The following is a 72,089-nucleotide window of genomic DNA, read 5'->3' as shown; positions in this document are numbered from 1 at the left end:
AGCTGAGCATGCAGTAGGAAATGCCAGGAGAGGGACAGCTATGAAGCCAGGCGTTTGCTAAGGAGCTGGTGCCTTCCTCCAATGAGGAACAAGCTAAACCTGGTCAGTGATTTTGCACAGAAAGAGAAGGAGGAGGAGGGTGTGGTGACAGCAATGCCACCCAGCAGCCCAGGGGGAAGAGAACTCACCTGGGAGGTGGAAGATTCAGGTCTGGATGCCTTCCATCCACCTGCTTTGGAGCACAGATTTAAACATGGGTCTTCTGTCTCCTAAATGAGTGCTCTGAATGCAAGCCATCTGTCATCCAGGTTCCTCAGTATAAACTGCACTATATTGCATAGTATTTTTAAATATTCCTTTGGTCAGAGAGAGCAAAAATACTTTCACACCCTGGTGTTGGAGTATTCATCTGGGATGAGTGTTCCAGGCTCCTCCAATGAACATTTAAGTACATTATACAAACTAGAGCAGCAGAGAAACCCACCTCAGAATATCCTCTACTCTGTTGAGTGGCACAGTTTTTACAAGAGAACTGGAGTCAGACCCAGCAAAGGAAGGATCAGGACCTGGATTTCTCCCATGCCTGCACAATAATCGCTAGGCTTGGGGCAGGAAGAAGTGGACACTCTTGCTTCTCATGTTTTGGGACAGGCGCAATGAAGGTGTGTTCTATCAGATTGCATATTTCAGGCAAGGTAGAGGGACTCAGGGCCGTCAATACCTGCAGGATGAAGGTGTTAGCAGCTCAGAGCTGTTGGGGAGAGAGGGAAGGACTAGGTGCATGCCCACAGCAGAAATCTAGGGGCATTATGGCCCTAGCTTGTGTCATCATCAACACCAAGGGATGCTGGGTGCCTCCCAGGTTAAGCAGACCTTGCTGGGGGTTCTGAGGATTTCAGTGACATGCAAACACTGTGTTAGCCATACACCTGCCAAAATGTTAATCTAGTCCTTAATCTCCAGGCTGCATCTACACTGCGGTGTGGCAGCACCACAAAGACGAGGCTCCAGGCCAGACTCACCTCCTATCCATTTTACTCCCTTACAGAAGCACCTTCAGGGCTGCTTCTGGGGCAACCCAGCTGGTACTCGCAGAGATGAACTCTATGTACACCCCACATGCTAAAGGGCACTCAAGGGCACACTTACTTCTGCGCAGTGAAAACAGGCCCTGGGACTCTGTGACGCCTCTATGGCGTTTGCCCTTGCAGTCACATCTGGTGGCCGTTATCAGGCAGACAAGAATCCTTGAGTAGGACAAAAACGCCTCTCGCTACAGATGGGACTCGCAGGTTGCCCGGACTCAGGCCGCTACACGTGCAAGCGTGAGCATGACCATGCAGTGCTTTGCTGCAGGAGGCCTTGGTGCCGGGCGGCACGGGAGCCACAGCTCGGGGCAGAGCGCTTCCTGCCTCCCTGCCGCTTGCAAGAGCGGTGGTCCCCCCACCAGCCGCGCTGTGCGGGTGCACGCATGCACGTCTGCTATCTCACACAGCCGGGGCCACGGTAACCACCAAAGACAGAGGCATTTCGGCAGAGGCGGGAAAGCTGATCTGACAAACCAAAAGCGGCGAGGTAGAAGCTGTTTCCAAGACAGACTCCTAGGGAGCACAGTAGGGAATAAGAGGAGAAAAAGAGAATGATAACATCACTGCCAAATCCCAGCACACCAGAGACATGAGTCAGGCCTCAAAGAATGATACGATTTCAAAACAAAATGGTGTTTTTGTTCTTTCTATTTGCCTTCTGATTTTTGAGTCCCTAGGGTTCACATTCAAGCTTTTCTTCCATTAAAAAACATGAAGATGAGATTTTGCCCTAATCACATACCTCCAAAACATGTAGTTGTGACAAAATATACCAAACAGCACAACGCTCCCAATAAAACCACCAGAGTTGACAAGCCTCCTGCTGATCGGAGAGCTGGAGAGAAAAAGAAGTTTGGAAGAAATGAGCAGCCGAAAGCTGGATGTGTGAGAGGGAAAAGCTACACACACATCTTTAAGCCTTTGCTTAAAGCAGTAAGAGACTGGGAGGCAGGACATAAATTAAGGAGGATGATAATAGCAATATTTCTTGGGAGAAAATGAAATCCTCCTTAGCTGGCTTTCCACCCCAAAGAGACTGCAGCAAATGTTGAGTTTAGCTAAGAAACTTAAACATTGAACTTTAGCTGGGAAACTTAAAATTCAGACTTGTTAAAGATGTATAGTATGGATAATAAGTGACATGGCTAATTAGTGACTTCCCCAATCTGTTCTCCTACTGTGAAACATAAGATGTTTCATATTTGTTTAGATTGCAAGTCTGAAAAGGATAGAAAAGGAAACATTTCAATATTTGCAAACATTGCAACGCTTTTTTATCAATCAGGGTGCTATCAAGAGAAGAAATATATTTAAATATGTTTATTGAGGTTTTTTAAGCTTGTTGTTAATGCACGATGCACACAGATGGGGATGTTCTGGGAAAATGAAACTGGACATTCATCATGCCTTCCCAGCAATTTTTGCTACATCAGTGGGTTTTTTTCTGTCTCTGCATGTTAAAGCTCTCCACTTATCTGGAGAAAAGTCCTGCAGATTATGTAGCTGCAGTAGAGATCTGAGAATTTGTATGAATGCTGGCAATCAAAATGTAATTGATGGCTTACAGGAAGCAAAATAAAGAGGGTTCTGTGTCAGTGTTTACAGCGCTGTGAATAGGTGAGCTTAATATCATACGTTAAATATATCCAGGTAATAAATCACGCCACAATAAATCAAAGTCTTATTGTACTGTGGACAGCTTTTTTCTAATTCATTCTTCTTTGACATGGAGTCTTTTTCCCATTATGAAACTGCGTATTTCTCAGTAAGCTGCTTTATCAGTTTGCCAGTCAAGCTTCACAGCCATACAACCAGAATTTTAATCCAGTAAAAAAATTCTAAGGTTAAAACCACAGATATTTAATAATTAATTACTGAAATGTCAGTCCAAGTCCCCATCATCTCAATCAAGATTGTTCGTTCAGATCCAATCTTTTCAGGTAAATTTAATATAATACAATGACCTCAAGAAAACATAAAAGTCTCAGTTGTATCTTCAGATAAAATGTTTGTGACTTCTGAAATGAGAGCAGTGTGCAGGGAACATAAGCAGACCAGACCTTGGGCCCCGCACGGCCACAGCTCCCCGGCTCCTGGGATCCCCTGGGGCACCCGGGGCCCTTCCCCTCCGCAGGTGTTTCCCACAGCAGGGATTTGCACACCTCAGGGTGTTACAGGAGAGGAGCAGAGCTTCTCGGGGCATCGGCACTGCTGCCCTGGCAGAGGATGCGTGCCAACTGTGTTATCAGCCCAGCAAGCAAAGCCCAGTAGCTAAAAGCTTATCCAGATTCACACCAGCTCAGAAGCACTTTCCAGCACTCCTCTTTCCCACTCTGCCCTTGAGAAGTCATGTTCAGCAAAAGGGAACCTTCGCAGCTCGCATTCACCTCAGCTCTTTCCCAACTAGCGCTGCTCCTGAGCGAGTACAGAGATGACTCAGGTTTTCCTTTGAAACAGAAGAAATTTGGTTCTCCTCACAGTCCGACTTTGGTGTGCTGTGACAGAACACAGATCTGTCACTCGCTTTGCCTAGAAGATGTGACGCCAGTAGTCATTGTGGATTTAATTATATTTCAGCTGCAAGAGAATTTCAGTTATGTTTTTTATGTGTCTTCTGACCTCAAAAAGCCAACTTTAAACAGGCAAAGCATTCTTTAATATCACTGATTGTGGCTTGGACTGACTTACGTCCTCATTATAAGAAACGACTCTTCTTTGTCTGAAATGTTCATTTTGGCAATACCCAAAATGTCTCCCTCTCATATATATATATATATATTTATATGTATACACGTACATACATATGTATATGAACAAACGTCATTGTATAATAGTATAATGAATTGCATAATAAATATTTGAATTTCATAATGAAACTGCATAATGAATGTCTCATATATATTTGTGTATTGACACATAAGTATATGTCAATATCCAAACTCTCTCTCGTATATGCTCATCAGCAGTAAAACTTCTCAGTAATCCTTAGTCAGCATATCCTCAGCATCCTCAGGAGAAAACATATTTGTAAAAGCTGAACCCTCTTGTCAAAGCCCTCTCCTCAGAAAAACTTATGATATTCTTTGTTTTGTTACATATTTAATGATGTTCATTTTACGTCATACATATTTCCTATAAATTATTGCTTAAGGATTCATACCTGTGCAGTATCACTGTCACCTTGGCTTAGATATTTCTTCTACTGGAGCTCCCTAGTAATATATTAGAGATGTTTTATTCTCTTATTTCAAAAATATAGCACTGCTCCGTGCTTTGATAAAATTTCCTTTTTTGGTGGGATTGATTTTTTTATTGCTGTATGATGACAGACTTTAAAAAGCACCTTGAAGCACGAGTGGCAAGGAGCAGCTGTGTGGTGAATCGCCAGAGGAGAGGCGGCACGTTAAGGTGACGGAGAGGAATACGGAGACAGGAGAACCGGAGGGTGGCTCTGACTCAGCCCAGCCTCGCACGGCTCCCTGCTGAAGTGACACCCCGCACCACAGGGCTTTTCAGCTCCGGCTTGGCCCCGGGCGCTGCGCACACGCCTTGGCGCTCCTGCGCCTTGCTTATCCTTAAAAGTGGCTTTTCCCGGAATGGAGGGCAGCGCGCCATTAGATCATATGGCCAGATAGTCTTCAAAGTTTGCCCGCAAATGCTCGTTACAGGGTTACTTCAAAACCTGACCCTGCTCCAGATGCCCAGACCCCGCTGGTGCCAGCGGGCCTGGCCGGTCAGCTCAAAGAAGCAATCTGACATTATATATAATACTTCATGACAGAGAGGCTGAGGAGAAGGAGCTTTAAAAGCCCAGGGGCTACAATGGCTTCTGCTCAAAGTATGCTACAAAATCCAGCCCCAAACTTTCATCAGGGATGGGCTAGCTTTTATTCATAATGCCTCCCCTTTCTCCTTCCGTTTGTTTGCTGCTTGGCCCCTTCCCACCCCTGTGTCAGGGGGATGTCTTCTGCGTGTCGTTTGGCTGAACACCAGTGGAATATAATGTGCATGAAACAGGAGAAGGCATTGGGCCTCTCTTCTGCTTTTAGAGAATTGACAGCCTCGGGGGAGGGGGGGAAAGAGGGTTGTTTTGTTTTCTTTCTTTGTTGTGCTGGGAGTGGTACTGGGGAAAGAGCTGACAAAAGTGATATTTAGAAGATGGGACTCCATTTAAGAAAAATAAGCAAAGAAAAAACTTTCTTCTTTCTCCATTCTTTGTGATGCTGTGCTCATACCTCCCGGCAATCACCGTGCTCCTGGGGTATTTTCCACCCAGGGCTGGGCTGTTCTCATACACCATGGCCACGACAGGAGCAGGCAACGCTCTTCTCTGACCTCAAAGTCAGAGCTCTGAGAAATACAGCCTCACGACTCAAGGCTGCTATTGATGCTATGGTTCAATGACACCATAAATCTTGTTTTGAACCTTTCCGATTAGGATAAAGAAAACCAGAACCACACGTGCAAAGCAGCGATCTAGTACAAGCTCACTTTGCCAATTCAGATTGCACAAAAAAGCTCTGACAGGCTGACTTGGACTGACACTGGGGGGCTTTATGCCTGATCGATTGCCGTCCCTAGCTTTTCGCCAGTCAGGCCAGCACACAGAGCCAACAGAAATGTGCTTCGGATGATTACACAGAAATGTGACCATGTGCCACACCTGATCTGAATCAAACATGCACTGCTGGGCAATCCAGTCACACACAGGTACGGCAGCAATAACCATGCCATTGCACCAGAGATGTTTCCAGAGAGAAAACTGAGGGTCCAGGAAAGAGGCCGACATTCGTGGAATTTGAAGGCAGAAAGAAACCCTTGCCATTATTGTAAATTGTTCCTTTGCCTAACAAAGCCTATGAAAATCTTGTTCTTCCAGAGCTATCAATTAAGCATTTTTTAATTCATTAGTTGAGTGGGATTGTACTGCTTTTCTGTCAGGCACTTTTTCAATGAATGTCACAAGGACAAATGGCTTTCAGAAGTCCAGTGGGTAGCAGAAGGAGTATTGTTAGTCCAGTTTATAATTTGGAAAAGAGTAGGGGAGAAATTGCTATCAAATTTAAATCTAGCTACAACAAAACTACATTAATGGGCATTAATTACGTAGCTATCCTTTATGTTCTCTAATTGCATGCCACAACAGCTTTCCTAAGATTTTGCCTGAGATTGAAGCAGTTTCCCTGTTCAGTTTACTCACATTTTTAAGCAATATCACGCGCAGATTTCTGCAGGCCACCAGGACGTCTCTGCGCACCAGGCTTTTAACACCTAGCTCAGAGAGTCCCTTCGCCAGCTTTGCTAATGCTCTGGGGAGCGAGCTGCTCTGTCCTGCGCTTTTAGAAGTGTTTAACTCCAGCAGCTTCTGCTCGGTGCCCTTGCGGGTGAGGAGGAGGGCTGGCTCTGCGCAGCCGAGGCGCCGCCGGCGCAGCTGGGTGTGCGCTTCGCAGCCACCCAAGGGCGTTGCAGATCCCTCGCCTCCCTCCCCAACGCCGTGCTCCCGCGGCCAGCCGCGTAACGCCTCACTGACCCTCGCCGCCGGCGCGGGGCAAAATGCTCTGCCACTCTGCCACTCTGCCACCAGCGTGCAGCTGCAGGTCTGCGGGCACTGCGGCAAGGCAGGAGCCGCAGAGACTACGTGTTCCTGCACAGCCTGGTCTGCTAATCCTCTCTAGGCTGTTCAAAACGCTCTCGTCGAAGCGCAACACCCTGGCTGCAGGCTTTAGGGAGACTGCTTGCAGTAATTACAGTCTGTCATAACATGAGTTTATTACAATAGTCATATTCATGTGATAGGCAGAAATGTTTGTTCCCTTGCGAAATACCCAGATGCTAGAAGATTTATGTGGGTAATGCAAACAATAACGCTATCCTAGATTGTGAACCACAGCTGATTTTCATATACTGCATTGAAGAAACAATGACAGCAAGTTATCTGCCTAAAGTCAAGATTTCAGGATGATTATTTACCTTCAAGGAAGGTACCATCTCTCAGTGATGCTTCTGTTTATTGACGATCACAAGCTAGTCGCTGCCGCTTAAAAACAAAGCATGAGGGGATTGAGGGCATTTGCCTGTTTATGAGGAGGATTTCTGTTGACTTTTTAAGTATTAACATCAGTATATTCAGGTAACACTAGCATGAGCAGGTTTTAATTCCTGAATTCTATTATTTCGATTACCCTCATAGCCAAAATCAGCTATCATTCACCCTCCAAACACCTTGGTGGTGACTTTCTGCACTGCAGACCGGACACCTGGACACCTGCAGCACGGTTTGTTCACGGGGATTATGGGGGCTGAAGGCTTTCAGTGTGAATACTATATTTCCCTGCTCATCTTGATCGAAGAGCTACCTAATTGGGGGGGGTGGGGGGGGAAGGAATGCTTGAATCATCTTCAGTGCCGCCATGATGACTTCCATTTACAACCATCAAAAATCAGGCTAAGCTTTCACTGTTCATTGAGAGCATTTTCTTTTTACATAGCTCGTTTCCTCAGGTTCTCCTGCTTGAACCTGCAGGAGAAGGGTTTATACTTGTTTTACTGCACTGTGACCATTTCATGAAGCTTTTCTGATGGCTTGTAGCTCATCAGCCATTCCCTGACCCTGGGCCGAGAAGCAGAGTTTTAAAGGCACGGGCCTGACGAAGGATGCATGAGGCAAAGAGCTGTCATGGAGGATGGTTTATGCAATGTGTCAGGTTATGGCTCTACTTCTTAGTGTCAACAAGTTCCCAGAGATACTGCCATGTCTTCCATCCTAGCCACCACGGCATCGTAGCAGGACTAACCAGTGTACATCATGAAAAAGTTTCTGTGGCCTGGGTGGAGGTTTTGTGTAAAACCTGTACTTTTCTGTTGAAAATTACATTTCTGTGATCACATTTATAGCTCCACGCCCTCACTTTCATTAGCACAAGATATGCAAGGACACTTGTTTGCATTTGGCGTGATGGTTCATCTGTTTGATGAAGCCACAGTAACTGTCTTACTTTAAGTCAGCTCTCTGTATACTGAGGTGCCAGCACGACATGCAAAGATAACAAGAATAGCAGTAAAACAACAATTCCCTCTGCTCTGATTGCAATTTTACCTAAGGTATTTTCCTCACGGAAAACAGCTAAGCAGATAAGTATCCGACACTGGTGAGGCACAAGTGGGGAGACTAATCGGTATTACCTTTCATTTAGTAAGCACACAAAAATACTTGTCACTGTACAGAATATAAGTTCAGAAGTGTTGAACAAATATGCAGAACAGTCCCTGCTCTGAGGAATTCAATTTAAAAACACAAGCTGATACAATTAATGGAAAAAAAGGAAACAGAATAAATATGCTATTGAAAAAGATTTTATAACGTCCTCTACCAAGCAAATGTATTTGCTTAAGCACTGCTTTGACTTTATTGCATCCTTTCAGAGCTCTCAATGTGCTTGGAGTATTTTTCCTCCTTAAATTAATCTAATCACTTTTTGAAACTATATAAGATTTCAGTATCCACAATACTCACTGACAATGAATTCTGTTTTAACATCTCCTTTTATTTGTTTGAACTTCCCGCCTGATAATTCCATTCAGTGCCCCCTGATTCTTGCATTTCAAGAACAAGTACAATCTCTGTACACCTTCTCCCTTCCATCCAGTTCACAGATTTCTAGTACATCCTCTCTCAGGTCTCTCTCCCCAGGCTCAGGAACCTTAGTCTATGCACGCATCCTTGATGTGAAAGCTGTTCCTTATCTTTTATGATATCTATTGACCTTCTCTATACCTTGTATAATTCTACTATATCCTTTTTGATAAGAGCACACAGTATTCAAAATGAGGGTGTATCATGGATTTATACAGTGGTGTAATTTTACTGCTATGAGTAATTTAGTATCTTTGGTTGCTAATTCAATTAAAACTTGGAAAGATGCAAAATTATGACAAAGAGTAAATATAAATCTGTTTATAAGGTCAGTGACCTCAAACTGATTCTGGGACTTGATGTTCAAGCCTGAGTGTCTCAAGCCTAATTCCTGATTTGGAGAGTCTACTTGCCTTACTTGGGCACCTAATTGTAAATATTTTTAAGGCTATAAGCACAGGCTTAAGTGCTTAAATGCAGTTTGATAACTTGTTGAAATAATGCAATCTTTTTCTTTTTTTCTCCAGATTCCTGTGTGGGGATCGGGCAGGAAGTTAAAACCCCTCATCTCAGAAGTTAAAATTCCTCTTCTTAAAAGTTAAAACATTACAAACCACCCTGTGTCCCATTCTTTTCCCTGTCCTCCTCACCTCTTTTTTCCTACCGGCATTTCTCTGTTTGCTCCCAGAAGCTGAAGATACTACCTGTTGCTGGTTTTAGCCAGAAACAGAATCTTAAAGAACTCTATTAAGCAAAAATACTGTGATTTGAATGGCCACATAGTAAGAAAAGCTTTTAACTACATGTAATTTGGAAAAAGTTAAACCTGGTTATAACACATAGAGCATATATACAAGGCTATACTGCATGGCTGCAGCACTTATTCCCAAGAACCACAGAGCATTCAGGTTTATTGAAGCTAATGGAGATGTGCTGGTTTAGATTCATTTCAGGAGGATGAAGCCGCTGTCTGAGCATGGCAGAGTCATGGGAGCTGCTGTCCCTTTACAAATGACTTTCAAGGGCTTCAGCAACAGGATGTAGGTTGTGATAGTCGGTCTAGGTGATCTTTCATTGCATTTGCAAAGCTTTTGGTCCCAGCCATACTGCTGACAAAGCCATTATTTACACTGACTGGCCTGATAAGAGAATGTAAACACCTTAAAAGTGCCATTCCTCTTGCACAATTAGCTCTGGGGTGCTGCATCAGCATTCCCGGCCGGCACTTCCCGCCGGCAATGATGCACCTTATTCAGCCTTCAGCTGCCTCTGTTGCCATCACAGCAGTTCTCTTCCTCAGGGCCCTCCATGGCCTTGAGGAGCCTGGCAAGGCCTTTTGCCAGTGAGCACAAAATTGTCCTACTCCTATTTTAATCCCAGTATTTCATAAACTAACAAATCAGAAGATTAGCCAGTTATGATTGCACTTCTTTTTATTAGGGCAGCAATAACCCGTGCAGAATCCTTTCAGCACATGCAATTTTTTTCAGGTCAAGTACACTGTTCTTGAATTAGCAAACCCAAATGCCTAAATTAAAAGTATGAGGACATCCCAGTAATAACTACTGACTGTTTTAAAATATTTTTTGCTTATATTTTTAGCTTCTTGCAAAAGTCCTATGACTCCAAATAGTAAAACACTGAATTATTTGGATAGGGACAAGTATAATACTGTGTTTGCGAAACACACAGTACAACCTGAAATTCTTCATCTATTCTGGGTAAAAGTCAATGGATTTCAACTATAGATGAAGATTTATCTTTGATCATCTTGTAGGAGATAACAGCACACCTGATGATATGATCAGACAAGGATCATATTTTTTGCATTTCATAAGCTATCATTCCACACCTGTCTGCACATCCCTGAATCATAGCTACCATCTTCAGGCTACAATGCAGTAGTCTACAATATGGGTGCTGCTAGTCTGTTGAAATGCAAAGTAAAAATAAGTGCATCTAAAACATTTGCCGAGTGCTCGCTGCAACTATCTCATGAAAGACGACAGAGCCAGACTGTTGGAGGTCTGCACAAGGATAGGATGCGAGGCAACAGACACAAGGTAGAACATGAGAAATTCCAATTAGATATAAAGAAAATACTTTCAGGGTGGCAATGCACTGGAACGGGTTGCCTGGAGAGTTTGTGGAGTCTTCATCCTTGGAGGTATTCAAAACTCAGCTGGACATGGTCCTGGGCAACCTGCTCTAAGTGACCCTGCTTTGAGCAGGGAGACTGGACTACATGACTTCCAGAGGTCCAACTTAAGTTACCCTGTGATTCTGTGAGTTTATGGCCACTTACTGTATTTCAGTTGAGGGAGTGGTACTTAACAGGTTATGAACATTTTCATATCACTGTAACTATCAAGGGGAAGTAGCAATAAAGAATTAAGGAACATTCAGTTACAAGACAACAACTATTAGTTATTGTTCATTAATAAACAGAAAAACAAAACAGAAATCTAGAGAGTGGTGAGGTACCCAGCAACATCATCATCAGCTGGTAGGAAAACTCAGAAAATGGAATTCATTTAGGCCATGGGAAATTCCAACACTCTAGAGTCTGTTTTGAGATTAAAAATATGGATGACATTTTTTTCAGGAAGAACCCAATCTATTTCAATTAATGAAAAATGTTAATACTGTTAAAAAAGATTATCGCATAATACACATGCACACATGCATGCATGCAGATGCACACACAAACACACACACACACACACACGCATACGCACACGCACACACACACGAAAATGAAATGGAACAAGAATGCCAACACTGAAAATTCAGGAAAAGTGGTATGGGAGAATCAAAATAAAACAAGGAGAGAACATCCAAATGGAATCTCCTATTTTGATTTTGAATTTCTTTGAAATTTTCCCAAAAAGTCAGCTGATGTCAACATTCTACTTCATGAAAAACATTTTACACCACCATGGAGCAGCATCTTCCAAAGGGAAACATTTCCACTTCAAAACTTTAAATCAATTGCAGCATCAATAACTCAGTTGTTCTTCCAAGATGGGGAATCTCTGAGGAATGTAGGTTTTCTTCATCATTTCATCTTCATTTTTCCTAAGCCGATATTTTCCTCTCCCCACAACAAAGCAGAGAATTCTTCGTACTTGTTACACATTCCTTTGGTGTTTTGTAAAAATATATCCACAAATTTTACTGCCTCATTTCTTTCCGGACCACCCTAACAAACAACTTCTGCTTTATTTTTAGAATTAGGCCTTCTTGCTGGCTTTTATTTTCCTGTACAGCCCTACCACGGTCTACAGTAATTCAAATTTAACTATTAGTTTGCTGCACCATACGCCTGGCTATACGGCACAAATAATACCTACCTATTTCTCTCTCCATCTAGGTATTTCATGTCCCTCAGCACTTTAGAATATTTGAATACCTCAAATATTGACAAGCAGAAACAACATATAAATAGTATAACGCTCTTACTTTGAAGTGGAAGGTAGAAGTAATAAGATTACTTTCCAGCAATCCTAGCAATCAGTCCTCACTGACTGTGTGAAAGACTATGACACTATTGTTATTTTCTTGGGTATATGTGTAGAGTTCAGAGAGATAAGCTATGCCCAAGAAATGAGGTTTATACTTCTAGTGGTATGATACCACTAAATGTCGTGTTAGAAGAACCAGTGTTATAAAAACAGCAATGTTTCAAACTGATGGCTGTGAAAAATGACACCATTTTGTACTACAACACCATTATTGTATGAGGCAGCTGCTGCTCTACAGTAACAGAGCCAGTCATGAAAAGGTTAAGATTTTCTGGAAGTGGCGTCTCCACAGATGGCAAATTCCTCTTTCTGTTCAAATGAGACTGTCAAAATCAAAACAACCTCTTTCCCAGAGAAAGAAAACTAATTTTCCACGAATTCAACCCTTCCTTCTTCCACCGTTTCCTCAGCTGTTAGTTCACCGCCAGTTTACTGCATCCTCAGTCTTCAACTCCCTTTGCTTCTCAGAAAAGATCATGTTTGCTGTTTGCTGTTGTTTCCTAGCCCAGGTCACCCTGCTCTTAGTGTATGTTATATCCCCGTTTCTCATGCTCATGTTCCTACTTTTTCCTGTTGCCTTGATGATTCCTCGGCAGTCTGCTGTATCACATATTGTTCACATAAAAGACACTACCTCTCCCTATAAAATCTGACTCATTCACACCTCTGCACTCATGAGGTTAATTGCCTCAGGGTTTTTTTCACCTTGATGGCATCAAGCTAAACCCATTCTCCTGATGATTCAGTTTCAGGTCTATGTATTGCCGGCTGCTTTTTCAGATCTTCTCTTCGGTTCTTCTCTGATAATCTTCATTTGTTTCAGTGGGATTCTCTTTAAACTTCTTTAATCTCAACAGATTTCAGGAACTGCAGTTGGTAGGCTTCTTTTTCCTCCAGCCTTCTTCCAAGAGAGAATAATTCACCACATGTCACAACTAGTAGGCGCTCAACAACCAGGGTTAAATGTCTTGACTAATCCTTGTATCTTTTTCAGATTCTCTGAACACTCATCCATGAGAATGTGTATGTAAAAATTTGCCATTATATGTACCAGAAATATTTTTGGTAGGATGCTTATTTCTCCACTAGATAATCTAATTCAATTCATATTCTCTGGCTCTGCGACAGCAAGATGGTCAGTAACTGACACAGTACTGCACTTCCAGTCAAAGTTTCATACTTTCACACAGTTACAGGAATGTTTTCTTTTTATACGCTAATGAATTACATCAAAATCTGCCCAGGAATATGAGTTTTATTAGCTGTCAGGAAAATAAATTTCTACTCATCACAAATTGTCATGCAATAACACATTCAAATGAGAAGGCCAAATTTTCTAGGAATTTCCATGAAATTCCTGAATCTTAGTATTTATTGTAGGTCTTGGTTGCATTTGATGTGAGATATGAGCTAAATGCAGATGGGCATTTAGCTTGTATCTGCACACAAGAATCAGATGGCAAAACTGGGGCTGCACGCTGGCATGGTGAGGCTAGGTGGTAATGGAGTGGCTGGCTACAGCGTTTTCATCATTTTCATGCAATACAACCTCATATAATTGCTTTGTTTTAAACACATACAAAAATCATGACATAGTTTAGGAAGAAAATCCCCAGCCTCTGAACAGCCCAACTATTTGTGCAGTTGGATCGCTCCTGCTCCTGCAAAGGAGACAACAGCCACCTACACAGCATTTCAAGCCACCTAATTCCAGTGCTGTGCTAACCCATTGGATATGCCACTTCCAAGCATTATTCCACCTGTAATTCCCATGCACAACACACACAGGGATTCCTTTTCCAGTTTCTCTCTCTCTCTCTGCATCTCAGTATATCCAAGTAACAGAATCAAGGCAGCTGTACTGTAGAAACTACTCAATGGGTACATACAGGGTAACAGGACTTGCCCATAAATGAGTAAAAAGTAGTCTTAAACTAAAATTGGGCAATATGGGCCCCATATATATAGTACAGAGCAAAATCAGTAATGGCTTCAGCTCCTGCTAACATACAGGACAAAATGGCTAATATTCCCATTCCACAGCTTCCCATCGTACTGATTTCCCTTCAATGAGAGTGCCAGATTGGGCAGCCTGGCTAAGCTTGGATGATCCTTTGCATCTCTGCTTGGTCACTGCACCTCCACTTTGAATATGTGGATGATTCACCTTTTCCCCCAGGCTTCTGTTGCTTCCGTATCTGTCTAAAACTCGCAGAGAAATCTTAGCTCTTCAACACACACACAAAAGGAAAAGATCATTAAAGTCTGATGACCAGCCATTCAGCAAATAAAAGTGAGATAAAGTGAGAACTACCACAGAGATAAATGTTCTGGTTTGTAGTTGGGTCTACAAATATGAAAGGGGGCCTTTGTTGTCCAGTGATGTTAATGAAAAGCTCACCTGAAAGGGGAAATTGGGCTCCCTCCCCCCAAAATTCCAGCTTTACCAGATGCAGTAGAAAGAGAGGGGAGACAGTAACAGTAGAAACACAAAGATGACTGCAGGAATATGAATACGATTCAGAGAAGAAAACATAAACTATATGAGTGGAGTCCTAGGCAGCTGAAATAACCTTCCAGAGTGGCAAGAAGACTGATGCAGGACAATACACACAAGCACTTATCATTTGTTTTAGCTCTTCGTGCTACCTGCAGTAGTTCCACTGATTAAGAGGATTGAGGGAGGATGTTTAGAGAGGCTACATGTGCTTCAGGGGTGAAACGAACAGGACCTCTCTGAAAACTTATGCTTACGGTAGCAGGGGAACCAAGGCCAGCTTTAGTCTTACAGCAGGAATTTGTAACAGAAAGTCCCACTTCCATCAGAGAATCCTGCACAAGACACCTACACCCAGGAGAAGTGCATAGAAGGAGCCGAGGGCGCTTCAGCCTCCTCCTATCTGAGGAATTTTAAGAGCCGGTCTAGCGTGGAACATGCCAATGTAGCAGCCTCCTGAAGGACAGGAGGAAGTTCATAATCTCGCAAAACCTGGCTCTGCTCCCCATGTTTCAGTATGGAGCAGGAACAGACACAGGGAGTAAGTCTACAGTCGTGCTGTGTGACCACTGCTGCCTAACAGCACTGCAGAAAGCACCACACGCCTTCTCCTTTCAAATTTCCATTGCTACCCCGCCTCCAAGGGCTTTGGAAAGCTCTTGTCTATGCCAGTTTCATCCGAGGATTGCTAAAAATCACAAAATGAGGTTGAAAGTCATTTATGAAATTGAGCTATTAAAAACAGCAAATATTGAGAATTGTGATAAAATATGGGTAAAAGTCTGGTGTCCACAGCTTAGCATTTGAAAGCCTCATGTAGACTGTGATTTTGAAAGTAACCTAAGGATTAACATGCTTCAGCAAGAAACACGCTACTAAGTCAGCACCCAAATGTCCTGCTAAATAGATATTTTCCACAAGAAAATTATGAAATCCTTTCACGATGAAATATTATCACGCATTTTCTAAGTATATGGCAAATTAAAATGATTACTTCATCATCTTTCTCTACTGCCTCTCTATACTTTTAACTCCACTTTCACTCCCCTCTTACTTCCAACACTCCCTAATCAGTACCTCTCCCAAAAACAGTGATTTCTGTCAGCACCCAACCACCCAAAGTTATTTCTGAAACGTGTCTTAACTGACTGATTCACAGATGACTGTGATGATTACTGTCAATGAGAGAGGGCTCAGTGGGCAAGAGGAATGAAGAGTGATCTCTTCTTCTTTCCGTAATAATTCCAATTGTGCAAACAGACCTACCGTCATTTTTCTTATGCCTATTTTCATGGTAGTGGCTATGAATTTTTATGTAGTCTTGTAGAAACTGTGTTGGCTGAGTAAGTTCTTTCATTATAAATAACACTGTTTACATCTTGGCTTTCCTAACTCAATTGAGGGTGAAATCTAGTATGCTTGATTTCAGCTAAGGACCAATGTGTTTCCCTAACACTCAAATGAATTCAAGCTGGTCAATTTTTATATCAGGAGGTCCATATAAAATATGATTTTAGTAATTTCAAGGAGTTTCTTGACTGCTAAATTAAACTCTGCCATGATAAATTGGCACTTTTAAATAAAATGCAGCCTCATAATTCTCATGTTTCTGTAGATAAATGTCAAATGAGAACAGTGTGGCTAACTTCCAGGTAGCTTTTTGGAAAGCAGAAAGGTAAATTAATCCTCAGTGTAGCCTAGCTTTAATCTTGAAAAAATAAAAAAGTATTAAGAGCTCCATGATTTGGATTCCAAATGAGACTGTTATGCGTGCAGCAAAGCTATAGTGTTCTTCATCAGTACCTGGTGCTCCCCAAAGATTTTTCTGGAAAAGTCCCAAAATTTAGGATTTGAGTTTTATTTGCATAATAGGGCTCAGACTCAATGGCTAAGCAAAGCTTATCAGAACATTTAGACATCCTACTGCCTTCCTCTCCTAATTTTTTCCCTCTTTCCAGTCCCTCCAGGCTCTGACCTCTTTTATTGTCCCTTCAGAGATCACCCCTGCCAGTCTCACGCCGCAGCCAGGCCATGACCCCCATCCTGGCTTTCCTTCCCACCGCAGACCCAACAGGGTGCCCCATGGTAGAAATTTGTCTGTTAAACACTCTATCTTCAGATATCTGTGACACGAAAAGCCTACTTCACTACTCCATCATTTTTTTCCTATTCTAGTCACCATCTTTTCCCAGGTCTCACTTGTCCATTTATAGAAAAATTAATGGAGTGCTTTGCTCCTTATTATAATCATTTAGTGAGAAATCCTTTTAAGGAGACCACTATATTTATAGTTAGGGTCTGATTCTGATCCTACATAAATCAGAGGGGTTCTTTCCATTGACTTTGGTGGGAATTGAATCAGACCCCTTATCATTAACTCACACTTGAAAGGTCTGTACAGGTAAAATCTGAATTTACTGCTGGCTGTACAAGAGTGAGGTATATGAAATATCGGAGCTGCCGCTCAGGTACCAAGGATCTTGACACTAAGTATGTAATTCAATTATTCGTGCCATGAGCATGACAAGTACAATGACTTATATAACAAGCTGACACACCTAGTATCAATGTTTAAAGAGCAAGCCTACAGAAAGCTGAAACTTGATCTGATACCATTGCAGATTACTGGCAGAAGGACAGAGAGGTAAAGGACTATTAATATGTATTAGGAAAGGGATGTAAACTTGAGCTGTGAAACATTCCTTATAGGATAAAACTGTGAGATAGGCCACAGCCAAAACTATAGATCTGAGTTTCATATTTCTCTGCTGTGGGAGAATAGAACGTCCGATACAACTGCACCCAAATTCAGGGATTGGGACTTTGGATCTGGATTTAATGTTCCCATCTTTGTAGGTTTTTCCAAATGATGTTCAGATTTGATCTAACATAAAATCAGGCCCAGACCCAAAATCTCGATTCAGACATGATTCATCTCAATAAGAAGCATGTTCTCCAGTTTATACCATTCAGATCCAAATTTGTCCAAATGTCCAATGTCTAGGACATTCAACCTCAGCTAAACTGATTCAAAAGTTCTATAGTGAAGTTCAGACTCCTGAAAAGTCAGGAGTAATCAGGATGCCTAGAGGAAGTGAAAAACACAGGGATGGAAATTAGAAGCAAAATAGTAAGAGGACCAGCTGATTGCCAAAGTATCACAAGCAGAAAGAAGCATCGAGAAAGGAGAAAGAATGAAATGCTGTGGCATCACTCTGTTCACACTTCTATCAGGCAGGACATAAAAGCCAAATCTAGTCTGTACGCCACATAGATATGTTAGCGCACAAAGTAGCTATTCTAATAAATCTGGCTTTTCAGGTAGATTTACTGGAGAAGGAACGCTCCCATACTAATCAGCTAGGCAGCACTGGGACTGGAACTGACTTGCACTTCGCTTGGAAGAGCAAGCACATGACTGCTTCCACCTGTGAGCAAATATCTAGTATTTCAGATAGCTAGCACACAGATGAGACTGGGTAGATGTCACACGAGTCTGGGGAAACAGGCCAAACCAGAAGTAGCTTAAAATAGTACCAGTGACACCTCTTAATCTGTTGTGTCTTCATGTCAAAATGAAACTCTTGGTTTAAATGCTGCACTCCTCCTAAACTGAAATGGTAAAATTCTTACTCCAACCCTGAGAAGGCCTTTTCCATAAATGGAGCTGCATGTGGAGTATTACTACTTAAGCTCTGCTATTTTTGTTGAAGATGGAAACAACAAATTCTTGCTTGCTCTGTATTATAGAAAAACAGAAAGAAAACCAACTGGCAATGCTAAATGACCACTTGCTATACAAGCAGAACCTGAGAAGAATGTCAAACCTAGTAGGGAATAAACCTGAAACAACCCTATTTCATTCTTAGTGAGACCAAGCTCACAAACCTCCTCACACACAGTGTCTCTTTGACCAGCAAGATCCACACCAGCTCTTGAACTTAACAGAAGCAGCTCTCTGTTACTGCTCACTCTCTCGTTTCTCATGTGTATGTATCATTTAATGTAACTCCCCTAGGTGCTACACAGAACAGTAAAGGTCGTTATTCAAACAAGAGAGGTACACTCACAAGGTATGTACAAAAAGCATCTTGCCACTGCTCTTAAAAGGGCAGTGAGTGACACTGCAGAAATTCTGCAAAATTATCATGCCAAACCCAACTTGATTTTGCATTTTTGCTCTTTTCTATTATCCGCATTTTTACTTCCATACTTACCATATGTGCTTGTGAAAACTGCACATGCAGTCATAGATACAATTGCTGTTACACAGTTTTGCACACAACTCCAGGCAATAACAGAAACGAGAATGAACATTTTAGTTCTATGGATGAATAAAAAAGGTCATATCTTAGAAATGCTAAAGCAAAAGAATCAGCAGGGCTTAGACACACTTGGGCCAAGCAGAGACTGCAGTGAAACCCATGCAAAGAGCTGATGGTTATGCTGCAGAAGCACTCAGGGGTAAGAGCAGGACCAGGAGAGGAAAGGGAATCCAGATTATGTGTCTGAGATGCCTGGCAAGGTAAAGAGGCTGGAAATCTGATTCCGAAATTCAGCTGAAAGCCTTGCAAGGCACTGCAATGACCAGAAAGATGGACCAAATGAAGTCTTTTATGAAACAGAGAGGAAACCTTAGCAGTGCTTAAAAACTGCATATTTGTTGAGCTTAGAGATAAAAAGGAAAAGAAATGAGGAGTAGTAGCTAGGGAAGGAAGTGAGGTCAGGTTGGTTAATGTTTTTTAAGATGGGAGAGACTAAAGCTTGGTTATATTATGGGGTGAAAAAAAAACAGTGGAGAACAAGAAATTACAGAGGAGAGTTCAGGAGAATAGGGATGGGAGGGGTTCTGAAAGAGATTAGGAAATCAGATGTGATCACTGAGCCTTGAGGACAGGTTAAAGTAGAGACCAGATGTAAAATTTTTGTTCTGACTGGGAGAATAAGGGAGAGATGTGTGGCGGGAAAGGAAAGGAAAAATGGCCAAATCATGTCAGATTGGGAGAATTTTCCCTAAGAAGAAATCTGCAGCTGTTAACATTCAGGAAACTCAGAAAATCAGGAATAAGATATGCTCCATTTTTGTATTGCTATATAATTTTGCAATATGGCTTTAATGCTATTCTTTCATACTCCAATATAATGATAGTTTTTAAACTTCCATGCCCATTCCATGTAGTAATAAAAAATTGCCACTTGCCCTTTCCCTGTATTCGGTAGTCCACCTATTTGTACATCTTCTGTTATGCACTGCAGAAACTTAAAAGAAAGCGTCCTCTCAATAGCCCTCTGAAGAAGGGTGGTTAATCCCACTTAAATGATGGAGGTGTGAGGCACGAGGAGCTTGTGCCTGCACCCTGCCCTCCCACCAGAGATCAGATTTGAGCAGAGCTATTTGCCCTGCCCCTCTCTCCATGTGTTCATATTACCAGCCATAGGATAGCTTGGACAGCATGATCATACTCTTTGGATAGCATCTTGAATGCTAGCTGCCTCTACATCTCATTTACTGTCATGGGACGCATTACCAGGACCTTCTGGCTGGCCAAGTCTACCTACATGACGTTGCTGCAGCAGGCTGAGGAGATTCAGTGACAAAACTGAGGGGGGCTCTTGCAGCCCAGCGTGGACAAACTTTGGACTTGAGAGCAGGCCCAGGCCCGTGCTCAAAATGCAGTATACTTTTCTGAAGGGTTTTTTTCTAAGATCACACAGGAAATGGATGTCAAAGCCCAGAAAATGAAAGCTGGTCTCCTGAGCATTATGCTGGCATCTAGACCACCTAACTTTTTCTTCTGTGCTCCAGACATGGTGATTTGTGGATATGTGTGTGACTGTCCACCCAGTGAATTGCACAGTCATTTGACACTACCCGCACCACTAATGTTAGGAAGCCTCTTCTGAGTTAAACCATTAAACAAATTACTTCAAAGGCCTGAAAGAACTTAAGATGAAGCTTTTTGTGTGTGTGTGTGTGAGACCTTTAGTACTTGGCTCAGACCTGATAATATATTAAATGTACTCAAGGCTCATTTAGACATACAGACACTTGAGCATGTTCAGCATCCCTGAGGAGTGGGGACACAACTCTGAGGATAAGACTTTTTTTTAAGAAATCATTTCAGGTTACCTTTAAAATCATAGGACAAACATCAGCAATAAAACAGGTAATAAATTATTATCACAACCAGATCCCCATACCTCCTCGTAAGCAAACATCTGAATGAGACCAAAGTACCGGCAGTGCAATAAAATACAAAGGGTGTGGAGTTTGTGTAATATGAAGTCATAATTTCTGCTTCATGGGTCTACTTATAGAAAGAGGAAAGAATTTTCTGAGAAGTAAGCAAGTTTGTTTAAACAGAAAAAACTTCAAAGAAAATCATAAAAATGGGTGTGTAAATGCAAAGATGACTTTGTTTGGAACTCAGTATAACTGTTCGATAAAAATGTTTACTATGCAAATTTTTTTTTTAATTTAAATATCATAGTTTCTTTTGCTGCTTTTGGCAGAATCCTGTCCTTATCCACTGGAGGTACTTTCCTTGTTATTCCTTTCCTTAGGCTTTGACCTTGACGCCCCACAAGAGCACAAGAGTTCATCCACTGACTTTAGCTTGCAGGATTGGGGGTTGCTTTTTGCTTACCTGAGGGTGTGGAGTGATGTTTTCCAGATATGGACATCAAAGCTCTCCTGCTTGAACAGCACAGGTCAGCTCAAAGTAGGAGAAACTGGATGTGTCACTACTGTAGGAAAGAAAAGCACTTCCTTCATTATTCCTTTTCAAACTACAGTATAATTTGAAGTGTAAGGAACCTACTTCTGATTTTTACGTTAAAACTGGACACTTTCAGAGCAGTGGGCATCAGCTGGCAGGTCAGCCCCCTGCTTTTCTCTGCCTCTGATCCCATTTCCTCTTTCAAAAGCTTCTTCATGATCCTTTTCAGATCAGATATTCACCAACCAGGAAGAAAAAAAAAGTCTTAAGGGCAAAAGATACAGTTTCTATTTACTCACATGTTACCTTTGAAAAGGAGGCGAGATTCTCTGGAAGGAGACCTGCTTTAGCAATATGTACTCATAATCTTTCTTTTTAAACTGATATGATTTTAATTTTTATCAAATGAAATAGCCACAATTTCTTACCCACAATTTCCTTATTCTCCTGTGAGCTGAACCAGATGACATTTATGACATTTATGGCTTTAACTGTTGGCATGTTACATCTGATATAGCTTAATTCACATGTACACTCTGCACAGAGTGGCAAGGATTGCCAGAAGAAAATTAAATTTTTAATAGTTAAATTTCCTGTGACTTTTAGTGGATGTTGGGGGCTCAGCCCTCTTCCACATGCCTTTGAAAATCCCAACCAATATTAATATTTAGTAGTTTTTATAGCAATCATTATACAAGTCTTTTAATGTTCTTTAAGCAGATTAATGAATCAAATCTTCTAATACCCAAGAGAGACAAGTGTTACTTGCATATAGCAGATCCCATGACCCTGAGAAGATAAAAACGAAAGCCGCTGGAGTCAGAGGACAGTGGCATGTACTGACAGCAGGGGCTTCAGGATCAAGGCTGCAGTCGTTGGCTTCCCCGTCAGGCACTGTGCTGAAAGCTGGAGAAAAGAGAAAGCTCCGTATTTCCCTGCTAGTCTCTCCTTCCTCTGTGAAAATCAAACTCACTCAAAATATGAAATGTTTCTGGAGATTGTGTCATTGTTTTGATCTGGTTAATATTTTGTGCTGTCACTGTTTTATCATGCTTTTCAAACAGCGTTATCACCCAAATGACCTTTTGTTTTTGAAGAAGCATGATTGCTCAAATTCTTTGGAATAACTTTTAAAGCCAGAGGGCATTCAGTAGCCAGAGAGCCTTTACGCTTATCACCAAGTTCTCCTATAAAGTGTTGCACCAAGCAGAGAAAATATGGCAGATAAGGCACTGCTGAATAACAGTTACATTTTCCTCAAAGTAGTAAAAACAATATCATAGCTCCCAAAGGTCCCATCTCTGTAGGCTTGAAATAGAGCAAAAAGGAAAGAAGAAAAATGTAGACATTGTTTTCCATTTCTCAAGAACAGCCAGTAATAAAAAGACAATGGATGAGTCTTTCTCGCATTATATGTAATATTTCTGCATCATCGTGAATGTTATATATACAAAGTACACACGCACACACACAAATACACCCAGCTGTCATGAAAAAGAATGTCCTTAGTGCTACCACAGACTTTGAGAAATCAAGCACTTCAAAGGCAAAAAATGAAGTCTTAAAATAAAATTTCTCCCTTAACTTCACTCTCCTTTATTTATTCTAAGATATAGGATTTGCTACAGAAATGAGCAGGAGAAATATTGGTGATTCCAACAGCACAGACAGCATGAAACCAGTTTTTGTGCAACTCACCATAATGTCCTCTACCAAACACAGTATTTGGCACTTCCAAGTCTATAGGCTGGAGAACTTCTATTCAGCTAATTTTCTGCAACCTTGTCATACTCCCTGAACTGCAAAAGATCTATTAATTAAGCCAACTTTGATTAAACTATCTTGCTACTGCAAAAATGTGTAGTTTTATCTGGGGAAAAATTATTTAATGCATTCGGAATGAAAATGCACTAAATGCATTCGCCTTTCAGCAATGAGACAAACTGCAGAACCCAATTAAATTTGATTAAGTTGTGCAGAACTGGGACAAGGATGTAGAAATCTAAACTGAAGATCTCCCTTAAGTACACAACATTATTAGTAGTATCTTTTTGCCTACCCAAATGCTAATGCTCACATAAATTAGGCATCCTAAACTCTGAGTATATCCAATCTTCTCTTTGTTTTATGTGAAATAATAATAATCAATTAATTAATTCTGTGCATTGACATCATACACTGACATTTCACAAAATGCTTTACAAATTCACCAATGAACAAAGTGTGCCTTAGGTTAAAACTTAAATAAAATGTAAAAATATTAATTCCTGCATTTAGGGATTTGAAACAAGAATTTCTGCTGTGGGTTGGAGGTTATCAGCTGGAAACACAGGAGAGAAGACTGAAGATACTAGGATCACAGGGTGCCTATTAGACCCAAATGTAATTGTGAAATAAGCAGTGTGTCTGGGACAGAACATTTCCACTAGAAATAGAATAATATTCATGGCAACGTACAAAGCACTGCTGCACCGTCATCTGAAACAGTTTGTATACAATTTTGATCATCCATTGTTCAAGAAGGATGAATTCAGAATGCAAAGACAGTGCAGGTGACTGGGATGATCCAAAGAATGGATTGGGTACCATGCAATAGCCTTATTTGTTTAAGCTAGCAAAATAAATGTCAAACAGGGATACAGTATGAACACCAGAAAGCTAAAATAACTTTTTCAGCTACTGGATAATGCTGGCATTTGATATCAATTGGAATGAATAAATTTACACCATAATTGAGATTTTTAACCAGCAAAGAAATAGGGTTGTGAAACGAACAATAGGAAGAGTGGGAATAGAAACCTAAATGGTTTTAAAGAGGAACTCGATTGACCTAGGAAAGTGATGGTATGACATGATTGTCTGCAATAGGAGAGACTCAAACTTGATGACCCAAAGGATCCTTTTGAATTATATCATCCTATGTCACAGGTATTCGTCCTATATGGATAGGTGTACCCCATGGGTACTCTGTGGATCAGCCACCCATAGAAGACTGGACATTACCAATAGTTCAGGTACTGCAACAGACGGCAGGAACTAGCACTTCAGAATCACTTTTTAATTTAAATTGAGACCTCCGAGGCAATGCCTGCTTATATCTGCTGATTTACTGAAAACACTCAGGGTTGCTATGGCTACATCCGCACTGCTGTTGGTAGTTCCCACCCCAAGAACCTTCGGTCAAGAAGCAGAGGCTGCCTCATGTCCGTGCTGAATGGGGGGGGTCGCTCCCTTCTCCTGGTCCATGGCTTGGTTTCTCTGCCAAGGGAAGTCCTTCACTGCCCCATAATGCTGTCCCTCTGCGAGCTCCCAGGTGTTGAGTGCAAACACTCGGAGAACTGGAAACATGACATAAAGCACACAGCAGACCAAGACGACGGTATGAGTGACTAGCAGTGTTCAACAAGCCAGCATTTGGAAATTCTGGCTCTCAGGAAGGGGACAGTAAGTTACATGAACTGTGGATCCTGGAGCTTTCCAAGCTCAGCTCTTTGATTTCAGCCTGCTTTACTGTCCTTGCTGATGAAGGGAGGCAGTCCCAGGCAGGGCTCACTTTCTGGTCCACCTGCCCCATGTGAACCCCACATGGTCTGGAAAACTGGCTGCTCTGTACTGAAGGAAGCCTTGCCCATCTACAGCAATCGCCTGCTGTTCCTTCTGCAATGTCATTAAGCTTTGTTTTGCTTTGCTGACACCAACACTGCCAAAGAGATCATCTAGCAAAGGAGACAGTATTAGTAATGTGGCTGGCATTTTGCCTCCTGCAGTTGAGATCACTTCTGAGCACTAGCTCTCTACTGGTCCACTCGGAGTGACAGCCTAAAGCTCTCTCCCTTGTTCAGCTTCCCACTGGTGTAGTGTATCTGCCATTAAGCTATTGCATTGGCCTTACTACATATTAATGATAATATCTATAATTATTATTTTTCTTGTCTTGTATCGTCTCTTCCCTAGGCAGTCATGTGAGTTGTTGAAGTACTTCATGAGTCTGCGTCCGCGCTCCCTTCCTAAATTTCCAAGTAGCCCTGTAGCCCATTCATCGTCATTCACGAGGATGCCTCTGCTTTGCTGGAAGACTTTATTTAAATAGTTTGTTTCTCATTTGGGTTAGAATCTTTCTTTTCTAGGCATTTCCTTGTGAAACTATGACTGATCCCTCTCATTGACTCAATTCTTTTCATTCCAGAGATCAGAGATGTGAAGTGTAAAGTCTGTCTTCTTTGTACAGTGTATAAACAACACTAAATGTATGTGTTAGCATTCAGGGTGGGATTCATTTCACTTCACCTTAGCCATATAATAGTTAGCCTGACTCAACCATCTAGATTCCCTCTATAAAGACTGGAAAGGGGAAACTTCCTCCAGAGGGAAACATTTTTCATGCTAAGACAGGGGGAGATCTCACCTTCCAGAGATGCTACTCTCCACTGAATTCACAGCATGTCTCTGAAACCATCTCAGACTACACACTAATATTCAGAAAACTAAAGGCAGATGAGATTGATGATTGGTGCTTTATGTCTTGACAGTGTTTTGTAAACAGCAACTAATTAATTCTGACTCTTATAAGGTAAGAAAAATTCTCCTTAGCCCGTTTCAAAGAAGGTAAATAGAAGCACACAGAAAATAGATGGCCTGTCAAAAGATAGACTGGCAATCACTGTCAAAGTCGCAAGAAGAATACAGGAGATCCTTAATCACGGTCTATGTTAAGACCATTAAGCCATGCCTCTTTTGACAAACATCTTTCTTCTCATTGCCAGCAAACATCTCAATAACTGTTTTATACAGGTTATTAATTGTTTGCAGTGCTTTATCTTTGACTGGCAATAAAAAGTGCTAGCACAGACAGAATTCCCTGGAACTGGACTGCCTGTTCATGACAGCTAACCCCTGTGACCCAGCTGAAGAAAGTGAAGGATCCGGAGGAGTTCAGAGTGGTCCGCCACTGTTTGGGAACCAATAAAATCCCAGCGGAGACAGAGAGGTAGCAGAAATGGGGTTTAGAGGGCAAAGAAGGGATATGAGCAAAAGCAATCGTTTCTCCAATTAAACTATGGCAGGCTTGCCAGTATAGCCAAACACATGCAGAACTCTCCAAAAACATTGTCTGGTGCAGAGCAGACCTCTGGTCATCCACCATCCAGAGAAGTCTGGCCAATGACCTTCAAGTTCACAAGCTAACCAGGCCACTATAAGTATATATCTCTGTGTCTGTATTTATATCCGTGTGTCTGTATTTATATATGCATGTTTGCATATTTGTGTGTGCATATGCACACACAGAATTTTAAAATCTTTAGGAGCCAATTCTTGATATTTAACCATTTGGTGTTAGTAAGAATGTACTGGCTGGCCAGAAATTTGTATGCGCTTAGAACTATAGATGGGGATTTTTTACTTTATAGAGCCATATCCAGCCTTCAGAGCACTGGAGAGACCCACAAGGCCAGGGAGGGAGAGGTATGGCTATAAAACCACAGTGAATAATTGGTGGTGTAACATAGTTTGAAAATCCCTGGGCAAATACATGCTGTGCCTCTAGTCCATCAAGCTGCTAAAGTCCCTAGCAGTGGGGGAGGGCATGCCACAGGGCTGCTCAGCTGTGGCATACCAGAGGTTGCATGGGACTCCTGAATTTGTACTGCCAGTCTGTAAGGATATGATCTTTTGCAAACAATTCCATAACTGAGAGCAGAAAATACTGATTTTTAGTGGTAAAGGCAGCAATACATCCCACACTCACTTTGCTACAGCACAGAAAAAATAAAGGAAGAGTGCAAAGCAATCGCGTTTTAGGTTCAGATTGCAAATGCTATGCCCTGCCCTTCACGTCCCCTGATTCATGCTGTGGAAAAGCTGCAGCACGCTGAAGAGGAGCTCTTTCTCAATGAACAGAAACAAAACTGAGGAAACTGGAAATCTACATTATTTACTGCATCTAAATCTCTTTCGTATGGTAAGCAACAGCCCTAGACAGCAAGCTGCAAACCAAAAGACACCTTAATGGTCCAGGAAGTTCAGAGTTCTCAGAGTTAAATATTGTGCAATGCAGGTGCAGGCTGCAGATGGGAGGTTTGGGTGTGAGAGCATGCCAAGTGCACAACAAAACTCAATTGAAGGAAGCCAATTTTAAGATTTCAGTCTGAATGAGTTGAACATAGATGGCAGGAGTTCCATAGATACCCCCACTGAGAAACAAGGCTTTCAAGGGTCTTCACTGTGCCAGCCACTGGTTTGAAAGGGGAACCTTGCCTGGCTTTGCTTTCTCACAACTAAAGTTATCACTTGGCACACTCAAGCATATATTCTGTAAAATTTGTAGGGGTAAATAATTTCTTGATGAAACTCAATTGAAGTTAGTAGGGAATTTAGCCTGTCTCCATTGAATCAATGTTTTTTCGTGATTTGTGTCTAGCTACTCTAGACATAAGAGCTCAAGATTTTGCTGAAAGCAAGAAGGCAGAATATCCATATTTGAATCCTTTCCACCTTATTTCTTCTACTAGCTTTCTGTGTACTTCCTATTCCACTACCCACTGGGATATGCCATGCATTTTTAAGGTTGAAAGAAATCCTGTTTTGGTGTGTTTTCCTTATCTACCTATATAGAAGCTCTAGTCTGTAAAACTGACAGAAGTTCAAGCAATAAATCAAATTATAGAAAAGAAAAGGAAGAAGGGGGGCAACAGGAAGTGCTTCCAAAGCAATCAGCTCAGACTGAAAAGTCACGGTGCTGATGGGTGTATAGACTTTAACATAGTTCACAGTGCTTTCAAATCTTGAATTCTTCCCCTCTCTGCAAAACAGCCCAATTAATAGTCCATCATTTAAGAGAAGGAAGATGTCACAAAGAAAATACAAAGTTGACGTAGCATCCTGTTGGAGCAGATGATGCTTGCTTGGCTACACAGCAATGTTCAAGCAATGCCTACCACAAGCAAGACTTCAAAAAAGCCTGGCACCCATCCAAGAGAAATCGCCCTTGCATAATGCTTCCCACTGAAGGTGCAACAGCCTTTCAGTGACCCTATTGGCTCAGAGCTTCCTTGAACAGGATCTTTAAAGAACAAAAGAATATGTGATAGACGTTTTTTCCTCTTTGTTAGGCTTCCCAAACTGCATGCTGTGTCCCCATTTAGCTTGAATTTTAAAATGAGAAAGCTAGAACGGCAACTTTCCTTGCTAATGCATAGCTATATAGTTACGCAAGAATGACTTGTTTGATTGATTCGGGTGTTTTCTCCTACCTTTGTTCATTTATTTACCAACAGAGAAAAAAAAAAGCAAATACTTGGTTCTTACCTTAGCATTCTATTTCATCTGTAAACTACAGATGATAATAATATCAGTAACTCTGTCATGCATAAAACTTAGTGAATGGTCTCATTTCTGCAGCCCTACCAAAGTATCCCGTTTAATTTCAGTGGAAATAAAAATTAAAAGGCGTCAGGAACACTGACATCTTGCATCTGGACGATTGTTTATACAGTGCTTTGAATATCTAAAGCCCTATGCGCATGCTAACTACTCTAGTACTGCTAACATATGCTTAAAAATAGATCTTAGGATGTATACTTAATGTCTTGCATTTCTTTGCTTAGGTCTTATTCTGCCTAACCTTTCCAGCAAGCATTTTGAAGTTTACACGTTACTAGTTGTTATACCAGAAGTATTTGCAGTATATTAAGTTAGAAGCATATGTAAGTCTTTGCAGAATCCAGGAGACTTACTAAATCTCAAAGAATGAAATTCTCCCTTCTAGAGTAGGCCATTGAAATTGCTGCTAATAGCATCAACTCCAACTTAAGGATGTAAATGGGACTTATCTGGGAAATGGGCCTTTGCTGGCTGTTCATACATTTTGTCCTGTGGGTGTGTATGTTGATTTTCCACTCCAGAATTTCTGATCACCCCAGCTCTTCATTACTACCTGCCAAAAGCACTGTTTTTAGTTTTCCTTTTTGGACACTTGCAGTCATATTTATTACCTTTGTGGTCAGAATATTCCACATTTGATCCTTTTTCCATTTATCTTTTACTCTCTTCCCCAGCCCTGACCATGACTGCTAAAAAAGTTTAAATAGATCAATGACCTTTTTATTAATTACTTTTGTAACTAAAAGCTAGTTTGTTAACAGAGTAAGTCCTGGTTTCTGGAGTACTGTGGAAAAAGTGTGTCACTGAGGACTTCTCTAAGTCGGTGGTGTCTGTATAAATATAAGAAGCTCTAAGCCTCTCAAGTGCCTATTTCTGAGAACTTCCAGCTCCAAAGGACTGATGTTTATCTTTGTGATGATCTGTGGGAAGATCTGAGAGTTAAAAGACTTTAGATTTAGTAGCAAATTTTGCAGAAGTACATAGTCCTTAGTGAAAAAACATGACTATTTGCTTTTCTCATCATTTATTTTTCCCAAAGCAATAAAATTCAACTGCTTTTGAACTGTTATCTCTGAGATGTTACTTTACCTAAATGTCATAATTTTTAAACTAATACTTCCTTAAAGCTTCCCACTTAAGCTTAAGCATCTTTTCTATATTCATTTTACAGTTTAAATCACTGAAATATTTTATTTTCATCTGTGAAACCCAATAACTAAGAAATCTGATATGAGGTTGCCCTCTTCTGAATTTATACTTAACTATTGTAAGCACACTACAAAAAGAGACTTAATTTAGCACCAGAGTATAATACAACAATTAAATCGTATTTTCTTTTCAAAAGCCAAGCATTCAGATATGACAGAATAAAACAAAATGTTGTAAATTGTATGATAAGCAGTAATTAATTTCTGTAAGTTTTGAAATGTTCTGCTGAAGAAAACTGTTAGGGTTATCCATGAAAAATATATATTTTCTGTAAATTACTGGAGGCTCCATGACCCCAAGACTGTACATTTCCAACTCTTCATGGAATATATGGCTGAGCAGTACATTAGCAGTTTTTTTCCAGGCCTTTTATTAGAAGTATGCACAATATGTTGTCCTTTTCTGATGTCCTTTGCCAAAGGCTTCATGAAAAGGAGAGATTGCAACAGACACAGTGGACCAAGGCCAAAGGAACATTTTGCATACTGTATGCACCACTGAGATGACAGAGCAGATAGGATGCCTGCAGAAATAAACACAGCACAAGTGCCCCTTGAAAGTATATGCACAAAATGAATAAGCATGAAGAAACGTAAATGGACACCTTTTTGTGCTCAAGGAGGAATACTGAGCGTTCCCTAATACTTTAAAGCAAGTTTCCGAATTGCTACAGCAGATCTCTATGATGATATCTTTACAAAGCTGTTCACGAAAGGTGGAATTTTCACTATTGACATAAATATGCTTTGACTGTGTCCCAGCAAAAGACTTTGCTGAAGGAATTTTTTGAGAGGTGATCACCACAGGAGTAGCTTTGCTATTGATAAATGCATCCAGCATGAACATGAAGAGAGTGTCCTTTCAGTGCAGACAGAGGAGAGTAAGCTTGACTTCAAAGCCATCTTTGTCTTCTCCTAATCCTGGTCTTCTCTGCTACGCAGAACAGTCCTGTGTAATCTAGATAGCTCAGAAGACTCCTCAGCAAGTACATGAGCAGCAGCAGCACCAACACACTTTAAAGCCCAGCCATTATTAGCATGCCCATGACTCTTCCCACTCCCATCCCAAGTAAAACCCTCATACCAAGTTTCTGAAAGGATCTTTGGAGAGCAGCCATGAAGCTGTCATCCCTGGTTCCTTTTCCAAGTAAACTGTCTCCTTCTTGGAACTGGGGTTTGTGAAGACCTTTTCCTCTGTTCCCTCTCTCCTGCATTCTGTGAAAGGAGAGTATTGAGATAAGGATGTGTCTATGGTTTATATAGATTCAGCAATGCCTGTTTTGCTGTCCGTGTGACCAAGAAGAGGTAAGATCTCACTTCTGGATAGTTTTCAGTAACTTTTTCCTGTTTTGGTAACTGTTTTATTTCTGTTTAAATGTTACTATAGATACTGGAATTCAGCCTCATGAAGTTATATAACCCAAATTTGCAGAGGCGAGGACAGGGATGTCAGGAGGGACAGCAACATCCTCCTGTAAGAACCATGCACGGAAGAGAGGGTTCAGTATGAGCCCATTCAGAGAGAAAGGTACCCTTCATACCTGATTCCAGATCTCGGACTCTATGTGGTTTTCCTCAGATCCATAAAGATCCAACATGTCTGAAGCATCTGGGACTAATTGTGTGAAACTAGTCATAGGACGCTCATTAAAAATATTGAAAGGCGAGCAGCAGATTTTGTTCACACATCAAAAGATGGCAACATGTACAAACAGTCATTCCACAATTGAGGGAAAGCTGGTGGCAGACCTGAGACAGCAGCAGCTGAAGCAGAAATGGGGTACAACGTTCAAAAAGGCTACAGCGCCTTAGGCACTCATGTTCCATCGACTTGCAGTATGGTTTTAGTTCTTAAGCAATCCTCCTTTGTGAAAAAAGCAGTGAAGGTACACTGCATCTGTCTATACCGTTCAGGACAGCCCTGTGCAGAGGAATCATCCCACTGTGGCACAAGCTACTTCCAGCCCCAGAAGCAGAGGGTCGGTGTGGTCATGCATGTGGCTAATTAACCCAAGGAGCAGCGCTAGTCAGCTTGTGCGCTAGCGATGTGCCGCTACAGCTCTCCTGTGTCCGCGACCTGAGGCAACGGAGGGCAAGGCACAGTTCAAGTCACACCAGCTTGCTCGGAGCTAATTCTGAGCAAAATTACCTAACCATGGTGGCATGCTGGATGTCCTCAGACATTTTCCTATTACTCATGAATATGTCTCTATCATACTGTGGGGGAAAAGGAGTCTCTAAACTAACTTGTGAAAGCTGAAACGTGTTTGGCTTTGCCACCACCATTTTCATAATTTTGGAAATGACTAAGAAAAAGTTCACTGGCCTCAAAATGTATCAATTTTCTATTGCTCTATCAAATACAACTGAATTCAAAACAGACACTGGTATGTAAGAAGGGGAAGGATGGTTCACCGATTTATGTGCAGTTTTCCAATATTTTAAAGAAACCTGGGTTCAGCTCTTGACTTGCTGAAACATCAGAGTCTAAGTCCACATTTCAAAACAGAGGCTGGACATTTAAAAGTTCCACATACAATTTACTGATTTAAATGCTGTAGTTTTCACCTTTACATGCTAATGCTGCCTCAGCTTTCCATGAGTGAAAGGGCGATGATATCTCCGCACTCCACAGAAGTACAGCAAATACTGACATCCATGTGTAGTTTTTAACCATGCAAACAAAGGCCATTTAGATATTCTTCAATGATTCAAATATTTGTGAGCTACATACACACTACTGTACTTGAAATAGAGTCTCTGATCCCAGTTAATATTTTCTAAATAAGTGTACAGTTAGCCCACTTAAGTTAGTGGAGTTTTCCTAAATTATGTAAATCTGATCAGAGACAAGCCCAATGTATTTGCATGTTAAAAACACAGACTTTATGTAAATATAAAGTGGGATAGTAAAATGATCCAGCACTGATAAGGCTGCTAAATTGGCAGTGACTCCAGTGCTTGTAGTGCATGGATATATATATGTGTATATATATATATATATATATATATGTATATGCACTTCATTTCTATTTCCTCCTTCAGTCACCAGGAACAAAATTAAAAACCTAAAAATACCAAAAAACTTAGTAGTGATTCATAATGTCCCATCTGAGAAATGCCAGGGGAGAACAATTTCTGCAGTGTACTGACTCACCCATTTTTTGACAATCTGATTCCTTTGAAAGTGTCTTGAGATGCTCATTGAAAAGTTGAGAACTTATAAATGACTTGGCAATTTTTGGAAATAGAATACAGACATTAACTGTTGTAGGATAGCTAGGGAGGCCCAAGAAGGAACAAAAATGGTAGGTCTTCCCTTAAAGCTTAGTCTGAAGAATGTTTCTCTGATGCTGTTTTCAACTGATTCATGTAAAATGTTATATGATCTTTGAGGAAACACACAGTACAAATGCTTTTCCTGTTGTATTGAAAAACTGTTAGCCCAACTGGAAGACTCGCACATATTGTCACACATTTTCTTTACTTCCACATCATTTTAATATCATACATTTAATATCTATTATCGCTTTAATATTTCTCAATGAAATCCTGAACAATATACTGAATTGTAGACAGTATACTTATTTAGTACCCCATGCCTCTAGATGTTCTGAATGCCATGTCCCCTCCTATTACTGTATCCTTTCTTTAGCAATCCCACAGACTTGATTTGAATTCTAACTACTATCAGATTATTCCAAAGAAATTCAGGATGTTTTAACCAAATCTTTGGTGTGGTTCCTTGCTCAGAAATGCCAGTGTGACCTTACTGTTTGCTGAATCTGTAAATAAGTAATTATTTGGCTTACTTATTAAAGTAACACACCCTAGCTAGGATGAAAAACCAGACCTACGAGATAAACATCATCTCAAGTTTCTGCTGGCTGTACTGTCTCAAAGTATTTGCCCATATTATAATAGTGAAATTTCATATATGCTTCACACTGTAGCTGGAAGTGCGAGGCACTGGTGGCTAAAGCAATAGTCTTCCGACAGGTATATTCTCTCATTAATTTATGAGCCCTGAATGTAGTTCTGCAGATACGAAGATATATATTCCTCACTACAGAAACTGTATTTCTGGGATGTAATTAATTTTTTTCTGTCAAATAACTTCTCTTTATAATAGGTAGATCAATACTTGTATTACTAGATGTCTCTGTAGAAGGCAAAGGATTACATTTCAGATTAGGAGAGTATATTTCACACTATAGCTGATATCACTCGGGACATTAATTTTTTTATTGATACTTTGAAATTCTAAATAGCATTGATTACAAAAGTAATCTGGAAGCATCATGAAGATAGAAATGATGTTCAGAAAATCAGAGATGTTGGTATAAGAAAAAATATATTTTTGAAATGATGTGCAGCTGTATTTTCCCTAACACCTAACAACATCTTTCAGTCTTACATTAATTTTTCAAATTGTGAGTATATATTTTTCTTGCAATACCAGATTTGCATGAAAAAACAAAACATTGTTTCCCAAAATTACATGCCTTTGGAGGCTGTTTTTGAATACTGGGCATTATGAGTCATTCATTACTGTGGAAATTCCAGTAAGTCAATGGAGTTATGTCAGACCTGAATTTGACTCTGAATTTCTGATTGTACATCCTAAACTGTTAAGGTAAACAAACTCCTCAAATGTGAAAGGAGAAAAAAAATTGCAAAAATGTGTTAGCTTCTGCCTTTTTTTTTAAGATGCCTCTCAGTCATTCAAATTACACCCAAAGTTGTTCCTCTGTTCTGGCAGAAGGACACATAAAAACCTATGATCTCTGGAGATCTCCAAAGGTCAATTTGTACCCTAGTCAAGTTACATAAAGTGGAAACCATACATAATAGAAAATGACAAAATGGGGAAAGAAATGCTTTAATCAAACCAAAAATTTAACAGATTATTTTAAGATTCATCTATTTTCCCACAGCTAAGCAAACAAATAATAATTGGTGACCATAGATATATTAACCTTAAGTATCTACTGGCAGATCCAAGTCATATTTTTATACTAGGAAGAATTTGACATTGCATCTTTGAGTTGCCTGACTGAGCAAACTTGAAGCAACGTTTACATAACATGAATCTCAAGAGACACGAATTGACATATCTAAATTATTTTTGATACAGTAAAGCCAACTTTCATTTGTTAAGGGTTTGACTTTCTGTCTAACTGAAGTATAACAATCAAGACTCTTTGAGGATAGCAAAGAGCAAAATTACTCCTCTGGACTTCCCATTGATTCAGGACAGCTTATTTTGGAATTGTGGGATTGATAAGCAACAGAACTTTTATAACCAAACCACTGAATGTATAGATTTTTTTGTATGAGCAAATCACATCATCTTTCTATTTCCTGTTGTACACACCAAAAAGAAATTCCAGCTCCAATATTCAGGCAAATGCAGTTCCTAAAATTGTACAGCAGTAAAGTTCAAGACCAGTAAGAAGTAAGAGACAGAGCATCTGCACAGATGACCACACTGTGATCTCAATTATATCAATATCCACGGTTACTCTGAGCTTACATCAGCATAAATTCCATGAGAATTTGGTCTCTGGACCAAATGTTAGTGTTAAAATTGCTGCTATTCTTTATGTTTTGGAAATCTCAGGTCTTCCTGAACTAAATCTTGAACCTATATACTTAAAATAACAATCTTTCTACACCTCAAATAATGAAATTCAAGCCCAGCAGTCATCAGTACCAGTTACAACTGCAACAGAAACATGCTCGTTCTCAAAAATATCATCCTGTCCAAACAGATCTAAACCCCCACTAAGGTTGTCCCTGTAATTTTGATGGCTGCTAAGGATGAGGGGCTGACCCTTGGAGGGCTGTTTTATTATTAAAAGCAGTCATGTGTGCATAGGCGGTGTTTTGACTGAAAAGAGCAGCTGGCCAGCCTTACCTTGCGTAAGGCAGCGAACACAAAAGAGCCCTGTGTTGTGGTGTCTGAAATTTGTTTCTGCACCGAATGAGAATTCATTTCAGGGGTGAGCAGGTCGGGCAGCTGCCCAGGTCCTCTGCGGTGGCCATGGCGGGCAGGGAGGAGGCACCGTGCCCTGGCCCCAAGCACCTCAACACCAGCCCCAACCCAGCTCCGCTGACGGCGTCCTCCCCACGCGCCGGCGGGACAGACCTGGGAAGCCTGGCCGCTTGCCTCCTTCCTACCCTTCCTCTGAGCAATACGGCCCCAATTATGCAAACACGCATTTGCCTCACGTTACTCACGTGCCTAAGCAATTATAGGATGGGGGCCCACCATCCTATGTGGGAAATTTCAGTGTAATAGAAGTGTGTCTTGTCTTTCACTGTGAAGTGTTGCGCTGAATAACAGTATCTAGGAAGGTCCTTCACAGGGACCAGTGAGTTGACTCTACCCACTTAGATCCCAGAGCTGCGAGAGCTGTCTGCCAGAGGACAGGCCTGAGCCAGGTAATTTGCAGGCGGGTATGTCTATACTACAGCCGAGTCGACTGCAATAAACACAGCCAGGGCACCTTTCAATTAGGTAGCTTAGGCACCGGCAGTAGTCTAGCCATAGCGCTGTGGCCAGCCTAACCACTCAGGTATTCACCCAGCTTTCTGGACATGTTTTCCAGCCTACTCTGAGTCCCATGCTACCACAGTTGGATTGCTACCAGTACCCATGCTGACGAGTTTAAAACCAGCTCAGGTATGTCTGTGACTGCACTGTAGACATACCTAAGCCTCTAAATCATTTAAACTCCTACTGTCTCAACTTCCACATTTGTAGAGCTTGGAATTACAACATCGGCCTATGTTGTTGCTGAACTGTTGAGATTAAGCACTTGGTGTACAAAAAAATATTAGTGTACAATTTGAAGTGTGAAATCCATGGTTCTTCCTAGATGTGAACTGTTTAACACAAGTAATGAATACTGCTGGCTATGTGATGACCTCTCTTTCCATTCTTTCATTCCAGAAATAGTTTAGTGACGTCATGCCAAATCCCCCACCTCATGATGAGGACTCATCCCACAGGCTACAAACCAAAGGAGACCCCAGCAATACTCTTTATTCTTCCCATGCCAGAGAACGTGTACCACTGCTCTTCCTTCTGTTTTGAGAGAGAGGTCGTTCAGCATGTCAGCGTTTGAAATGTTGCCAGGATGATGGGCAGAGCTGAGATGGAGGAGGTGTTGTGCTGGAAGGTGTAAAGGGCTGCCATCAGCCAGCCCTTTGATCTAGAAAGACTCCGGGACCTAGCTAAAACTGCTGGGTCTGCTAACCAGATGGCAAGGGCTCTCTGTGTCCCTGCAGCTTCTCCCGCCTGGTTTTTCAATGCCCATTAAAACCAATGAGATTCTGCTCACTGATACCTTGAACATCCCTTCAAATTTTGGATTTGTTAAAGTGTGGAGACCAAACACAGGAAGACAATGAAACAGGTGTAGGATCTTGCTGTGCACAGCGAAAGCATCATTCACAATCCTCTTGCATTTGCTAATATTTATAACATTTGCAAAGTGACTTTACAGAATACAGTGAAATTACAATGGATTGAAACAGGTTCATCTGAGGCCAGAATTAGGTAACAGTTAACGTGAAAACCCATTGACTTTACCAGGAGCAGCAGCATGACTTACTACTGCTAAATATTTTGGCATTTCTCACAATTTGACATCAAGACGACTCTGTCCCAGACTTAGGGGTCTCAGTTACCTGTGTAACAGTGCTAGTTCACCACAGTAAGGATACAAAACAGGGACATAGCTACTTTATCTTGAGCACGTTCATGTAAGAAAACTGCAGCAGCAGCTTCCTTTCACAGCCCTAATGCAAGGCTTTTTGCCCCTCTGTATGTTCTAACACCACAATTTTGTTTATTTTATAAATGTGTAATAAAAAAATCATACTTAAAGAGCTACATGATAATATTTCAACAATACCTTGTTGTGACATGATACAGTATAATTGCTTAGCAGGGGATGCTACAATTTATTGTTGTGTCACTGAGTCATACCCTTCGGGGTTTCAAACTGGTGTCTTAGCTCACTTTTTAAAGCCATACAGACTAGTAAGCTAAGTCAAGGGATGCATTGAAACATCCTAGAAATAAAAAGACATAGACTAAACATGTGCTTGTACACAGCAGAGTGCTTAAAAACATTTCCCCTGATCCTCTTCCCTTCCCTCTTTGGTTTTACAACACTATTGACTAAGATAATAATGAAAGAGAACAGAAACAACAACATCCAAAACATGCAAAAAGAGGTTTCTTAAGTCAGGGTCCTGTATAGGCGTTTAAATACACAGCGTGATCTTCAGGAGCTGGAGGTGCTCAGCACCTACCACTGGCCTTATCCACAAGACCAGGCATGTAATCGGAGTCCCACAGGGAGACCTCTCCATCCACAGAAAGCATCACTGGCTTTTCATCCGTCTACACAATTCCCACTGCAGATCAGGGCTTTGCCAAGTGCCAGATTCGCTTCTTGCTTTTGTTGTTAGGTACTTTACACAAATCAGAAGACTATAGTACTTTATATTCCATAATGAATATATAATAATTATAAGCTCAGTGTGGCAAATTAGTGGCAGACTTTTTGCCTAAGTTATGGAGTTGAGACAGTAGCCCAGCACTTTTTTTAAAACAGTAACATCCCAAGTTAAGTTCCTCTCTCTATACTTGGGTATCTAAGTAAGTGGCTTCTGTCTCGCAAGCTGTACATGCAGTGCACTCCACAGACATTCCCATCTCCCACAGCAAGCGCAGCCGTAGGACAGATTTTGCTCCCACACTGTCATTGAGCACCTCATTGTCCTATGCCACCGCAGAAGGTAAAACCCCCTCAGAACTACCACTCGCCCTGCTCTGAATGCTGCTTTCCTGTCCTCTCACGTAAGCTCCTCGAGGCCGTGCTTTCCCTCACAACCCGCGTAGCACCGAGTCCTCCAGGCAGGAGCCGTGCAGGGGCAGGGGCCGAGGCTTCCCCGCTCCACCTGTGTGGCCCTGGCTGGGAGAGGAGCCCAAAGGGTGGGACAACTGGGGGGTCTGCTCCACAGCTTGTCCCCCATTTAGGCTCCAGTGAAACCTGCCCAAAGTCAGCGTCACCCCACAGATTTTAACACTTACAGCGTGTTCGGGGGGAACCAGGCCCTCTGCGGTACATTGAGCAGGTGGGCCAAGCTGGCAGCATTGAACACTTCACACTATGGCACGGGCGGGCAAGGGCACACGTGGGCCAGTTGCATGACTTAGGAACTGGGAATACAAAGGAGAAAGAAAAGAGGAAAAAAGAAAAAAAAGAGGGGAAAAACAAGAAGGGAAAAAGGGGGAAAAAGAGAAAAAAGAAAAAAGAACAATAAAGGAAGAAAAGAAGGAAGAAAAGAAGGAAGAAAAGAAGGAAGAAAAGAAGGAAGAAAAGAAGGAAGAAAAGAAGGAAGAAAAGAAGGAAGAAAAGAAGGAAGAAAAGAAGGAAGAAAAGAAGGAAGAAAAGAAGGAAGAAAAGAAGGAAGAAAAGAAGGAAGAAAAGAAGGAAATTAAAAAGGAGGAGAAAAGGAGGAGAAAAGGAGGAGAAAAGGAGGAGAAAAGGAGGAGAAAAGGAGGAGAAAAGGAGGAGAAAAGGAGGAGAAAAGGAGGAGAAAAGGAGGAGAAAAGGAGGAGAAGAAAGAAAAAAGAAAAGGGAACAGAAAAAAAAGAAAAAGAAAAGTTGGAATCGCCTCTCCCGATCTGCCGTTTCCCCCCAGTAAGGAGCCTCTCCCTCCCCAGTAGCACCTAGGCACGTCGGCTGATTGCAGCCATAAAAACCACCCCGCCACGGGGCCTCAGGGAGGGAGCGCTCGCTCCAGCCGAGCGGGCGAGCCGCCAAGCCGGGGCGGAGGCGGCCGACACCTCTGCCCCACGCCCGCCGCGCTCCGGCCCGCCCAGCCAGCGCCGCGGGGCCTCGGCCCGGCCCAGTGCGGCGGGGCAGCGGGGCGCGGCGGGGCAGCGGGGCCGGGCCGGGGCACCGCCGCGCCGCGCCGCCCCCCCCCAGCCCCCGCTGGCGCGGCCGGCTGGGCGGCAGCGCGCCCCGGAGCGAGCACCTCCCTTCCTGCCCCCCGGGCGCTGGGTGTTGGCGTTGTTTTGCCGCCGCCGCAGGTTGCCGGGGCGGGTGCGCAGGGAGGGGAGGGGACGGGACGGGACGGGACGGGACGGGGTGCGAGCCGGGACCGGAGCCGGGTGCCAGGCGCACGCCTCTGCCCGGCGCACGGGGGGAGGAGGAGGAGCCGGCCGGGCAGGTTTGTCAGCGGGGCGGCGGCGGCCGCGCGGCGCCCCGCTCCCCTCCCCTGCCCTGCGCGGCGGCTGGGGGTAATTGGCGTCTGTGCGGGGCCGCCCGCCAGCCCGCGGGGCCGGGCGGCGGCGGTGCGCGCCCCGCGCTGTGCGCGCCGTGCCCCGGCGCGGCCCCCGGCCCCCTCCCCCGGGGCGGGAGCCGCCCGCCGCGCACCGCCGGCCGCGGAGCCGGGCAGGGCGGGCGGCGCCGGCGTCATGTGACAGCGCGGCCCGGTGCCAGCGGCCCGGGGGGGCCGGCGCGGGGCGGGCGGAGGGAGGCGGGAGCTCCTCCTCGCGCAGAGACCCGGCGCCGCCGCCGCCGAGCAGCCGCAGCCGCGGGGCCCTGGGACGCGCCGGCCTCGCGCCTCGCCGCCGCCGCCCCGCGACGCCCCCCGCCCCCCCGAGGCCGGGCCCGGCCGCGCCGCCGAGCGTAAGTGCGGGACGCGGGGCGCGGGGCGGAGCGGCGCTGCCCCGAGGGAGAGTTGCCGGGCGCCGAGAGCGGCCGCGGCGGTGGAGGGCAGCGGGAGCCGCGGCGTGGCGGGCGGCTCACGTCGGGGGGCCCCGCGGAGCTCGGCGCGGAGCGGGCGCCCGGCCCCGGCGTGGGCGCACCTGCGCGGCGCCGCCGCCCCCCGGAGGGCCCTGGGGGGGGGGAAGGGGGCGCCCTGTCGTCGGGGCCGGCCCAGCGCGGTCGGGCTGCGCTACCCCCGGGCTGCGGGGCGTGAGTGGCTGCTCCGCGGCTGAGACAAAAGCGCCGTCGGGCAAAAGCGCGCTGAAAAGTATCCTGGGCTCCTGCAGCTTGTCGGAGGCGAAATGTTTGCCTGCTGGGGGGAAACGTTATCGCAGGGCTCAGCTTTTTTTAAAGTACTTCAACAGTAGCTCCTCAGCGGCTCAGTCGTGCCCTGTCCCTGGTTTAACTCTTAACTGCGGTTAAGGATGGTATTGGCTCTCGAAAACATTTGTCCCATGTATTGTCATCTAATTTTAGCTCCGTTTAACTGTGATATAGATGGAGTTAGAACACACAGTATCTGGGATAGCGCTGTCGCTTAAATATGGAATTAAAAGGCATTCAGAAAAAGTAAGCTAATTATGGCCATTTTTTTTTTAAGCCTAAATGGGAATAGGTGTATTTGCTTTGGACCTTCGTCACATGTGTGTCTTACACAGCTAGGGGGAATCCTGGAAAAGGGAGGCTTGCTCTTCAGGAGCCCACACTGGCATGTCACAGATCGGGAGAAATACCTATCCTAGAATAGCTCACATGATCATTCAAAGCTGTATGAGAAATTACGTTAAAATTGCTTTGTATACTCCCCTGATCATTCAGTTACTGTACCCACATTGTCCACTGTGTTTTATTTACTTCCTAGCCTTTGAAAATTCAGGAAGTGTCACTGTTTGTAAGGCTTAACTGCGAATGTTTTATTGTTATGAAAAGCTAAATTTGCATGGCTGATGGAAGAGCTTTGAGGACTCGACTTTATTTAAACTAATATCCATAAATGTTCATCACCTGTGCTGAAAACAAAGGTTTAAATGGCTGCTCACTCATGGTTTTTCCATAGAATACTTTTAAGATACAGTCTTTTGGTAACTGCACGAGGAACTTCTTGCATGAGAGGAACCACATCTGGATTTGATAATCCTGCCTGACCCAGAAGAGATTTACATCAAACTAACTTTACTCTTGTATTTTTAAGAATATAATATTTTGTCTACTATGAAAATAGAAAAATCTGAAATTGGCTTGAGTGGCCTTTTTAGTTTTTGTCTAAGCAGGCAAATACCCACTGAAATTAAAAAAAAAAAAAAAAGTAATAGGTAATGTGCTACAGACCACAAGGGAGACTGAGGGCGAGGACAGAGAAATAAGATGTTAAATGGTCTCTTCCTTCCGTGAGAAACTGGACAAAATTGCATCTAAGTAATAGAGCTATAAGACAGCCCTCAGGTACTATGAGGATTCAACCTATGCAATACTCGCAAAAGTCTTCAGATAAATAATGATGTAAACATGAGTGAGATTAGTCAAAAGTTTTAAGATACTAGAGATAGGAGTTATACAACCACCAAATTACTTATATTTCCAGATACTGAATATGAAGAAAGTAAGGAACTGATACCATCAGCACAAGACATACACCCACAGGTCTGTAGGTTTTGTACTAGTCTGTTGTAATCTCATGTGCATTCTTGAACTTCAGCTATTAAATTAAACTCTACAGCAGTTATTAATCTTACTGTGATACTAGTCCACATAATTTGCAATAATGCATTCTCATGTTGGATAACATTAGATGTCTGACCCATGGGGGGTGTCCGTGTATATATATGTATTTATATATATATATATATATATATATATATGTATAAACAGTTCAAAGTATGTAAGAGGAGAGAGTGTTGAAACCACAGGTTTGAAGGAAACCAAATTTTGAAGTTATTCTAGTATGTAACATCTAGACAAGTTATGCCTTTTTCTGCCTCATATCATCGTTTTGTTGAGCTGTATGTTTGGGGGTGCTTCAAAAATAAAAGCATTATACCCGCAGTAAATGAGGTCCTGAGATAAAGGCTCAAGCGTATACAGAACAGAGGTACAGAAGAGCTGAGCTGCTAAGTATGTAATGTGTTGGGAAAATGTTGTTAGGTGCACTGAGTTGTGTTGGTCCTCAGCTGTTAAACAGTACTGCGCAGAAGTAGTGCGATATGGTCCAGCAACCCCTAGTTTTAAAAGTTATCCTTGCACTGACCTGGCCCTCTAGTTCGGCTTGCAGGAAGGATACTGGCTTTTAGGCTGCGAGCTGCCTGTTGGACGTGGCGAAGGTTTAGCTCTGTTTAGCTCCCGGCACTCTGTGAATCCCGTAATAAATAAGTTGGTCCAAGGGAAGTTAATCATCGTGACCTGTGGTGTCTAAAAATCTCATGCTCCCTGGTGTTGTTAAGGGAGCCTGTTTGTAAATAGGGCAGGTCCCCTGCATATGGACAGTGTTTTTATTCACACCCAGCGAACAAACACCTCCACCCAGTGTTGTTGTTTTAAAAGGCTCCAGCTGCTCATGAATACGGGGTCAGGGAGGGCCGCCTAAATGTCTCTCTGTGCTTTCTCCCCAGCGCAGCCAGCAGAGCTGTTTCCTGTTCTTTGTTTCAAGGCTGGGGTTTGCGTCACGCATTCCTGGTGGCATATGTGCTGCTCCTTCCTGTCCCGGCCCCCGCCGCCCGCCCGCGCGCTGCCCCTTGCCCCGCCACCTCCTCGCAGGAGGGACGTCCTGGCGGGACGTCCTCGCGGGATGGACCTCCTCGCGGGATGTCGCGGCCAGCCTTGGACACGCGCCCTCCGCTCCGGCGTGTTCACGGGGGATGAGCCAAAGAGCCGCGCTCTCCTTGCTCAGAACTTGTGCTCCGGTCTCCGGAGGACCACGCGCCCGCTGTCTGCTCCCGCTCGCTCTAGCCCCGCTAAAGCCATGGGGTCGCGCGGGTGGAAAGTCAGCGCGAGGAGAGCCCGCGTTCGCGGACACGCGGTTGTGGGAGCGCGTCGGCTCCCGTCCCTGCCCAACCTGCGCCCGCCGCGAGCGCCTTGTGTTTCCGTTCAGATTACAGCGGCGGTTCCCGACAGCAATACGTATTTTCTCATTATCTGAACTAGAAGTCCCGCTATCTTCTAGATTTAATACAGAAAATGAGACACTGCTGCCTCACTTTTCTTTGGGATAATTAGGTATGGCTTATATTTCGCATTTTTGAAGGAGTAAAAATGCATTTTTTTACTCCTATTTTTATATTTGTCTCCCCCCTCCCCACCCCCACTACAAGCAAACATAGAGAAACATCAAGAGGAAATTCAAAAAGAGAACATAAATCTTTCTGTTGCTTTGAGTCTGACTGAAGAAGAGCTAAGGACCCGAGCCAAAGCTCATTGAAATCGAGAGAAAGAGTTGCATCAACTTCAGTGGGCTTTGAATCAGGCCATGGATGGAAATGCAAGATGGACAGTTTCTTCCTCTCTGTCAGTTATATGCTGGAATATGCATGTTTTCTGTACACACAGAAATGCTTCCACTCTTTTGTCTACGCCTTTTTATTTCATTCATTTCTTTAAGTAATCTTAGTTTTTGCAGCTGCTCTTTCGGATGCTAAATATTAGTTGTTTGTGTGCGCTGCAAGTGTCTGTTGTCTTAAAAAATATGATAGGTTTTATCAGAAATGTGTATTTTATAAACTTCCTCTTTCAGCACTTAATTATATATGAAAAATAGTTTTTAGTAAGTTAAGAATCCGTGCATATCCTTATGTCAACTTGTTTCTTTCCCCTTCAGAAATCCAGATAAGAAGTGCTGTTTGGCCACACAGTTTTGGTAAGTTGTTCATTGATTGTTTTTGTTACTCTCAGTTATTTTACTTAATTGTTTTTCTGTTAGTTTTAGAGTGCTGTTCATGAGGTTACTCAGTAGACCTGAGTAAATATCTTTTAATTCTGGTGCTGTTAATTTGCACAGGATTTCAATCATATTTAATCTTTTTCCAGTGACAGAACAAGTGTTGCACTCATCTGTAGTTTAATATGGAAATTAGTGTGTAATTGTAATAAATGTAGTAAATCACTAAATGTAAAAAATTGTGTGGTTCACACCTTTTTGTCACCAGAAGTTTTACAAAATCTGAGAACAAGATTCAAGTTATAACAGTTTTGTAAACCAACTTCTTAATATTAATTAACACGGCTAACAGGAGATCTTTTAAAGCTCTTTTATGCTGTCAGCATTGAAGCTTTGTGTTTTCATTCCAAGGCTAGTTGCTTCCAATCCAGAATATGAAGTTTGGCAGAGCTGGTTTTAGAAGAGATTTAACCCTTCCCTGTTACAAGTTCACTTGATGTCGAGGCTTGCTTTTGTGGCTTTAGCAGCCATAGTGGGTATCCCTTGAGGTAAATAAGTGTAAGTGTACATCAGCCAAATAGAAAAATAAAGCTCTAACAGATTTTTAAATACTAAACTCAGTCAAAATGAACAACAAAAAAAAGAAAACAAAACAAAACTGCATGGTCTGCCCATCATGCAGTAAGTGTATTGCCAACAAACTTTATACATGAAGGCAGGGCAGAATTTCCTAAAGAGTCTAGGCTTCTTTGATCACAGTCTCATTTGTACCCACTACACTATCCAACTATCCTCCCCCCCCCTTTTTTTTCCGTTTCCTTAGATGCACAGAAGTTCACAGACATCTGCCCTATATTCAAATTCTAATTCAAATTAAACATTTGAGCTATTATTTATGAATGTATACTTCCTTTAAGATATTATTTATGAATAATTTTTTTCTCTGCCCCGTTCTTTTAAAAATGTTAAATTTCTGTCCCATATGTTTGATCAAATTGTGGAACCCAGCCTGTTAGAGAACAGTATTTTCTGTCATTCTTCTTTAGTAGTGATAAATAAGATTTATATTTTCCCTGTAAAATTATCTTCAAAATTAACCCCTTAAAAAAAAAAAAAAAAAAAAAAAACAACAGAAAACAAAGTCCAGTTTGGAAGGGAAAGATTATCATACCATTCCACATACTTTACTTGTTTTCAAAAGTCTGATCTTTTCTCCTTGCTAGACTGTTTCTCCTTCTAAGCAGTAGCTTGAGACAGGAAAACAGACAGCAGTCTGCCCTGATAAGGGAGAATATTGTCTAATGGAGATGCCTCAAGATCTTTTCTTTCTCTCCCCCCTAGGTTCAGTGAATGTAGAACTGAGGTTTGAACAGGGTTTACATGGGGTCCATTTTTCCTTGGTAGGAATGACACTTTTTATGAGCACTGTAAGGACTTTTTGCCTAGAATTTTTGCATACAAGAAATCCGTTTTAGGGCATGTGGCTTCAAAGAGGCTGTAAAAGTGTTATCACAAATTTCATTGAATACTAATTAGTCTGCTACACCACTGATAAATGATTATGTCAAAATAGTTCTAGGTCAAACAAAGTGACGTCAGCAAAGTTAGGATGCACAGATTGTGCAAAATACCAGATTTTTCAGCTTGCTTGCAGTTCTGAAAATAGAAAGGTAAAAGATTTTCAGGTCAATAAAAAACATAAATAGTCTGAGATTCCTTGCTGTGCAGAAAGGACGCAAAACCATTTTGTCACATAGAAGTGGAACATTTACCTGCAAAGGATTAAAAAAACCTAACAATTTTGATTAAAAGAACTGAAGCTTCTTATTTAAAATCATACTAATCATAGAATAATGTAGGGTGGACCTCTTGAGGTCATCTGGTCCAGCCACTCCTCTAGAATGCAGCATTGCACTCTCTGGAATTTCTGGGGGGGTTTTTAAGTGATACAACTCAATGAAATCTAGACAAAATATTGTTGATCCAAATATTCTTTTTCTTTATGCCTAATAAGTAAAACTTTCAGCTGAAAAAATGTTGCCTTGGTATAATTTTCCGTTTACTCCATGTCCTATCATTTTCTTTTTACTCCATGTCCTAACATTTTCAACAATTATTACCATTTCCCAGTGGAAATCCAGCGAATAAATCAGCAGAGAAGGCTGCCGAGCAGGAAGACTTTTTCTTGGTGTACTGGTTCTTTATAGTTTTCCCACTGGTGTTCTTTGGGGGGTGATCCGTTTCATTCCCCCCTGCGCGGTGTCCGGGCCTTCATTCCTTTCCCTGCTCTTGCTTTCTTTGACTGAATTCAACTGCTGTGCTGAACTTGAGAGTTTCTTTGCCTGCTGCTATTTTGAGGCCCAGCGCAGTTAAGCGCTTGCTTACTTCCCATTAAAGTCCATGGAACTTTTTTGCTGACTCGGGTCTTGATGAGCAACTGGTACTGTAAGTGCAAACAAATCCTGTCGCCAGCCCTGGAAAGCACGTCTTCTACCCCTTCCTGGGAGTCCTGTTCTCAGAAAGTCATTTTTCTCTGTCTTAACTGTCTTTCGAGGTTGCATTGGAGAAGATTCCTCACCCAGGTCCAAAAAACCTCCCCGCCTTTTGGATTTCATCAGTGGGGTCTTCTGATATTACTATCACTTCTCCTTAATGTCAGGGGAAGTTTGACTTGAGACTCACAGAAGTAATAGTTTCAGAACAGCAAAGTTTCAAAGGGCTTGGACCAAAGCGTTTTGGCCACATGACTTGCGTTGGCTGCTAGATACCAGCAATGCTGCAAACGCTGCAGTGTCTTTGCGGAGGGCGCTCATGCAGCGCTAATTTAGCAGATGTCATTACAGTATTTTGTAATTATACCACCAATAACAATACTACTTGGAAGCTGCTAAGCCAGGCCTCACTGTACCGGAGGGCAACATTCCTTGCTTCTCCAAGCACAAGGATTGAGAAAGCAAGCTCCATGCATGGTTTTGTGCAGGAGAGGAGAAGGGCAGAAGTTATGGTCGCCCTTCCCCCATCCACAGCAGTAGTTTCAGGTGTCTGACTGCTCTTCCAGGGGTTTAATGAGAGCTCTGTGCTAGAGGGAAGATTTGTAGTTGTTGGATGTGCACAGTCAAGATGGGCCCTCCACCCCACCCTTTCCTTTCATAACAGGACTTCAGAGTTGGTGGACCTTGAAGGTAGGTGCACTGAACAGCCTGCAGTAGCTGCACTGCAGTTGCTCTTCTGCAGCTGTTCTGCACTACAGATGTATAGTCTGGGGCCCTTCTTTAACTGCTCGGCTCATTTCATTCAGAGTAAATAATCTGTGCAAAACCTTATTGTCAGAATATGTTAAGTACCTTTAAGCTTTCGTTTACTTACATCTATCACACCATACCATACCAGCGAGTTAATATCAAGAAGTCTCCAATACGGATGGGAAAATGAACTATTTGGGTGATAAACATGCCTTTTGGAAGGCATAATTTGCTGCATATCGGATCATCTTTAAAGAAATAGTTCCTTTAATTATTAAGGTGCAGAGTTTATATCTTTCTGGCTTGCTGTTTTCACTGGACTTCAGCTCTGAAAATACTGAGGGACTTTGCCTGGACTTTACCTTGCACCTGTCCTTATTTGCATACAAAAACCAATTGCTTCATTTGTCTTTCTGAAGTACAGGGTGTGAGCAAAATCTTATCAAAAGCCATGTCCTGTTTGGACAAGTTGGACTGCCTTGGCAGAGGTCCACAGGGTGGAGTGAATGGGAGGAGGCAAGAAAGTAAAACTGGGTGGCTTGTTAGCAGAAAGAGAGAGAAGGCGAACAAAAAAAAGAAGGTGGAATGTTTGCCTACTGGATTGCAGTTAATTATTTAGTTTCAGATTACATACATTTTAAATTCTTTTAACCCATATTAAAAAAAAACTTTTAATGTAAAATAGTTTATACAATATGTGAAAGATGAAGGCCCTATTTTTTAGTACACTTAATACATATATATTGTTGTCTTTCCACTGCTTTCTTTGGGGTACTTCAGGAATGAGAGTTGGGTACTTCAATTTTCCAGAAATTGATTGTATTTACTAAACAATTTATGGGCAATTTCAACAATTTCAAACAAGTACATTATGAAATCAATGTGTACGGTAGAACCCAACTGTTTTTCATTCCTCTGCAATAGAAACAGGTAAGACCGTTTACCTTCCCTGTTGCCCCCTTCTCAAATATTTAGGAAAGTGAGATTGGGAGTTTTGGGATTAGTAGGCATGTTTTTTTAATTGGAAGTAGCATGCTTTATTTGTGTGTGTGTGCACACACACGCGTGCATGCACTTACTTGCTAATGGATGGGGTCCAAGTGATCAATTTGCAGCATTCTGTTTAAATACAAAGAAGGTTGTTCTCTGAGTTTATTTGCAGTCTTGGGAAAGTGTCATTCTGAGCTAAGTTTTAAATGCTAGACCCAAAGCTGGCTTATACTGACTCTGTAGCAACTATACCAGATTCCACAAGGGAAGGATCTGACCCTCCAATCTGGGCCTACAGGACCAAGCGTCATATGTTAATTGATTTTCTTTTCTTGAAAATCTGTTTCCACTTACTATCAAACTGGGAAAAGAAACCTACCTCTTAAGAGTAATGCACGTTAGAGGAATGCTCAATTTCTGTACTATGAAACAGCAATAAAAGTAACGCTTTCCTCTGCTGTTCTTAGATGACTGCATCTGACTAAGATTAAGAACTATTTTTTCACTTTTGCTCAGTGCCATACACTTTCTATTTTTCAATGTCAGAGTAACTCCTGCAGAGTAATTCAGAGGCCTCTCAAGAAACACTCAAATGCATAACATGACATGTGAAATGCATATTGAGTGTCTTTCACACACTTTCTTGGAGAAAAAGGAGAAAAGAAATAACTCTTGAACTGAAGAAAATCCAATTGTAAAACTACAAAAATGACAAAAAGAAAAACCTGCGAGCGTGATGGCTTACTTAGAACTACTTTCTTTCTTTCTCTCTTTCTTTCTTTTAACTGACTATAGTAGTTGGTGTGCCACTTTATCTCTGCACATTTAAACTAAAAATTCTGGAAACCTGAAAGCAAGTAGTTACATATTCTTATATGTGAGGTCTGAAATGTTGCATTTTACTGTAAACATTTTTTATATCTAAAAATACACATCATGAAAACAGAAATGTTAAAAACCTGATAACCACTCAAAAATATATATAGTTCATTCTAAACTTGCTCACAAACATGCTTAATGTATTTATAAAATTACCACAATTTTAGCATCTTGTAGCATCTTACAAAATATTTCTGAAATAAAACCATATTTTAACTTTAAACTGGAAATCTCATTGAGCTTCTTTTTTTGTTTCACTTTATATTTGCAGTTTGGTTTTATCAGGCCTTTGACTTTTGTAAGAAGAGTTATGAACATACTTTCATTTACTTTTTAGGAATTAAACTGGTTTATTTCCAGTATTCAAGAAGTATACTATTGTGATATTTTTCTGTAAGTCATCAAGCTTTATTCACACACATAAATCCATGTTAGACTTAAAACAATTCATGCCATCTTACTTTGGAAGTTTTTACCAATTTCTTGCCTATAAACACACATGATAATTAAATATTGCAAGACTGTTCATTAGTGTAGGCTTATTAGAATTGTTCTTGTTTGAAGCAGGTACATCTTAAACATTTGATTTAAATCTCTGGGAGAATTTTTTGGTCCCAGTTACAAGTATGGTGTAGTGCCGTCAGCCTGCTCCCTTAGAGTGGACTTGTCCTGGTGGGGTGGTGCAGTTGTATTGGTTTATTTCCAGTGCCATCTACTGGTCGGAACTGAATTTGTGTAACGTCTTGTCCTCGCGTCCTACAGAGGTCATTCCACTTCTAGGCAGTGCTCTGCAGGGGATGGTGTAAAATGCATAATCCCGAGTAGTTTATAAAAGCTTTATCAACACCTAAATGTCACTGAGAACAGCATTCCTTTGCTTCCCTTCTCTGGACTCTTTCTGGGCCACTCCAGAAGAACTGTCTTCTCCTCTCCCTCGCAGTGTTGTTCCAAGTTGACCACGGCAGATGTGCAGTATGATAGTTAAGCTCTAACATGCTTTATGCTAAATACTTTTATCTCAGGCAGTTCAGAATAAGCTAGAATAGGACAAGCAGAAAATGATAGAAAAAAGCAACCGAGGCTGCACAGAATACAGTCTAAATTTTTTTGAAGTGTTGGGTTTGCACAGTTAGCACAAATGGTTGTTGCGTTGTCAGTAAATCCATTGCTTCAGGGAAATAACTGATGTACAGCTTATGGGAGGTCGCTGCCGCATGTCACATACACCTCTCCAAATTAGTCCTGGTTTTTAATCTCCTCTTTTTGCATTGGTTTCAGTGACACTGTACCTGATAGTTTCAACTTTTCTGCCCAGACTCTGAGGAGAGGAACAGCCTCTCCAGAATGTGTTCACTGTGTTATCAGCTGAATGAGATTGTTCTGAAGTTGGAGTGTCGATGAAAAATGCATGGTCTAAACTGTGACGTGTTGCTTTCCACACTGACAGCTAGTGAAAGTTGAGAATACTGTGGCCTTGATGTGCTGGTGTGCACAGTAAAAACTCAAATAAACTTCTATTAAAGACAGCAGATGTCCCTTGACTTCAGTAGCAATTGGGAAAGAATAAAGTTGTGATAGCTGAAGTATTTTAAATGAAACACCGTCAAATATTTAAAAAGCTAGGTTAGATATAGATAAATATTTGGTCTGACAAAATAATAAGTTCTCTCCAATTCAGAAAGTTGATTCTGGGCTTTCCAGCAGTTTTCTAAAACATTGTCTTTCCCTTGTAGACCAGAACATCACAGGCATCAGGACAGCTCAATAAAAAAGATGCTAATGTTTGACCCAGTCCCTATCAAGCAAGAGGCCATGGAACCCGTTTCAGTGGTAAGACTTTTAAAATACTTTAACCATTGTGATCATGCTATAATTTTCCACCTTTAAGTTCATCCCAAGATTTCTGTAAGCATTGGACTACTCTTAAGAACTGCTGTGAAGCTATATTTTGCTTTTAGGGCAATCAGAGTCACATTCTAGGAAATCTTTTTCAGTAGTTTATGAATTTATTGTCCCTAGAGGATGTGCCCCGTCCCCTCTGCTACTGCTCCCATCCTCAGAGCAGGGGGAGGACACCCAAGCACTCCTCAGCCATTGTGACTGACAAAGCAAGTAATGGCTTCCTGCTGGGTGAGCTGGGTAAATTACCTTACCGTAGGATCAGATGAGAACCAGGGCAGTGGAGGGAGAATGAGGGAAAAGAGGGGAAGGTAGACTTTTTTTTTAATTGGGTTAATTTTCATCAACTTGGTGTACAGGGTCAGCTCAGCAAAGAATCTGATAAGCAAGAGCGATAGGAGCGCATAGCTGGGAAGGGGACGGTGAGAACTGTGTTGGTCTAGGCTGCCAGGGAAACACTGTCTGAGGAAACAGTCTCACCTGTACTTCATCTATTCAACTTCTCAGAAGGGAAATATTCTGCTTTTTCTCCCTGCTACCCAGCTTTGTGCTCCCACCATCTCTCTTGCCTGAGGTCTAGCAGTTGTGTGGAGGCAGAATGATTTGGATCATTTGCATCAGCTCATTGAATGGTCAGCATGGGTAACCCACCAAAAAAAACCCCAGAACTATTTTTTTGTCAGATCAGGAAGCTGATCTGACTTGTTCTGCAGCTACTCAACCTAGAGCAATGGCAGGGGGAAGAGGGAGGGAACAAGACCTCTCCTCTCAGCGGTAGCCTGCAATTAGATCAGATTACGTGTAACATGAAACCGCACCTGTAGAAAAGCTGATCCATTAATACTGTGGAGTCGGTGTGCATAAATTAGACTGCATTAAATCCATACTCTGAATGCATCTTTCAGTGGAAAGTTTGCTTCCTGCTTTATTTAAAATGTAGAATAATTGCCATAAATTTAAATGTGTCTGTAAACAGTCTGATTTCTTTGGTGCTGTTAGGAGCACGTGTCGACTGTTTAATTTATATAAAAAATAAAATTACAGTTTGATTTTCATGGGGTTGATTTACTTCTGAGCAATGATAGAAAAATGGCCTATTACTGAAGGCCTAAGTGTATTGACACTTTGTCATTCAAGAAAGTACATTAGTATTGGTCAGTCTGTCTGTCATTTCAGTCATAATTATTGCATAGTCTTATTAAGATAAACAGCGATTATCTAAGATTATTTAAGGATATCTAATTGTTTTCATCAAAGGCAGAGAAAATAGGCCATATCCACAATAAAGGAGCTATCATTACACTAATGACAAAAAATCACTATAGAGACACTATGAGCTGTCCTTTGCACACATCTGCCTTCATCTCCCAAAGAAGGCTCTGCAGCAGTTTAGGATGCTGCACACAGGAGAGAAGATCCAGCCCCAGCCAGCCACGTACTTCTGCAAAATGGGCGGGGTCAGTCCTTCGAACGGATGACCAGGGAAGGTGTGAACAGTCCCTTCCCCAGAGTGGAGGATGAAGGAGAAATTATATATGCCGGGTGCTACGTATGGATGTGTAGCACCTTCCACGTGTTGGACCTGTGGAGCTGTCTTGCATATTCTTATACCTCTGACCAGCCACTAGAAGCTGAGTAGAACATTTTACTAAATGTGTATGCTTTCCTTTTACTTATTGCATAAGGCAAAATAAAAGCAGGAAGGGAGAACTGGGGAGCTGCTTAGATTCTTTCCTGAGAAAGGTCAGAGGAAAGGATGCTGTTTGAGTGAGGGTCCCCTCATGAAGGCTACTCAGCTTTCCTCAGGCTGGTGAGGTGTTTGTCAACCCCTGTGCATGTGCTGGCTGTTTCGCCCCCAGCCCTTGAGGTCCTGGCTGCCTCTGCGCTTCTCCGTAACATGGTTTCCTTGGAGCCTGGCTGCCAAGGACCGCTCCGCCGAGGCTGTTCTGCAAATGCTTTTAAAGGGAGGGAGGGGGTCTTGGTATGGGGAGAACATATCATTTTCTTGACCGTCTCTTGAGGAGAAATCAGTGTGGGTTTCTTTTTTATTTTTTTGGAGGTGCTGAGCATACCATTCAGTTCACTGTGGGCTGACATAAGTCAAAGCCTTTGAAAATCAGGATTTATTTGTATGGTATCTGTCATTTTGATAGTATCATTAGAGGTCAAACAAAACAAAGCTCCTTAGGAATGATCATTTTACCTGTTTCGATAGTAAAGTATATGAAAATACACTGTCTTTAGGTACACAACCTGTCTTTAAAAAAAACATCCTACTGGTTGGGGTGGGAGATGCAAACAAATATAGTTTTGACACCACTGCATTTCAGGGCGTGTGGTTGAAAGGATTAACTATACTTCTCAAATGACTGAAGCTTGCATCCAAAGTATTTCATCGTTATACCAACAGCTCATGCTATTTATCAAATTGAACTATGAAACATATTTTATGATAGTTCTTAAATAGTGACAGAGTCATCTCAGTCCTATCTAAGTATTCGCTGTGAGCACTTTTTAAAAATTTGGACAAATACCAGTGACCATTCAATCACAGAAGTTGCTTTTTTATGTGTTACCATCTCTCTTTATGCATAGAAATAAGCAGGTTTTTTTCTGACCTTCAATCAGTCCCCAAAACTGTTTACTTCAGCCCTTTTTTAAGGCAAAGTGGTATGTGCTACATGAGAGGCTGAGTAACTAGTGTAATTAGAATATGAATTTCACGTGGTGAGAATGTTTTTTCATTTATTATCTACTACTTGAGTTAATTCCTATTCGTTCTTCTTATGTGATACTGATTTGACAGCTTGCACAAGTAGGTAAGCTGGATCATCATCTGTTTTTGCAAGAAGCTGGTTAGACTTTTTAAGTCAAATGCATTGGGTTTTGTAGTTTGTAAAGGTTTGATGAATTGCTTCAAAGTCTATTAGCCTGTAAAACAAAAAAGCTGTTTCACTGTGGCAGTTTTAGCAGAATTTAGCAAATTATATCAGATTAATGCTTCATTAGTGCTCCATAGGGTCGTCTTATGGAAGCAGCAGTCTTCTGGGTGGCGAAAGGTATGCTTTTGACGTATTTGGCTGGTCTTGTTGACAGATTGTCAAGAAGAAAAGCATGGTGATTCCTTCTCTTTCTGAATTATGGATTTAATTGTGTGAACCACCTGGATGTTTTCAAAAGATTCCTCAAAAATATTAGAAGTTGCTTGAATTTATTGTCCAGTCTCTTTGTGGGTTCAGTACTGGAGGTTTTATTCTGGACAAACAGTAAGGAAAAGGAAATGAACTGCTTGGTAAGGTCCAGTTGGAGACTGAACAGGAATATATGCTGAAATACAATCCTGCATCTTTATAATGATGCTCAAGGGAAATGTGTCAGCTTAAGTGTTTTGGGGAAACAGAGCAAGAATACCTAGTTTTACGTTGTTCCACTAGGGTATTTCTAATCAGCACTTAATATTTAGTTTTGCCAGCGTCAGATACTTCATGCTGTTGCAAATCAGGAGCCGATCTAGTGAGGATGGAAAGCTGCGTGGCTGCAACCTTGCTGAATGACGAGCACTGCACCAGACAGTGCTAACAGGTGGGGAGAGGCAAAAGTCTCCTTCCCTTCTCTCTCCCTTCCTCCCCTTCTGGAATGGTACGGGACATTCTTAAAGAACACAGCCTGGTCTGTGTCTTAATACAAGTTAACTCTTAATGTCATTGTTTAATTGTCATTTGATCAGTTGACTTAGCTGAGACTCTCAGCTGCAGTCGGCAGGAGGTCAGGCTCTGCTCTGCTCTGCTCTGCTCTGCGGCTGTGGCCAAGCCGAGTCCTTCACCTGCAGCCAGGATTCTCCCAAAACAGGCGATGGCCCATGAGGGAATTTCCAGGACTAGCAAAAACGGACTGTTCTTGCAGGCTACCTAATACACTCCTGGCTGCTGCAATCAGTGGCATTCAGAAAACCAAGCAGTTGCAGGCAGTTGTTCCTTTTTGTTTGCTATCACTGATGCTCCTGGCTTGGAGAGAGGTGGTGGAGTCTCCCGTGCTCTCCCACTCCATATCCCCAAAGCGGGACTGTCACTTCCCCTTACTGCAGCTGAAAGCAGTGCTTCCTATCAACTGAATGGCGATTGCTGTCACCTGGGGAGATAGAAACCAAAGCTTTGATACACTAAAAGACACAGGAAGCTCAACTATAGGATTGGTGAGATATGTCTAGAAGTGGCTTATTCCAAACTGACAGAGGGTTTCAACCACCCTTCACTGGTGGTGAAGCAAATCCCACCCAACAGACAGATTGTTTAATCTGTCACCTCACTAACAGCAGGTAGTCTCCTTTGTTTTTCCTAGAATCCTTCTAATCTCTTTCACCATTTTTGTGGCCACTACAAATTTGGAAAATTCACAATTATGTGCACAAATCCATTCCAGAAATTTCTTTTATTTTCTCTTCACAGAAGTGCAAGAGGCCTATTCAGATTATAAAATTTTCCTATTTATTCCTGGAAAGAAAATAACATGGTCCCACATTTTTGTATCATGACTTGTTATCTGCTGTTCAAACAGAAACATGACAGTTAAAATCTCAAAAGGAAGAAAAGCTTAGAAAAATGATTCAGCTTTCACAAACTACAACAAAAAACAGCTGGCGTATGTTAAATTTGTGCCAGCTTAGTTACAACAATGAAAACCTTTCATGCAAAATAATGCAAGGCATATGGGGTAATACCAGGTCCCTAAGATAACTGCTTTTTAAAAACATAATTGTTTTCTTCCTAATTCTTGAAAAGTACTTCTTGCTTGTCTAAATTTATTTTACTTAATTTTTCCATTACACAACATTTTAATAGTTTGATATATTTCTAACACAAATTTAACGTTCTTTGAAGAATTGAAAGAGGATAACTGTTTTAGTAGTAGGGGTACAGCTTGGAGATGCTTCATTCTTTAGTAGATTCCGTTTCCTGAAAATATTCCCAGATCAGATTTGATAGTCTCTTCCTTTCTAGTGTTTTTTACATCTTTCTAAACTGTAGTTTTCAGAGTACTGAACTTATTAAGAAGTGCAAGATTTGTAAGGCCCTTGATGTGCATGAATTCATGTGGGCTGTGATACACTAAAAACTATTTAGATAACATCAGTTTATTATTTTCAGATAACTGTTATTTGAATATAAGAGCACTTTAATTGGATGAAAAGTGCACATTCACCTACACTGGAACATGCCTCACAAAATGAAAATGTTTGTATGTAGCGACCTTGTGACCATCCCTGACAAACTTGCAAAATTGCAAATACACTAGTGCTTAGTTGTACTATGGAACGCTTACACAGTTTGTTGAAGCTAAGTAGACTTTGTACTCCAAACCAGTAACAGCAGTTTTAACAGAAGTACTTAATATCTCTAATGCATTTAGTGTTTGAATTTCTGCTTACACCCATAACTTGGCTCAGGTTTAGCAGATATTAAATACTGTTAAATACTAAACTCTATCAATATTCAGTAGCTTTTGATCACTTAGAATTCTAATAATTCTCATTATTGCTTGGCTCATTAATGCTGGCAAGTTCACACAACTTGTCTCACTCAGGATTGCTTGCAATAATGACATTTTAGTAGAATTCTGAGTAACCAATCAAAGATGGACTTTTTCACAGATTGAATTTACAAGAATATTCCAAAGAAGATTAATTAAATAAAACTTCAGTATTTTTAATGTAATATTTATTATTTGAAGAAATAATCTTAAGAGAAGCTTTACTACTATCCACATAGTTCTCTTTTAAGTGCCATTTTTGCATACTGCTTTGCTTGAAATTAATGTTTAGTTATAAGTATTTTATGGAATAGGTGACTCTGCTCTGTCATTGTTCCTCACCACAGTAGTATGAATCAAAAGAAAAATTTACCATTTTTTAAACTCACGTAGGACAGTTTCAAACAATAATGGAAAAAAAGACAAATGCATTTGTGTCATTTTGCAACAATACTTCTAGTTAACATTGATATTTAAAATCAACTAAATGTCTCTCACAGGAAAGACAGAGGTAAGAAACTATGATGATTTATAGCCAGAAGTTTTCATCTCAAGAAGAAAAATTCAGAAATGTCATGGAAGTGATTGTATAAAAGTACAGTAGCTTTATACTTCTAATCTTTGTCTCTTTCTCCCATTTTGAAGATTTTTTTTTATCCCACTTTCCTGAGTCTGTTTGGTGTTAAAGAATTAAGATGTCTTTGACTGTTGGCATGAAAATGCTTAGGCTTAATGTGAGGCTTTACTTACTCAGGATACAAAGATAGCATTTTATTTCATAAAATTTACAAAATCTAAGGGCTAAAAACAGAGTGGGTTGTGTACACTACGTCTTTCTACTGTGTTAGAACAACATACCAGCTTCTACAGTAAGTTATCTGTTAGTAAAATAATTCAGTTTTAAATATCTTCTAAATGCAAAATTGATCTGGATAGTGGTTCAGTAATACACTCGGCAATGTATGCTAATACTTCTTGGTTTACAGAAATTATTTTTACTTAAATGAGGAGATCGTCATTTAGGTTAAGATTAGCTTTGGGCTTCATATGATCTTGTAAGGAGAATTGCTAGCTACCACTAATTAACAGGAATATTCGTGCAGCTTGCCAAATCTTTATTCTCTCTACTAGGTTACTCAGTTTTCCAAAGTCAGACTGTCTATAGCTTTTTTTTTTTTTACCTTTCTCAAAAAAAAGATGTTTAGAATTTACCTGTTGTACTCTATTTCTTTCTCACCTACTGCTTGTATAGTTCAGTTGTATAATTTTTACTACTCATAGAGTTCAGATACATAATTTCTTGTTTTAGTGAAGGATGCGAAGTTTTCTTTTACAATTAATTCAGCAACTGATCAACTTGACCAATTACTTGTTCAACTGATTGGATTCATTATTTGCAATTCTAAGTCCAGTTTAATTGCTGTCTTGCTTGACTTCATGTTCTCAGTTTGTACTTCTGTACTGTGTGTGGTACCATGTATCCACCAGCTCAGTTAAATATGTGCAGCTTAATGTATGAAAAACACTTTTTTAAGGAAGAAAGAGTTGAGTATGGCTTGAGGATTTGTTTTCATCATTTGTCATATGTTGCTTCTGAAATAGTGAACCAGTACTTGAGTAACTTTCTTTGTGCTAAATATTATGGTTTTTTCATATACTTTTATTTTAAAAATACATTAAAATGCTTTCTTTAAACCTTTTCATTTTGCCTCAGTTTTATTAACTGCCATTTATTTTCAAGCAATTGTGTGTGTGCATGTGTTGATTTATTATTTGATTTTTTTTCCCTCCTTTTTTCCCCCTCCTTCTAACAGTCATACCCGTCCAATTACATGGACCAAATAAAGCCAAACAAATACAGCGTCATTTATTCCACACCAAGTATGCTGCACAATAAATTCTACTCAAACCCCGAAGGACTATCAAATGGGATCCAAATGGAGCCAGTAGACCTTACGGTGAACAAGCGAAGCTCACCACCTTCAACGGGAAGTTCTCCTTCCCCTCTGAAATTCCAGACTGTACACAGGAGAGCGTCACCTGGACTGGCTCTGTCCTCCCCCAGCTCACCTATCAGCAAATTCACACCGTCGCCCCCAGGAGTACAGCCTATTTCCATGCCAATAACCATCCCCCCCGTCATGGCTGCAGCGCTGTCACGCCATGGACTGCGAAGCCCCGGACTGCTCCCAGTTATCCAGCCTGTCGTGGTCCAGCCCGTCCCTTTCATGTACGCGCCCCACCTGCAGCAGCCGATCATGGTGTCCACAGTGCTTGCAGATGAGATGGAGAATCCAAGCAGCATGCCAGGTGGGTGTTGTCGGAGTTTTGCTTTTATGCCAGCTCATCCCAGGAAAATAACTGTATATTCGGGCACCTCTTAGTGTGTTTTTTCACATTTTAGGAAATGGAGGCATAATTCCTTTTAGTTCTTCTAAAATCTGCATGCATATAACTTCCTGTGTGAATATTTTTGCAGACTTACCAAGGTCATATTTTGTTCTGGTTTACACCTGCATAAAGCTGTTTATCTTAGTAGACCTCCTGAGATTTGAACTGATGAAAATGAGAATTTGATTCTAATTCGTCAGGAAATAGACTAAACAGTGGAAGGTCTTGTGTTTTAATATAAATTGTGGCACTAAATATAAAGTGACTGGGGGATTTGGGGGGTTTTAACTATAGATTTTTCCCCATATCCTTTATTTACACAACACAGTATTTTTCATCTCCTGTCTTCCCTTTCCTACCATCCCCCCTGTAGTGCCTGTCATTGAGTCTTATGAAAAGCCTGCACTGAAGAAAGCAATTAAAGTAGAACCAGGAAGTGAACCATCCAAGACTGACTTCTATCCTGAGCAAATGTCACCTCCCATGATGACCTCATTGTCTCCCCAGCAAGTTATGTTGCAAGAGTAAGTAGCTAACGATAGTCTCAAAATCAGCAGAGGAGTGAAATGAAGTTCATCAGGGTGGCTTCTAATTTTGGAGAGAGGGGAGAGTTGCTGTGTTTTAGAACATGTGACAAAATACAAAAAAAATATGAAGCATTAGTTGCAGCCGAAGTCAACAAATATATTAGTTTTTCTTCTCCTAAGTGCCACTGTGAGATGTGGTTTCAACTTTTTCAATTTAGCCATATAAGCATTCATATGTATTTATACATAGAAAGCATGTAGATCTGTCATATTTATGAAATGCATTTCTAAAGTAATCCTAGACCCAGTCCTAAAATCCACTGAAAGCAGAACTCCCAGTAAGCCAGTGCTACCTCTTTATGAAAAACCGACAGCAAGCTGGAAAAATACTGCAAGGACATTTCATACTGCTATCTATATTTATATTGCCTGAAATATTTCTTAAAAAATATTATTGTCACTTTTCTTTTTCTTGGAGGACCACTCTGTCTACTCTGTGGAAAGAAACCCTTCAGGACTAGAAGTTCTTTGTATAACCAGTGAAATTTCATAATTACCTGAGACCACTGTTCCATGGAGGTTTCTTCTCACAGCTTAAGCAGTTCCTGCAGCTCTCGCTCCTGCTCAGCCACTCGTTTACACCCCAGAACCAAGTCATTTGCGCTGGCACAATTGTTACTGGGGTCGCTTCGTGAACTGGATAGCAGAACTAATCAGGGTTAAAACAGTCCTATTTGCAGAAGGCAGGGCAAGGACTAGGAGCAAGAAGGGCAGAGGTTGGGGCAGAAACTTTTTAACTGGAAAAATTAAAAATACTTCAGGAAGTACCTGAGGAACCACGGCCACTCCTCCATTTCATGATTTCTTAGGGGCAATTTTGAAAATTTCTGCCGGAGTCATGGAACGGTCTGGAGTCTTGCCCATTGTCCTGCCCAAGCAGCAGGCGCTGCCCTGGGCAGCCCTACACCTACTGGAGTGGCACTAGCGGGAGCTGGAGCAGGAAACTGAGCTGGGCTCATGACAGGCGACTTCCAGATCCATTTCTTTCCTTTCTTCTGCTCACCATCACTCTCGGAGCAGTTGTATAGGGCCTCACCTCCTAGAGTGGGGGAGAAGGACCCCAACAAGTGTGGGAACACAGGGCGATTCAGAGAGAGAAAGCATGGGGCTGGCAGTCCCATGCATTTCCTTCAGAAGGGAGCCCTTTCCTCCCACCAGCATCTCCTCCCCATGACAAGGTACACTGCAGTACCAGAGCCAACGGCCCTCTTGTTGGCAGCCCTCCTGGTCTTCAGGTCTCCAGCCAGGTTATACGTGGGTGCCAGACTGCAGTCTCCTTGCAATCATCTATTACTGCATTTGATGCAGTGCTTACATCTTTTCTGCCTCTTGGTGAAAATGCCAGAGTTAACCATTTGCCAGCTAGCTTTAATAAAGCAAAGTGCTGTTTATTTAAAAATAACCTTACACATTTTATTACAATAAACATACAAGAAATTACTAAGCATCCGTGTTTTCTAGGTGATTACTTATCTTCTGTAATGGACCTGCCACGCACAGCAGTCAGGTCTGTGTGTACTTGAACTAACTTCCCCTAAGTCAGGACTATGAAATGCTACAGTTTACTTTTGTTCTTTGTTAGGCCTCTTTAACAAGAGCAAGCCAGTAAGTGCTGTTCCTGGCTTATACCACACCCTTCCTCCAGGACTGAGACTTGTACAGACTCCACCTGCAGTACTGATTTGCTTTAATTATTTCCCAGTGAGTCCAGTTTCCATAGGAAACCCATCCTTTGAGTGAGGAACACAAAATTTGGTATATTTTGTAGGCAGCACTGTTGCAAATGCCTTTGAATGGTCCATCTTTTCAAAGCATCTCCTCTGCTGGCAAGTGTATGGGCATTAGGTTTATGATGATGCTGCCGTCATGTTGGAATGACGTATGTTGCTTCCTAGCTGACCTGGAGAGCTGCCGTTCTTGCTCATTCCTAAAGCAAGCCCTTTAGAGTTCAAATTCTGCTGCTGATCTACAACAAGCAGATTGTAGATGGTAATTTTTATCTTTTCATTATCTAAAAAATACATAAATTATTCAAGTTACAACATCGGAGGCTTAGAGCTTGGAAAGTTTCCTGTTGTCTCACAGCTTCATCAATCTCTTGTCTCTGCATGATGAGCGTTAGTTATGCAATGTTTTTTAATTATTTTCCATAGGTTCCAGCTGCCCAAAGTGCACTATTGAAACACGTTAAGCCACATTAAGGAGGCATACAAAACCCTCAGTCTCACTTTTAAGCGACTGATACTAAACTAGCATTAGTTTTTGACATACACATTACATATATAACGTTGATGTCATTTCTGTAGGAATTCTGTCATTTCTGTAGGAATTCTTGCTGGACTTTCTGACGTGCCTAATAATTGACATAACTGTGCAGTTTTTTCTAAAATGAAATTTCAGGTAATAATACCTGACTGAATATAAGAAGTATCTTTAATGTTATTTTTTCTTGCAACTGTGAGTCAAAGTCAGACTCATGCCGCCAACATAGCATGGTGTATTGGTAAAGGAGGTAGAGAAGCTGCTTAAGTAAATCGTAACATGACTTTTGGAAGATATTGTTACTTTTTAAAATGATGCTCACATGGTTAGACTTGCATGAATTTGTATCTAGTTGTGTAAGAAAGAATGGAACTGTGAAGAGTTAGGAATGGACTTTTATTATTGGGTCTTACTTGATATTTACTTCTGATTTTTGACACAAGCTTACCATTTTTTTAAACTGCCACCGCCCATCTGACTATTGGTAAAATTCTGTAGTCTTACCAACCACCTTTCCTCCAGAGGGAAGATGAGACAGAGATGAATTCTGAGTGCATCATTTACACTCTCTTAGATCAAAAACCATCACAAGTAGTACAGTGCCAATATCCCTTTTCTCCACTTTTCCAGAGGTTACTGTCTCCAAGACTAGCCTCCGCAGGTAAAGACCAAAGCCTGGACCAGCTCTGGCTGCCCCAAGCCAGAGCTGCTTCAGGAACAGTAGTTACGTAGCAGCTTTACAGCTGAGCACTGCCTTAGAGAGGCATTTCTTTAGAAGCTAAAAGCCTTTCTTATTTAAGAACATGTACATATATGTCACCATCTGGGGTTTCCTGCTATTACAGCATTTTTAGCTACATTTAATGTGTGCTTGAAGAGCACATACCTACCTTCACTCAGTCACAGAAACGTCCGAGAAAGAATTTGGCTCCCAGTTTGAAACTTGTGACTGATAACAGAAAAAAAAACTTTTCCGACATCACTAAGTCCCAGCCTGCTGCTGTGGAGAGTAATAGAAACTATTTTTCTGGTCAAATCATACATGAGATCTTCTTTGTTGTGCCTGATAAGCTTTTTTTTTTTAAAAAAAAAAAAAAAAAAAAAAAAGGACCTTGAGCACATACCCTTGATTTTGCTGAGAGAAGAAGGCATTGAACATTTCTGAAAATCAGGTCCTAAAGGAACTTGCTTTAGGCTTCGGTTAAACCTAAGTGTTACTAAATGTAATTGGATCAGTAAGAAATGTGAAATATAGCAACTGAGAAACGACTGGAGTTCTAGAAAGTTTATTTCTATCAGATGGAAGAGCTGTTTTACGACAGGGAATGCCAATATCTGCACATGGTATATTATGTTTCAGTTAAAAGCTAAAAAATATCTGAAAGTGCTAATACAGATCTGCTAATCAGTTGAAAACTATTATTTTGTGAAGCTGTAAGATCTGTAATGCCTCTTACATTTTTGAAAAACCTTTTTGCTTCCTTTTCCTGACACTGACAGTGAAGAAGGAGTCATGGTTGTACCCCGTTCTGAAGCCAGGGTGTGTTTGAACCTAATAGCCACGTTACTGACATCTTTTAAAAAGCTGGATGTGTTTTCACACATGTGGATGTTTATATTTTTATTTATTACAGAAATCTGTATGTAGTTAGTCACCTAGGTGTCTTACCTGCAGCCTACCTGTGGGCTTCAAGGGAAAAAGTGCTGTTTGCAGCAGCAGAGAGCCCACTCCGACATCCTGTGGGCGCATCACGCGGGCTGAGCACCACTTTTAGGAGCGGCCGTCAGCAGCGCAGGGAGGCCGCACCCGCCCGCCCCAAACAGGAAACAACCGCTCACAGCAGGAGCGGCTGGAGCAACACACAGCTAGGGCTGCGGCGAAAGCCCAGACATACCCTTTCTTTAGTAATATGGGAAAGCTGTTTCCAATTACAGACCTATTAGTTTGGGAAACCTGGGTTTGCCTGAGAAACGAGAGGATTTTTTTCCCTTTTAAGTTTAAAAAATGATGACAAACCTTGTGATCTGTAAAAATGGCTGTATCATGCCACAAAGTGAGTAAACGTTTAAAAATATGACTGCTATGATCCATGAAATTTGCTAAGCCCTCCTAAATTTTTCGACATGCATGTAATGTTGTTCTTTCTGCCAAGAGACAGTGGTAGTGAATAAAGGGCTCTGTCATGAATCATCTTAACTGAGGTTTGCTCTGCTAAATATTTTTCATTTTTAACATTCAATTTGACTTCACAGGAATCACCCTTCAGTTATAGTTCAGCCAGGAAAGAGACCGTTACCTGTGGAGTCTCCAGACACGCAAAGAAAACGCAGAATACACCGGTGCGACTATGAAGGCTGCAATAAGGTCTACACTAAAAGCTCCCACCTGAAAGCTCACAGAAGAACGCACACAGGTTTGAGCATTGCTCTGCTTTTCTTTCAAGTCTATGGTAAAACAGTAGAGTACGCTTTTAATTTGTGCTGATGAGTGGATTGCCACAGGAGTAAATAATAAAATGACATGTTAGATCTGGCAGTGTTCTGAATATAACTATAGGCTGTGAGAAAGAAAGAAGAAGTAGCAGGAAGAGCCCACAACAAGAGATTTTAAGCCAAAGCAGGATCATGGTGTATGCTGGTATGCTGTACTTTCGCTGCCTCTTTGTTCATTTTCTTTCCAGCTGCTTGCAGGTTGCTCACTCTGTACACCCTGAAAACACCAAATCGGTCAAATTGCAGTACCTCACTACTTACATCACTGCTAAATTTGACTGAGACTTCCATGGGAGTAGCCCATTTACAGAAGTCTGGACTGTGTGCCAAATATAAATAGGTCTGGCCATGTGGACATGCTACCCATTGGTCCGACAGTGCTCTTTTCTGAGTGCTTTTCTTAGTGCTCTTTTCTGAGTCAGCCCTCCAGTAAAGATTTCCCCAGCTCTGTTCTCTGCAGTTATGTTCCTCTTGGCATGCTGAAAGCATATGTGCTTTTGTGTGTATTTATGTATACACACACGCATATATGTATAGATATCCTAGATTTTTACAAAGACATGAGACACTTTTAGGTAAAATCAAGTTCAGTTCTTAACTGTCTCACATCTGTACACAAGCCAGACCTTTATCTGGTTGTCAGCGCAATGGCAGAAATGAAAATGAGGATTACATATTAGAAAATAATTATTGAGAGAGATTTTAAGTTGAACTACTTGTGACAGTGGTACCATTTATTTTCACTACAGTAGCTTTAAGAGGTCACAGCCAGATGTCAGCCTGCTGTGCTGAATGATAGAAACAGCCCTTTCCCCCAAGTAATTTGCAATGTGAGGTCCTGTTTTTGAAAATACTTGAACAAATGTTTAAACCTTCACACTGCTGGGCTTGATGAGACAAAACAAGTGCTAATATGGCAGAGGGAGGAACAGAGAGACAATAACAGAACGAAGTTGTGGCAGGAAACAATTTTTTGATCTGTGAATTTTGACTGCACAGTTTCCAGCGCAGAGCACTTCACAGCACAGTGAAGTGCTGGCTGGAGGCTTTTTGGGTAAGCATGGAAGAACTAGCTGGAATTTGAGAGGACAAGAGGATAAATCCATTGAATTATGGATGTGTTTGTGTCTTAAATCCCCAATTCTGTGTTTCTTTTTCTAGGTGAAAAACCATACAAATGCACTTGGGAGGGATGCACGTGGAAGTTTGCTCGTTCTGATGAACTAACACGGCATTTCCGCAAGCATACCGGGATCAAACCTTTTCAATGCCCAGACTGTGACCGTAGCTTTTCACGTTCGGACCATCTTGCTCTTCACAGAAAACGCCACATGCTTGTCTGAGTGTCTTCTGTCCCTGCCTCCCATCACACTTTTTTTTGTTTTTACATGTGCATTTTAATTTGGATTCAGCTGGTCTGAATCTCTGAGTTTATACCATTAAAAGCTTACATATGGTCAGTAATAGATGTTATCTAACCCTTCTATGTCCTTGCCACGGGTCAGACCTAAAGAATGTGAACACTTTTTTTTTTTCCCTGGGGATGCTAAGCAAACCCTTTCAGCAGACAGTATGTCTAATGTATTCCTTTGTGAATAAGGGAACTTGTAAACTAACAACTTCTGTTGGTTTCTTCATATAATCAACCCAGCATATACTGATAAAGTAGTAAATGTTATTGAATATCCAGAATGCTAGTCCTTGCCAGAGACTTTATTTATGTGCCCTGTAAAGGATACACTCTCATTTTATGCTCAGCAATGCAGTGAATGGACTCTCCCAACCTCATTGGTTTCTGCAATATGGTTAATACAACATTTTTAGAAAGACGCCTGATCTGGAAATCGCCTGTGCCTGAACAGTGAATAACACTGTAAAAATTAATCAACATAATTACTTTACAGAAAGAATGATTCATTCATAATATTGCTTACCCCAGTCAAGAAGAAAAATCAGGAGAAATTTGTCTATGCATAGAGTTGTATGGCTAAACCAATCTCATCTGTCCTTTGTATTATAGTGTAGTATATAACCTTGTTTTTACTGCATAATGCCCTGGTGGATTTGTTAAATGAAGACCTTGTGTGAGACTGTATGTCTGTTTGTTGTACAACTGTATGGATGGAACACACATGGTACTCTCCTATAACATGGCATTAAACGATATTCATAGAAACCTACCACACCTCATTTCAGGGATATAGACTATCCCTCTATAATCACTCCCCTACATTTCCTCTACTCTAAATATTTTTTCTCTTTGCTGTACCTCAGAAATAGCAATTGTCATGTCAAAAATGCTCCCAACTGTATTGTTGCAAGTGAGTGCCACTTTAATACACTACAGTATTTAAAATTATTAATTCACAATATTTTAATGACAATATGGCATCAAATATGAAGTACTTCTGATGAGAAACTAAGTCATGTATCTGTTTTGGATAAAAAAAAAAAAAAGCATGTATCAAACCATCTATTTGATAACTCTGATATGTGACCTCCTTAGTCTCTCAGTGGTAGACTGAGCTTTCCTGTGGATGTGTCTATTGCATTAAAATGTCACATCAGCAAGTCTTAACTCCCATGTCAATTAACAAACACAACTCAATAGATAAAACATAAATAAAATAAACTGAATTCAAACAACCTGCAGTTGACCCTAGAAATGTTCCAGCCTTTGGAGCCCTGCAGAAAGGGAAGTTTCTGTCTTCATTAGCTGGCAGATATGGTGGCACTACAAGGAAACAGGATGTATTTGACTAGACTCTTATGCACCATTGAGGTTTTGTTCTTCTCCCTACATCAGGTAAACAAACACCCTTCCCTGCAAATTTAAACAATCTGTAGTCGGATTTTCCTTTATCTTGGAAAAACCCACTGGAAAAAGGGGGGCAGGGGGTGGAGCATCACAAACCTCCAGGAAAGGAGGCAGGTGAAGTGTCCCTCTGCAGATGGATACCCTCGGGCCCTGCGAAGGAGGTATGCTCGGCTGCTAAATCCTGCAGTAAACTGAAATAGCCTTGCAGATGCAAGAGTTGGAGCAGGAAGACCATTTTCACTTTTGCTGCCTTGGTGGTATAGTTTACCAGCTGTTCTGCTGACATTCGCTAGCCCGGAAAAAGTAGAGAAAGGCAAGATCTTGGAGAATAATGTTCATTCAGTGGTTGCCATAAAGTACAAAGTATTGTTCAAATTCTGTAACAAATGCATATATATAGAAATACAAAACTGGTAATTTTATCTAAGGAATAGGTTGAATGTTTAGTTGTGCTCCACAAAGGGGCAAATGGGAATTTGCAAAGCAGTGCTTCGAATCTTTCTGCAAAGCTTTTATAAGGAAGATCCACATGCGCTGTTATGCCGCCATAAATCGTAGTGACTTCACCAGGATCAGGTGAAGTTGCAGCAGATTTGTGTTCTTGTAACTGAACCTAACCTGTTGATTCATGGAATTGAAAAACCTGGAAAATCAATTGGTCTTTTTTTGATTGGCTGGTTTGGTACTAACATTGATAAACTTCTAGGAAAGAGGATTAAATAAATGAGCAACTGTCTTAGAATGGGGATTTTGTTGTTTTGTTGGAAAATTTTTATTTTAAATGCTAGCAATATCATGCAGAGTCCAATTAGTCTTCTTTATTAGGCTGTAGACATTAATCGTAGTTCTATAAATGTAGACATGTCATTGACTGATAGGGCTGCGTGGAGCTTTTATAGCGTCACTTGGGAGCCTAGAGATAGTTGGGATCTGAGGATGAAAACAGTTCTCAGTTATATTCTAAGGGAAAAGAAGCAGAAGAGATCTACACAGATAAGCAGATTACAGACAACCGATCCCATTTTTTAGCTTAGCAAATTTAAACACAAAATTCAGGATGCTTAAGCAACATTTGTTTCCAATGCTCTTTTAGGGCTTTCATACAATGTTTTCTTTTAAGTATTGTCATTTTTTAACTAGAAATCTAGGATCAAGTACCTTAATGGCAGATCTTTGTAACTTTTTGTAACTAAGAGTTACTCTGCAGAATTAAATCTAAGGTACTTGCCATGTTCCTTTATTAGTCTATCATCTACCTTTTTCCTGAAAATATTTATGACACTGGTAGGGACAAATACAGTGGAGATGCAATAGATTTTTAAAATAACTTTAGCCATGTGCCTCATGATTTAGGACAACATGAATTTAAATATTTAGTATCAAAATTTGAGATTATTCAATGTAAATGCCTTGTTTATAGGATTTTTTGCTTGTGTCTATCATGTGTTTTAATGGGATGTCAGAAAATATCAAAAGTATATTTTCATCTTTCAGTTGAAAATGTGAATTTACATCTTAAGTGGGTCATTGACTCATTTTAGCAAACTTCGATTTGAGGGGTATCTTGAAATTTTTAAATGTATAAAACTAAAGAAATACCTTAAAAAGCCAGTCTTTCCCTCTTTGACCTAAAGAGAAGCCAGTTTAGATGTAAAGATACACAAAACTAATCCTGTGGAAGGTGTATATTTAAAAAAGAAAAAACCCTTTTTCACTAGCAGTTTTGCACTGTGCAGTGTGTAACAGATTATGTTTTACTAAAATGTGCCTGTTAAAACCATTTGATTATAATGACTTACTAATTTCTAAGACAATCCTATAAAGCTGAGCGGGTATTACCGTGTGTGGTTTTATTTCAATATACACTGCCATTCTGCAGTGATATTTCTATGCCACAGATTGTTTAAATATGTTGCCTGGGGTTTTGTCTCTGTCAAGGTTAGCAACATGTAGATGAATACAAATCCTTTCTATTAAAATTACAAAGCATTTTACATATCTTGAGGGCTACACCAGTTTTCATTATATTTTACAGATATTAGCACTTTTCTGCTATTTATGTACTTTAAATGTTAGAGGGTCAAAATAATCTTTCTGCTTAGCATCTCTTACCTGCAAATATAGCAGGAATGTTATATTTACTTTAATACTTGTATAAACTATGCAGAAAATTTTTAATAAAATGTAATATATTTTATAAGCTAATAAGACTGAATGGGTAATTAAAAGTTTCTAGCGTGCATTACTATAACTTGCAAATACAGAGACATTTTGATAATCTTTCTTACTAAAGATGTGAATGTTTAATGTACTTTCACTGTTTCTACTTTGGTAGTCCAATGGGAATTCAGTAATGACATTTTGTCATGTCAAACTGTGAACATAAATTTGTACTGTACAGTCCTCATTCTATATTTAGTATACAATACATATGTATTATACTTGTTAATAAAACCATCAGAATATTATTTGTGGTCATGTCATCATGTACTGCAAAACAAAACTGTGGTCAGAAAAGAAGCTAAGGAAGTGGGTAAAATCAGTACTAATTAAAAACAACAACAACAGCAACAACCGCCTAAGCCCGCCCCCCCCCCCCCAAGCAATTCCCAGTGGTTAAGTCTTTAATGTAAAAAAAAAAAGTGTTTGGTTGAAAGTTTTTAAAAAAGTATTCAAAAATTTTAATTCCTAATCTGAAGAGCCTACTAAGAGGTTAAGAGATCAGCATGAAACAGCAGAGTAAAACATCTATTTGTTTTTTTATTAATTCAGTATTCAGTTGATATTAGAGCCTTAAGAAGACGGCCAAGAGACACCTCTCGTCCTTCTGACGAGCCTTGCCCAGCACCGCAGTACGCAGCAAACCCACGTGAGTCATTCGAGCCCTGCCAATTCAGGCAGCGTGGAGTTCATGAACTGCTCTGGATCACCAAACACGTGAGTTTACTGCTTTATCGCCCACAAAACCACCGTCTGGGCCTGTGTTCGTTAGCCAGGCTCGTTCCCATGGCCTCGCCAGGCCCGCATGCCAGGGCACACGTGGAGGCCCTCTCTGCCGGCGCTGATCTGCAGATGCAGGCGGCGGATGCTGCAGTGGCATGCGCGTCCCCAGCCTACCTGCTGGGCCAGCGCCACCTCCAGCACCGGCATTCACAGGCTGAAGAATGAAACACCCCCACGCCTTCTGCTGAGGGACGGTTATCTGGAGACCTGCCTGAAGGATGGTTTTTTCTGTGCCCGTGGAAGGCATGCTGTCTCAGGTAATAAAGCGGACCGATTTTTTGTTTGTTTGTTTTTATGCCAATCTTAAAAAAATCAGAACAAGATGGTAATAAGCTTGAACAAGATTTTAAAAAGAAGGTACTTTCTTCTCAGCTGTGCTTCACACCTCTAACATCTTCCATGTCGACCATGAGGCATTTTCTTGGTGTTGCTGAAACAGGAGCTGTGACAAAATCAGAGGGCAATTGCGTATGGTATTTCACGTAGAGAACACGTCATCTGTTTTACTGGCTGGAGAGAGAGATTCTCTCGTAACCCTGAAGTCTTTGGCCTTAACAGCGTAAAGAAAGCAGATACAGTTGTATAGACAAGAGCAACTGCAGCGACTCTCAGGCAAGCTAATCAAGCGTTTCCTCTGCATAGGTTTTACAGCACTCTGACAACTTTCTGCTGATTCTGCTGACGGATGTTTCGGATTTGGAGGCATTTTGCCATTCAGTTGACAAGATCACAAACACTAAATATAAACCATCCTAAAGCTTAAAGCATTAGAAGACACTCAAACATGAAAAGCTGACTAAAACAGAGATCATCTTCTTCCGGTGCTGTAAGTCCCACGTGCCTCAAAGACTCTCATTTATTAATGGTAAGGCACATGTCAGCATGCCTTACCTGTTCAGTACATTTATCCTAACAAATACAAAGAAAGTTCATTTCATTGCCAATATCATGCCTAACAACTCGCAGCAGCACATTCCCAAACACAAAAGCTTACTTAAAGGCAGACCCCACCTGGGCCGGCCAATAATGTTTGCCTTGGGGGGCGAGGGGCAGGATGGAGGAGGCCACGAGTAGATCATAACTCTGTCCATCTTTCCAAGGTTCCTGGCAGAAAGCACTGAGATCATTTTCTGGCAGCCAGCTGAGTGCACTCCCTGTCTTTCTAGAAACGACAGTGGATGCCAAATGCCAGCTAGAAGTTTTGACTCACCCTTGTGAAGCTCCAGTAGGTCTTGAGATTCCCAGCACACAGCCTCAGGCTTTGCTGTAGGAACCCACCCCAGCCC

The 72,089-nt window shown here is 41.4% G+C and overlaps 1 protein-coding gene across 9 annotated transcripts; it reads left to right on the top strand.

The window, feature by feature from the left end:
• Positions 1–39,962: 39,962 nt before the first annotated feature.
• On the top strand, positions 39,963–70,268 carry KLF3 (KLF transcription factor 3). Of its 9 annotated transcripts, XM_064511301.1 has the most exons (9): positions 40,599–40,767; positions 42,428–42,486; positions 44,654–44,692; positions 51,558–51,654; positions 55,187–55,305; positions 59,064–59,559; positions 60,014–60,164; positions 64,743–64,903; positions 66,144–70,268. In XM_064511301.1, exons 6-9 carry the CDS (start codon positions 59,082–59,084, stop codon positions 66,323–66,325), a joined length of 972 nt encoding a protein of 323 aa, XP_064367371.1. In that variant the 5' UTR covers positions 40,599–40,767; positions 42,428–42,486; positions 44,654–44,692; positions 51,558–51,654; positions 55,187–55,305; positions 59,064–59,081; the 3' UTR covers positions 66,326–70,268. The 9 variants fall into 9 exon arrangements, with proteins under 9 accessions (XP_064367367.1, XP_064367368.1, XP_064367370.1 ...); XM_064511297.1 differs by lacking the exons at positions 40,599–40,767; positions 55,187–55,305 and adding an exon at positions 39,963–40,166; XM_064511295.1 differs by lacking the exon at positions 55,187–55,305 and having other exon boundaries at positions 40,600–40,767.
• The last annotated feature ends 1,821 nt before the right edge of the window (positions 70,269–72,089 follow it).

The sequence above is a fragment of the Dromaius novaehollandiae genome, chromosome 4, assembly GCF_036370855.1.
Source record: "Dromaius novaehollandiae isolate bDroNov1 chromosome 4, bDroNov1.hap1, whole genome shotgun sequence".
NCBI classification, from domain to species: Eukaryota; Metazoa; Chordata; class Aves; order Casuariiformes; family Dromaiidae; genus Dromaius; species Dromaius novaehollandiae.
This window is presented reverse-complemented; position numbering and strand designations above follow the sequence as displayed.

Bases quoted from the DNA above. Each gene is read 5' to 3' on its own strand.
- KLF3 (XM_064511298.1), top strand. From the start codon at position 51,598: ATGCTAATGTTTGACCCAGTCCCTATCAAGCAAGAGGCCATGGAACCC. The intron at 60,165-64,742 runs GTAAGTAGCTAA...TTGACTTCACAG, and splicing joins CAGCAAGTTATGTTGCAAGA to GAATCACCCTTCAGTTATAG. The intron at 64,904-66,143 runs GTTTGAGCATTG...TTCTTTTTCTAG, and splicing joins TCACAGAAGAACGCACACAG to GTGAAAAACCATACAAATGC.